This window comes from Sphaeramia orbicularis, chromosome 19, assembly GCF_902148855.1.
Source record: "Sphaeramia orbicularis chromosome 19, fSphaOr1.1, whole genome shotgun sequence".
Classification (NCBI taxonomy): Eukaryota; Metazoa; Chordata; class Actinopteri; order Kurtiformes; family Apogonidae; genus Sphaeramia; species Sphaeramia orbicularis.
This window is the reverse complement of record NC_043975.1, coordinates 45,152,987-45,225,075: the sequence shown is the minus strand read 5'-3', so window position 1 is coordinate 45,225,075 and position 72,089 is coordinate 45,152,987. Positions and strand designations below refer to the sequence as shown.

General features: G+C 37.4%; 1 protein-coding gene and 1 pseudogene across 1 annotated transcript; one reads left to right on the top strand and one right to left on the bottom strand.

Annotated features, from left to right (window-relative positions):
• Positions 1-3,909: 3,909 nt before the first annotated feature.
• Positions 3,910-19,391, bottom strand: LOC115439447 (monocarboxylate transporter 4-like; annotated as a pseudogene).
• Positions 19,392-34,401: 15,010 nt separating this feature from the next.
• Positions 34,402-67,584, top strand: LOC115410339 (coiled-coil domain-containing protein 57-like). Its single transcript, XM_030121947.1, has 17 exons — positions 34,402-34,497; positions 36,644-36,775; positions 38,872-38,994; positions 44,604-44,711; positions 47,262-47,382; positions 47,896-47,997; positions 48,286-48,443; positions 51,410-51,484; positions 52,537-52,699; positions 53,017-53,109; positions 55,488-55,653; positions 56,831-56,910; positions 58,213-58,477; positions 58,755-58,855; positions 59,956-60,090; positions 61,336-61,465; positions 67,385-67,584. The coding sequence occupies exons 2-17, from the start codon at positions 36,651-36,653 to the stop codon at positions 67,576-67,578; spliced, it is 2,139 nt and encodes a 712-aa protein (XP_029977807.1). The 5' UTR covers positions 34,402-34,497; positions 36,644-36,650; the 3' UTR covers positions 67,579-67,584.
• Positions 67,585-72,089: the final 4,505 nt, after the last annotated feature.

Below are 72,089 nucleotides of genomic sequence, written 5' to 3'. Positions count from 1 at the left end.
TCACATATACTTTATAAACTTGTCAATTACTGATTTTTTTTCTATGATTGTTTACGTGTTTGATCAGCTCTACATGACGTGAAATTATGATCGCAAATGCAAAAAAAAACAACTTTCAGGAGTGCTGCCTTGGAGCACTTTAGTGTCCACACCAATGTCAAATTCAGACCTCCTCCCTTGGAAGGGGATGGTTTTTACGAGCCTTCATGTGCATCTGATTGTCCCATAACAGACTGTTTGATTTGCAGGGTCAGTTTGTTTGGTTCCTTCCGTCTAATAACAGTTGATGTTTAATGTACTTGTTTATCGGCGTACGCGTACACACCTCCACTACCTTCTACCATCTGTTCAGCTGGATTTATGACCTCTGGACCTCAGACCTCCATGTCAGTGGGACTTTATCTGCTTAAATTAAAGTCAAATAAAAATAATTAGCGGTGATAGTAAAGATAAGAGCGTTCTTTGACACGATGGTGGTCTTTGGTCACACTGATACTATTTGGGTTCAAACATGGTCTGAACTGGGTCAAAAATTCAAACTGGACTTGACTGCCTAAAGCGGGTACACACATAAGGATTTTCTAAATCGGACCAGATGGTTTATCTGTTCCAGACCCCACACATGAAGCTAAAACATCAGGCTTTGAACAGTTTTGACAGTTCTGTGTGTGTTGTGTTCCGATTATCTCTATGTACAACACTTGAATTATTTTTGCTAAACAATTTATCCACAAATGTAGATTTATGAAGAACCACCCACTGTTCTCAATTTATATAAATAAAACACTGAAACATGTAAAAACCAAACAAGCCTTGATTGTATATGAAAATTTAAATGTATGGATACCTGAATAGACCTCTGTCTTTTATTTGTTTATTTTTTTAAATAATGTTCTTTACAAATACTGTTCAGCATAAGGTTGATATTTGATGCTCAGTCTGGTAAAAAAGTGTTTTTCTGTAATTCTTCAGAATGTATGTCCAGATTTTGATTCAATAAAGTTGAAGGATTAAAAATAAATAAATAAATAAAAGTGTTCCAATCATTGCACAACACACCACATAACGTTCTGTCCAACCACCGATCTAGAATCTAGTCCAAGACAGAAATCTGGCATGATCAAATGTGAGCTAACAAAAACGAAGACAAACATACCAACAACCGAAAAACACAACACGCAACATTAGGGATGGGATGGGAACTGGTTCTTTTTGAGAACCAGTTCCCAGTGGCTCGATTCCTTAAAATCGTTTGCCTGTTTAACGATTCTGTTTATCGATTCTGCTTTCATTGCGCGTGCATGATGAGGTCACGCTGGATTGTTTGGTCAGAACGTAGCCAACATGACGTTGAGACAGAAACGGTCCAAACAGACCACACCAGGTCCAAACAGACACACCAGGTCCAAACAGACCACACCAGGTCCACTGGAACACTGTCAAAGCTTCCATTTGTTCTAAAGGGTGGAATCCCTCCAATACGTTCAAACATTTGTCCACAGCATGTGATTCATTTACAGCACAGGTGTCAAACATGTGGCCCGGGGGCCAAATCCGGCCTGTAGGATGAATTTGTGAAATGCAAAATTACACTGAAGAAATTATCAATCAGTGGTGTAAAAATCATTTTAATTCAGGTTCCACATACAGACCAATTAAATCTCAGTTGAGTCAGACCAGTAAAATTTTATCATAATGACCAATAAATAATGACAACTGCAGATTTAATCTTTGTTTTAGTGTAAAAAAAAAAAAAGGAAAATCACATGAAAATGTTTATATTAACAAACAAAAAATGTGAATAATCTGAACAAATATGAACAACTTGAAATGTCTTAAGAAAAGTAAATGTAATTTTACCAATATTTTGCCTGTTACTAAATGTTTTATGTATTTGTAATTGTGATGTAAGTTGTAATGCACATGTGTAAATGATAAAGTGAGGCAGAATATTGGTAAAATTACCCTTGTTTCCCTAAGATATTTCAATAATTATTTCAATATTTATTTTTTCAGATTTTTAAGGAAACACTGTGGATGTAAACATTATCCTAATGTAATTTTACTTTTTTCACTGTTATTATTTACTGGTCCAGCCCACTTGAGATCATATTGGGGTGAATGTGGCCCCTGAACTAAAATGAGTTTGACAGCCCTGATTTACAGGAATGTAATGTATTTGAAACAACACTTAGCGATGCTTAAATCTAGCGGCAGAGTGAACACCAGGGAGGTTACAGTGCGGGCAACAAAAAGTCCTGCCCCCCAAATAAAAGTTTCCGAAGGTAGGGGTAAGGAAACAAGGTGGACAACATCGGGAGACATAGAGGAATTAGTAAAGTGTCTTAAAGGTGGGGTCTGAGATCTTAGAAAACGGTTCGAGCAAGCTACATTTTGAAAGTACTCAGTTCAAAAGTCCAAACCCCTTTCTTCAGACGTCCCTCCGAAGCCACGCCTCCAGAGTAGTTGCACGTGCAATGCTTGTTCCTGAGGGTTCACGAGCGCTGCACAGCAACAGTTCCCGGCTGAGGCTCTGCTCTGTACCCGGGTCAGGCTCTGACGCCGGGTCCGGTCCGACACCGGCTGAGGCTCCGTCCCCTGCTTCGCTCCCGTACGCCTCGGACTCCTACCCCGACTATGGCCCCGGCTGAGCCTCCAGCCGGCGTATCCAATGCATACCTCATTCAGTTTCCTCTAACACCCCGCTCCTCCAGAACAGCCCCAGTTCAGACCTATGTGACTGTTACATTTCCTAGTGGTTTATGTTAGTCACTAAACAGTTTGCCGGTGAATTTTCCATCCTAATAGAACTAATATAGCCAGGTTCTGGCTACGCTTCCTGTACAATCACTCCAGCTTCTGGGAACGCATGAGTCATACTCAAAGAGGGGTACGCGCTGAGGGGGGAAGGGGGGAGGGGTAAATGGCAGTTGAGTTTGATAAGACATATCATTGTTCAATAATTTCGAGTGGCGCTCAAAATGATGTTTCTTCAGTCCTGTCCATTCCACAGGTGACTGATTTTTTTAAATTTTGTGTTAGAGCATTAATTAATTAGTTGTAATCGGGTGTGAAGGGGATTTTAAGGAATATAATAAAAAATGCACCAGAAAAACATCTCAGACCCCACCTTTAAGTCCATCCCCCCACCCTCTAAACCAGGCTGGCGTCATCTGTTCTTATTATTTGTCCATACTGTATATGTTATATTTTCTGTGCAGATGGAAATATAAAAGACAGTTAACGCAAACACACCGTTTATACTCTTTATTCCTTCACCCAATAAGACTGATAAGAGAATCGATAAGGAATCGATTGATAAGCAAATCGATAATGGAATCGGAATCGTTAAATTCCCATCCCTACGCAACACAGAAGAAGACATACGAGGGGAGGGAATGATGACGGTTCTTGGGACTATTTTTGAAGGAAAAATCCACTTTCTGTTTCAGATCGGCCATGCTTATTTTATTTACGTCTGCTTTCTTGTTTATCAGTCAGCTCACTTCTTGATCGGCTACATTCCGTTCCACGTGACTATGGAGTTGTCGGCTTTCCCCACACCTGTGAAGATTTCTGGTCGTAAATACTGAACAAGTTGTCGGCCCCAACCTGTTTCGGGGCTGATTCTCGGGACAAATTGACTCTTAACACACCTCAGACCACAGGAGAATCTGATAAGACATAAAATAATCTGGTGTCGGGAAGGGGCAAAATCAGGACAAAAACAGCCTGATTATCTTTATGTGTGTACTCCGCTAAATCAGCAAATCCAGAAGCTCAGTGGCGCCCTACTCTTTCAAACACACCTATGAAAACAACAAACAAACCAAAGTGCGTCCAAGGAAAGCCCCAGCTGTGTGGTCCTGTTGGATATTTATTTGTCGCCCTCTCGGCTGCAGAAGACCTTCAGGACTGGTTCTCGTCTGTGGTCGTATTTTCATAGCGACGTGGCCGGCTTCTCCTCACTGTCCTCGTCCACCTGCTTCCCCGTTGATCACCTTCCACACCAGTGTCTCTTCCGTTCTCTGTGACTCTCAGGTTCTCATCTCCTTCACCTCCTACATCTTTGCCACAGTTCAGCCTCTCCATTTCTGTTGTGCTCAGAGCCATCTCTGTCCCTGGATCCTTTTTCCCTCTGAGGAAAAAGAAGTTCCCCAGAGCGAGGACACAAGCCGACAGCACCACTTCACATCCGGCCAGCAGGAACACGTACATGTACTTATGTGTGGTGTCCAAGAGGCGACCTGGAAGAAGAGTTCAAGAAGAATCAGTATGACGCAGAATAGAACACTAATGCCGCGTTTCCACTAAGTGGAACCGGCTCAACTTGGCTTGGCTCGACTTGACTCTGGTACCAGGTCCTATTCCTGTAGACCGTTTCCATTACAGGTTCTTACAGTACCTGGACGTCATAGCGATGTGGCGTGTTACTTCCGTGTCGTCTGCTCAGAGTTGCTGGTAAACTCGCTCGTGTGTTGTCTTGTCAAGCTCATGCTGAATTTTTACATCTGAACCTCCTCGACAAACCATGGTGTAGTTTTACAGGCTGTCATCATGTGGATTAATCTACCGCTATTTTTACTGTAAACTTCCGCTTTTGTTTTTTGTAAAATGGCGGCTCACAGAGACAATTCTCCGCAGTGTCCGCAGTGTTTACACATCACATTTTAATATCTGGTCCCCAGTCTTGGAACCATGGCAGAGGTGATACCAAAAAACTAGTACTGGGTACCAGATTCCAGGTCCTTTTTCATAATGGAAACGCAAAAAGGCCGAGTCAAGTCGAGTCGAGCTGATACCACGTAGTGGAAACGCGGCATAAGAAAAGCCAAATAATGAGCATTAGAAGAGCTTTATCCATATGAATGAAAATATTCTGCTCAGCACTGACAGGGCAACGAACCAATGAATTCAAATTCTGTGTATGACATTATATCAGTGGTGTGAACTCTGTGAGGTTTGGTTGTTGAAACATGTATTGATCTGTCAATTACCATTTTGGATTTGTTCCCTAAGAAGCTAACATCTGTTGACAAGCATTTCACTTGGATTCTTACTGATCCAACTCTCAAACTGTAAATTCATTTTGGTTGGTCAGCTTTGGAGAGAGAGTTTAGAGAAAGGAAGGGTGTCTCCTTCCAGAACTTGGAGGGAAGGCACTTCTGACATGTTTTACACAGATCCACATGTCTCTATGACCGCTGAAGTAAATCCAATGGGGTTTTCTGTAAGATGGAGGTAAGAAGTTATAGTTTCAAACCCTGAAATGGCATTTTGATTGATTCACTATTTTTAAAGTTATTGCAGAAAATCCGAGTGTAATTTTTTTGGGGACATACAGTATATCTTATAATGTGAACACATTCTGTATGTCCTTTTTATTCTGTTAATCTGTATGTTGTGTGTATGTTGTAGGCTTGTGTTAGATGGACAATCAAGTTTATTATTAATGAGAAGTCCAAATGAACAAGTGGAAAAGTGGGCGGAGCTTACTAACACTCCCACAACAATTTGCCCTCCTACTCACTGATATCCTGCCTACCCAAGGATTAATGATAAGTGTTAACTTTCAATCTTTTCAAAAAATATTTTTCACAAAAAAAGTTTGTAAAAAATGCAGAAATTGAGGGAAAGGCAGATGTAAAGAACAGGTGTTAAATTTGAAAAGAATCAGGTGAATAGTGTTGGTTGGAGAAGTATTCAAAGTTGAAAGTGAAAGTAGATTTAAGTAAAACATCCAGAAGTCCTGCAGTGACCCAGAGGTAAACTTAAAGGTGCAGGAGACTTTCGTGACCAATTTTTCATCAAATCTGTCAAACCTGTCATATCCTCAGTATCATGAATCTGTAAGTCTGTCTGTCATTACTCACCTGAATCTCTTGCATTACGGTGAACAGTTTCTTAGTGTCATCTGTCACATCCCTGTCTACTCTGCTCTCGCTCTCTCTCTCTCTTTCTTTCTCTTTTCTCTCTCCCATTCTCTCTCTCACTTCTCAGCCACACCTCCCCATTACTCTGCCTGCCACACCTCCTCATCAGTTTATCACCCTCACCTGTGAGCACAGCTGGGCTCATCAGGTAGAAGGTATATATTCACCTCTCTCTTCTCTGTTCTCTGCCAGATTGTTTCTACCACAGTGTGTTACTCTCCAGCGTTTTCTCCAGTCTGCTTTTCTGATCCTGACCACGTTTGTTCCTGACTTGCCCAGCCTGCCGCCTGGAGATTCACCTGCCTGCCTGTTCAACCACGTCTACCTGTCTGAGCCCCCGGTACCCGACCACTTCCTAGTCTGATCACATCTCTCTGCCTGATCCTCGGATCACTGACCTGCCTTCCGTTCCTTGACCACATCTCCTGCCTGCTCCCCTTTGGTCTCGTTTGGATCTTCTGGTTTCTGACCCCCTGCCTGTCTCTGGTTAACCTGTTGCCTGTTCCTAGTTTGTTGCTTGTCTGCCAGGTAATAAAGACTGTGCTCTTTGAGCACCAGAAACTGCACTTGGGTCCTCCGTTGTACTTGTCACAGCCATCCACCAGAGACAAACCAGATGTTTACAAACAGAGCCGGGAGGTAACTTGGGCATCTTCGGAATTTTGTCGTGACGTGCATTGAGGTACACAGAGATTCGCGCAGCCGCCTGACAACGGCAGCTGCTACAGACACGACGCAGAAACACCAGGAGCTCCATTCCCTCTATGCATATTCCTCCAGCTGTTTCCATGTCGTGTGTTTCATCCATATAATATCATATGCTCGCGAGCCTTCGCTTCCCACAATGCACGTCGTGACAAAATTCCGAAGATGCCCACATTACCTACTGGTTCTGTTTATAAACACATGGACTGTTGCTGGTGGATGGCTCTAAGAAACTGTTCACCGTAATGCAAGAGATTCAGGTGAGTTATGACAGACAGACTTACAGATTCATGATACTGAGGATATGACTGAGGTTTGACAGATCTGATGAAAAATTGGTCACGAAAGTCTCCCGCACCTTTAAGAACCCCTTAAACTGAGTTTGTAATGGGTCTCCTGGTCTTGGATAGTTCACATATGAGGTCAGTAGCTGTCCAGTCCATCCTCCTCCATGGTCTGACCCTGCTCCAGGTTGGGGTCCCACCAGAACAGCATGGGCTTCCATCAGCAGCACCAGGCCGATGGCACTGGTGAACTTCTCTGTTCCTACGATGGCCATGAGGACTTCAAACTGCAGAGGCTCCCACCATACCGTAGGACATCCCAAAGAAGACACAGAAGACCGCCAGACCTGCGTAGGTGTTTGCCTACAAGAGAAAAGGACAAGCATATGCTCATTTTCACAGTACATGTAAGATCTAGAAGCTCTAAAAAAAAATTAAGTTTGAAACAAATAGAAGCAGACAGGTGTGGGTTACAGCCCTGAACTCAGTGTTTATGTTAGAGTGAACACAGGCTGGTTTCCTGCACCTTTAGCCTGGCTTCCTGCACCTTCAGCCTGGTTTCCTGCACCTTCAGGCTGGTTTCCTACCCTTCAGGCTGGGTTTCCTGCAACCTTCAGGCTGGTTTCCTGCACCTTCAGCCTGGTTTCCTGCACCTTCAGCTGGTTTCCTACACCTTCAGGCTGGTTTCCTACACCTTCAGCCTGGTTTCCTGCACCTTCAGGCTGGTTTCCTACACCTTCAGGCTGGTTTCCTGCACCTTCAGGCTGGTTTCCTGCACCTTCAGCTGGTTTCCTGCACCTTCAGGCTGGTTTCCTGCACCTTCAGGCTGGTTTCCTGCACCTTTAGCCTGGCTTCCTGCACCTTCAGCCTGGTTTCCTGCACCTTCAGGCTGGTTTCCTACACCTTCAGGCTGGTTTCCTGCACCTTCAGGCTGGTTTCCTGCACCTTCAGCCTGGTTTCCTGCACCTTCAGGCTGGTTTCCTACACCTTCAGGCTGGTTTCCTGCACCTTCAACCTGGTTTCCTGCACTTTCAGCCTGGTTTCCTGCACCTTCAGCCTGGTTTTCCTGCACCTTCAGGCTGGTTGTGTTTTCTCACCAGCTCTTACGGTGTGTTCACTACAGTTAAAATGCTTACACAAGGTTTCAGTAAAAGCAAAGTGAACCACCAGTTTAAGAGTCAGACCATCTATCAGCTTGTGGACGTTACACAGACTGCAGAGGGAACCGTGTTCGTTCTGTAGTCGATAACAGCAGACGTCTGTTTTTAATCCTGTTATGTTTTTAGTTCATGTAGACCGCTGCTCACAAATGTGAATGATGACTTCATTTATAATTTACTGCCTGTTATAATCCTGTTTAAAACGGCTTCTTCTCCAGATTCTACTACAGATGGGAGTGAAATTTCCGTAATGACCCAATAAAACCAAAAAAAGCGCAACATCTCAGGTTTCACAAACCGTCGGACTTTTTCCAATTATACAAGCAGTGACAGTTCCATTCCAAGGCTATTATCGTTAATGAAGACTAACGCAATGATGAAAACTGCAACTGAAAAAAACATTTTCATTAACTGAAATAATAAAAACTATATTTAAAAAAAAAAAAAAAACATAACTAACAAACTGTGTTGTGTGTTTACAAAACTAACTAAAACGGGAAAAAATTATGGATAAAATTCCCTTCGTTTTTGTCTTTGTCAATGTCGGATTGATATGAAATCATTTTATTTTGCCTCCAGCAATTTCAGCTGTTGGCAACCATACGACACTTCACGGTCCGTCACTTGTGGTTTCCAGTCATCTTCTGGTCCCCACTCTACCTGGAAACATGGAGACTAAGCAGAGTCCTGTCTGGGATTTATTGGAATACGACGGAGAAGAAGAGAAAAGATACAACTAAATTAAAGTTAATACTAAAACTAAACTAAAACTAAGCATTTAGAAAAAAAAATGAAAACTATCAACCTGCTCTAAAAACAAATTAAAACTAACTGAATTAGAGAAAAAAAAAGTCAAAACTAAATAAAACTAAACTATAATGAAAAATCCAAAACTATTAGAACCTTGTTCCATTCATCCAAAGTGCATGTGTGAGGGTGTGTCAGCTGTGACGCGTCAGGGTTTAAGGGTTAAACATGTAGAGTCGGTTGTTTTCAAAGGTACCAGGAACCTTAGATTCAAAACTGTTTCCTCTGAGTTTCCTGTTTACAGTCAGTCGGCAGTTAAAACTAGTTCTGTTATTTATTTTTTTTTGTTTGCTGAATTTCATTGGCCTGTTGCACATCAGCACATCCTGTGTGGTTTCATCACTGCTTCAGATGTTGCACACATTTGACATAATAGAGTTTTAGTCACTGAGTACATGAACATTTAGTTAGTTAGTTAGTGTGTATTTGAACATATGTCTGATGTTTAACAGACTCTGACTTACCTTCCCTTACACTCTTTTAACTTCTGATTCAACATATTTATTTCAGTTTAGCAACATTTTTCATTCAGGGTCTTTCACCTCTTTTATTTTTTTCCATATTAACCTCCTGACATCCAGGAAATGTCAGCAAAGTACCAGCTTTTTTGTTTTTTTTATTACATAAGTGCCTATATTGGAAACATCATAATGCAACAGTTTTTTTCAGATGCAGTTTTTTAAAGTTTTATGGAATGTCCTTTGTGGTGGACAGTTTTTTGGGGTTTTTTTTGTATAGAGTTGTGAAACTCTTGTCCACAAATGTGGACAAAAAACCCATAGCTGGGTCTTAAGAGTTTAATATGAACCTTTTTTTTTCACTTTTCACATTTTTTTTCCAGACTTTACAAATTCCTGATTCAAGTTACATTTTTCTGCTTCTGTCTCAGTGTGATTTTTTTCCCCCATTAACAGCATTTTCTGTGTTAAACTTTTCTGTTCAAACTGTTTTTCAATTTAGTGTTTTATAATTCGTGCTTTACATAAAACATTCAAAGCATTACAGCAGAACCAATAAAAAGTATAGGCATGAGAAAACAAAACAAACAAAAAACAAAAAAGAAAAAATCAGATAAATAGATAAAACAGATAAAAACTTCAAGTTTAAAAGAATCCAAATTCTCTTCAAATGCAGCTGAGAACAGGTGGCTCTTTAACCTGGATTTAAATAAACTGAGTGTTTCAGCTGATCTGAGGTTTTCTGGGAGTTTGTTCCAGACATGTAGAGCATAGAAGCTGAGCGCAGCTTCTCCATGTCTGGTTCTTGTACATAAAATGTGCTGTAGAAATCAACCTGCCTTGTCTAAAGTGTTATGTCTGAGTCAAGGTTATTATCGTTAACGAAAACTAACTAAATGATGTAAACTAGAATTGTAAAAACATTTTGTTAACTGAAATAAATAAAAACCTATAATTAAAATTAAAAAAAGATAACTAACTGAAAGTGCATTGTGTGCTTACAAAACTAACTAAAACATATAAAAATTATGGATAAAATTCCCTTCGTTTTCATTTTTGTCAATGTCGGACTGATACGAAAGCGATTTATTTCAGTCAAGCAATTTTAGCTGCTGGCACCCTATGACACTTCACAGTCTGTCACTTCTCGTCACTTGTTGTTTAGAGTCAGAGACTAAAGTTGGTAGAAAGCAATAGAGTCCTGTCTGGGATTTATCTGAATAAGACAACGAAGAGGATAAAAGATATGAAAAAAAAAAGTAAAACTAAACTAAAACTAAGCATTTAGAAAAAAAGAAAAGAAAACTAATAAAAACTAGCAAACCTGCTCTAAAAATGAGTTAATACTAACTGAATTAGAGAAAAAAAAGTCAGAACTAAATAAAACTAAACTATAATGAAAAATCCAAAACTATTAGAACCTTGGTCTGAGTCTGAGACAGAGCGGTTTGAGGAAATCCAAACCTGACGTCATACACACACATCAGTAAGGCTGTAAGAAACTATTGGTTCTACAATATTTTATTTCATGATACTGTATCGATATTAAAAAATACTTTTATTTTTAGGTATTTATTCAAATGGAGATATGGCGGAGGTTAGTGTTTTTGTTGTCTGATAAACATAATTTTATTTATTTGTTTGTTTGTTTGTGTGTATGTATGTTTTTTGTAATTGTAATTTTATTTTTATTTATCTGTTAAAAAAAAAAAAAAGTAGTTTTTACAGACGAAAGTTTTTGCAATATAGTATCAAATTCTGTTCTGATCAAATAAAAATTGGTTTAGTATTTGGTATATTTCTGCTATAATTAAATTTTCCCAGGAAATAATATCTTAGAAGAAGGAACAAAATAAACAAAAAATATTGCCTTGTTAACCAGATCATGATATATCATATTGTGGTCCTAATATTGTGATTTGTTATACACATATTGCCAGGTTCGTGCCAATACACAGCCCTACCAAGGTTCTAATAATTTTGGATTTTTCATTATAGTTTAGTTTTATTTAGTTCTGACTTTTTTTTTTTCCTCTAATTCAGTTAGTTTTAATTAGTTTTTAGAGCGGGTTTGCTAGTTTTTATTACTTTTCGTTATTTTCTCAATGCTTAGCTTTAGTTTAGTTTAAGTTTTTTTCGTCGTATTCAAATAAATCCCAGACAGGACTCTGCTGCTTTCTCCCAACTTTAGTCTCCATGTTTCCAGGTAGAGTGGGGACCAGAGGACGACTGGAAACCACAAGTGAACACAAGTGACGGACTGTCAAGTACCGTATGGTGCCACTAGCTAAAATTGCTAGAGCGAAATAAATCGATTTTATATCAATCTGACATTGACAAAGACAAAAATGAAGGGAATTTTTATTCAGAATTTCTATATTTTAATTAATTTTGTAAGCACACAATACAGTTAGAGTTAGTTATCGTTTTTTCTTTTAATTATAGTTTTTATTTATTTCAGTTAACGGAAATGTTTTTACAATTCTAGTTTTCGTCATTTCATTAGTTTTCGTTAACGATAATAACCTTGGTGACCACAAGTGACGGACCAAGAAGTGTCGTATGGTGCTGCTAGCTAAAATTGCTTGAGCAAAATAAATTGATTTCATATCAATCTGACACTGACAAAAGCAAAAACGAAGGGAAATTGATCCCTAATTTTTATTCGTTTTAATTAGTTTTGTAAACACACAATACAGTTTCAATTAGTTATCGTTTTTTCTTCAAATTATAGTTTTTATTTATTTCAGTTAATGAAAATGTTTTTTCAAGTCTAGTTTTCGTCATTTCGTTAGTTTTCGTTAACGATAATAACTTGACCACTAAAAGCAATGAAAAAATAACTATAACATCTCAGAATGTCATTACATATTTTGAACATGGCATTTGTAATTTAGAATTTGTTGTAAATTTGATCATTTTATTTGGAAAATTTCATATACACAACAATAAGTATATCAAAACACACCCCAAATTTTAAAATCTTCCTAATGGAATTTGAAAAATATATTAAATCTTTAGAATTGATCTTTAACAAAAAAAAAAAGCTCCAGCACCCTGGCAATTTATAAAGAATTGACTGAAGTCTCTGATGCATTTTTTATTTATTTTTGTTAGATATGTTACTTTAATTTATTTATTTTATTTTATTTTATTTTACACTATTATTTGTCTATTCTACTTTGTGTATTTAAATCTATGCATTATTTTCTTAAATTTATTTGTTCAAATGCTTTTTCTTTTGACATCTTGATGTTTGTTCAAAATTTATATGTCTTTTATACCTAAATTTTATCAATAAAGTTGGAAAAAATAAAAAATAATAATAGTAATAATAATGAGCTTGACCCCCCATATGGAGCCAGTTTAGGGCCATAAGATTTTGTATATGAAATATAAAATTTGAAACTGAAAATTAAAGTTTTGATCTTGAATTTTGAAAAATACAACAATGTATTCAAATTAAAATATGTGTATGAAAAGTTTTTTTTAGGTTAAATATAATTTTGATTCACTACGGTAATTCTTTTGAATAAATCATTTCTTTTCATTTTTCACTTTCATATATATTTTAATATTTGAGGTTTAATTTTTTTTTAGTTGCATGTTTTATCTTATGTTACATTTACCTCCACCAGGAGGTATTGTCATCACTTTGCTTTGTGTGTTTGTTTGTTTGTTTGTTTGTTTGTTTGTTTGTTAGCAACTTTACGGGAAAACTATTCCAACCATCTTTACCAAATTGTCCCCACAGATAGGCCTAGACCCTGGGACCAACCCATTAAATTCTGGGCCAAGTAGGCCAAAGTTCAAGGTCACAGCAAGGTCACAAAATCTACACTTTTCCTATTTCTCATCATTGAGCAATTTTCCAAAATTCATAAAAAATTCAAAATGACTCTGATTAGCCTCCAATTTGATCCACCTGTAGCTTATAACAATATCTTGTATCTGGCACAAAACTGTCCACATCCACTGTGGAATGTGGACTCTGTGGACATTTACATTTAACACTGAAAATCCCATTTGCCACACATTTTTCATTATAACTCAACAAATATTGATTGGAATTTAATTACTATGTTTGACCGCAATTTTTCTGCTGTATAGAACAACCTTGAAACTGTTTAATTAAATAGAACTAGTCGATCCACACATGCACACCGTTCAGGGTGCTTGGTGGAGGTTTGCGTTCTCTGAACACTTGTTTTAAGTGGAATACATTGTTGTATTTTTCAAAATTCAAGATCAAAACTTAAATTTTCAGTTTCAAATTTAAAATTTTCATATACAAAACTTAAGGCCCTAAATCGGCTCCATACTCCTCCACATCAGCGCAGTGTTACCTGTGATCCGATGAGGTCAGTGCATCCGTTGAAGAGCATAGCGAAGCTGAGCAGGTACACGCTCTTTGGACGAACGCACTTTACGCCTGCGATGAGTCCGCAGATGGGGCGGGCAAACATATCCACCACTCCTAAGGTAGTGAGCAGCAGAGCAGACTTGGTGTCCTCGTAGCCTAGCGATTTAGCGTAGCTGACCACGAACACAGGAGGCACGAACAGGCCCAGCACCATGATGGACGCCGCAACCGTGTACACCAGAAAACCCCTGTCCTTGAACACAACAAAGTCCAACAGCTTCTTCTTGGGTCTGGTCTTGGCCTCTGCAGCTGTGGGACCGCCCTCCTCCAGCTCCTGGGGTTTTTTGGGGGGTACAAGGGGTCTCATTAAGCCCCCACAGGCACAGCAGTTTAGCAGAATGCCCCCCAGTATGAGGAACCCCCCCCTCCATCCGTAGTGGTACTGCAGAATCTGTCCCAGCGGAGACAGACAGCACAGCGCCACAGGGCTGCCGGCCGCCGCCAGCCCGTTAGCCAGAGGACGCTTCTCACTGAAGTAACGGTTCAACATGACCAGAGAAGGTTGGAAGTTCAACGCCAGACCCAGACCTGAGGACAGAGAGAGAGAGAGAGAGAGAACGATAGATAGAATGATAGATAGAACGACAGAACGACAGAACGACAGATAGAACGATAGAACAATAGATAGAACGATAGATAGAACGATAGATAGATAGATAGATAGATAGATAGATAGATAGATAGATAGATAGATAGATAGATAGATAGATAGATAGATAGATAGATAGATAGATAGATAGATAGATAGATAGATAGATAGATAGATAGATAGAAAGAGGAAGTTCAAAATACAAAATACGGTCTGAATTTTTTGCTTCTGAATTTTTTGCATCTGATTTTATTTTATTCTAAATTTATGAACATAGTTAAATTGAGAGACAAAAAATTCAGATGCTTAATTTCAGTGCAAAAAAATTCAGTGCTCGGAATTCAATGGCTTTTATAATTCAAAGTCTGATGAGACACATTTACTTCCACAGTGTTTCCAACCAAAGTTAATATGAATTTTAAACATTTTTCAGACAATCAGTAACAAAGAAAATTCTACATAATGTGAAGTTAATCTGAGGAAACAAAATGTACTTGAGTTTTTATAAAAATGTGTTAGTAAAAGTCTACTTCCTCCCACTGCTTTTTGAATGAGCAAATGAAGTCATACTTTGTTTTCATGTATATGTATAAGTTTGGTTTTTTTCCATGATATCTTACTATCTGTTTTATTTCAACGAACTAAGTAAGATTACATTGCTTTGTTGCACATTCGAAATAAACCAAACCAAACCAAAATCAGAATATCAGAATGAACAGATCCAGACCAGTTAACCAGGAGCTGAACTTCCAGAGCCTTTAAACCACAGGTGTCAAACATGCGGCCTGGGGGCCAAATCCGGCCCGCCAAATGGTCAAGTCTGGCCCTTGGGATGAATTTGTGAAATGCAAAAATTACACTAAGATATTAACAATCCTTTTAGTTCAGGTTCCACATTTAGACCAATTCAATCTCCAGTGAGCAGGACCAGTCAAATACTATCATAAGAACATAGAAATAATGACAACTCCAAATGTTTCTCTTTGTAAATGTAAATATTTTCATGTATGTACACTGAAACAAAGAATAATTTAGCAAAAAATGTAAATAATCTGAAATGTCTTAAGAGAAGTAAGTACAATTTTAACAATATTCTGCCTGGTACTAAATGTTTTGTGTATTTGTAGATCCACTGTGATCTGTAAGTTATAATGTAGTTGTAAAGTAACTGAGGCAGAATATTGTTAAAATTAAACTTTGAAAGGATAGTTTCATAATGTAAATTAGCTTTTTTCGCTCTAAGACAGAGAAAAGTTTGGAGTTTACATTATTTATATATTATTATGTTATTATTTTACTGGTTCGGCCCACTGCAGATCAAATTTAGCTGAATCTGTCCCCGAACTAAAATGAGTTCGACACCCCTGCTTTAAGGTAAATCCAAACATACGTCACCTGTTCCGCATAAAACAGTCTTTGTCCCACATTTGGTTGGTTGAGATCTGACCCTTTAACTATAATTATTCGATATATTTATGTGTATTAATTAAAGGACAGTGGTATGAAAACCTCAGCTAACAGATGTGTTGAATCCATATCAGAAGTGTGGTTTTTCTGTTGTTGTAATCACCTGTAATGACTCCAGTGCACAGGTAGATCTGGATGATGTTTGTAGCGAAGGAGGCCAGGATCATCCCCAGAGACGCAAACAGTCCACCGACCATCATGACCGGACGGCAGCCGAACTTGTTCACCAACACACTGCACAGCGGACCTGTGGAGGAACTGAAGGTCAGACACAGGCTGAAAGCACAAGCAGCTCAGATCAGCTGGATTACTTCTATCAGTTGGATTACTACGATCAGTTAAATTACTTCTATCAGTTTGATTACTTCTATTAGTTTGATTACTTCTATCGGTTGGATTACTTATATTAGTTCGATTACTTCTTTCGGTTGATTACGTGAAGTAGTTCGATTACTTCTATCAGTTCAATTACTTCTATCAGTTCAATTACTTCTTTCAGTTGGATTACTTCTATGAGTTCGATTACTTCTGTTAGTTCAATTACTTCCATCAGTTGAATGACTTCTATTAGTTCGATTACTTCTACTACTTCGATGAGTTCTATTACTTCTATCTATCTATCGATTGCAATCTTTGACAGTTTTTTGCAACGTGTTTCTATTGCCAGTTTTCTATTGTGTGATTTACATTTTGAGCATTTCTGAGGGTCATGGAAACTCAGATAGTGACGTGTGTGTGTGTGTGTGTGTATGTTCTACATTTACATTACATTTACATTTATGCATTTGGCAGATGCTTTTTTCCAAAGCAACTTACAGGGGAAAACCAAAAAATGAAAGAAAAATACAAGAACAGATTAAAAACATAAAACAGTTGTACACTTAAAACCCTGTCATACAGAAGAATAAAAGCAAAATAATAGACTAAAATACAAGAATAAATTAAGAGACATAAAAGCAGCTGTACACTTAAAAACAGTGAAATAAAAATACCAAGAAAAACAACGGAGTAGACATGATAATACATTTAAAATGGAATGTCAGAAAGTGCTAGGACAACAGGTGTTCTCTGCAGAGCTGGGTCTTCAGGAGCTTCTTGAAGATAGGCAGGGATGCCTCTGTTCTGGTAGTGCTTGGTAGATTGTTCCACCAATGTGGAACGACCCATGGAAAAAGCCTGGATTGCCTTGTGTAGGCTCTCAGGACTGCCAGACTACGTTCCCCAGATGAGCGAAGTGGTCGTGGGGCAACATAAGCTTTTATCAGTGCACCTAAGTAGGTAGGAGCAGACCCATGGGGAATTTGTAGGCTAACATTAATGATTTGAATTTGATGCGGGCAGCTATGGGTAGCCAGTGTAACTCAATGCGTAAGGGGGTGACATGTGCCCTTTTAGGCTGATTGAAGACCAGACGCGCTGCTGCATTCTGGACCATCTGTAGTGGTTTGACAACACAAGATGGGAGGCCTGTTAGAGGAGCATGGCAGTAGTCAAGGCGGGAAATAACCATAGTCTGCATCAGGAGCTGGGTGGTCTGTTGGGTTAGGTATGGCCTGATCTTTCTTATACTGAATAGTGTAAAGCGACATGATTGGCTGACAGAGGCAATATGATCTGTGAAGGTCAACTGATTATCAATCATGACTCCCAGGTTACGTACTACATTGGTAGGAGCCAGAGATAAGGAGTCAATTTTGATGGAGATGTCCTGCTGTATGGTTGGCTTAGCTGGGAAGACCAGCAGTTCAGTTTTGGACAGGTTCAGCTGAAGGTGATGGGCTTTTATCCATGCAGATATGTCAGAGAGACAATCTGAGATCCGCACTGAGACTGTGGAGTCATCAGGTGGGAATGCCAGATAGAGCTGGGTATCATCAGCATAGCAGTGATATGAGAAGCCGTGTGAGTGGATGATCTGACCCAGTGAGGTGGTGTATATGGCAAAAAGGAGGGGGCCCAGCACAGAGCCTTGGGGGACCCCCATGGTGAGGCGGTGAACTGCAGATGTATACCCTAACTAGGACACTTTGAAGGACCGACCAGTGAGATAAGATTGAAACCAGGAGTGTGCGTGGCCTGTGATGCCCATGTTCAAGAGTACAGATAACAGGATGTTGTGACTGACAGTGTCAAATGCTGCTGATAAGTCGAGTACAATGAGTACTGAAGACTTGGCTGCTGCTCTAGCCTCTTTCAAGGCTTCTGTCACAGACAACAGAGCCGTTTCAGTGGAGTGGCCGATTTTGAAGCCAGATTGGTTGATGTCAAGGAGGTTATTTTGGGAGAGGAATTCTGTGACCTGTTTGAAAACAGCCCTTTCAATGGTTTTAGAAAGGTATGGGAGGAGTGAGACTGGTCGATAATTCTCCACTTGAGTGGGGGTGAGGGAAGTGGTGTTACCTGCGCTTGTTTAAACACTGTAGGAAATGTTCCTGATGTCAGTGAAGCATTAATCACATGTGTGATTGGTGCTGTGATAGTAGGGGCTACAGACTGTCAGAGGTTGGATGGAATAGGGTCCAACAGGCATGTCGTAGGACGGCTAGAGGAAAGGAGTTTAGACACCTCGTTCTCTGTGAGAGGGGTAAATGAAGGGAATGACGCAGTTGGGCTTTTGTCTGTTGAGTTAGTGTTACCCATAATCAGGGGAAAGGGAGGAGTGTATGATGATGATGATGATGATGATGATGATGACGATGAAGGAGGAATGCAGTCTATTAGTGGATCAGTGAACTGACTGCTGATAGTTGCCACTTGATTTGTGAAAAATGAGGCAAAACTGTCTGCTGTCAGGTTGGTAGTGGGTGGTGGAGGTGGAGGTGGAGGGTTGTGTAGTGTTTTAAAGGTTGAGAACAGTTTCTTGGTGTCAGTTGCAGAGTGAATTTTGTTATTATAGTAAGCCTTCTTCGCAGCAGTAACACTGGATGAGAAGGATGCTAACAGTGACTGGAATGTGATCAGGTCGGAAGAGCTTTTTGTTTTGTGCCATTTTCTCTCTGCAGCTCTGAGGTTGGCACGTAGCGACCGGAGGGTACCATTGAGCCATGGGTGGGACTGGTGTTCTACCTGTGCCATAGAGCATGCTCAGTAGGATGGAGGAGATCCAGGCCGTATCGCTGTAACCAACGTCAAACTCATGGATGAGCTCCTTGAAGAACACGCTAACGGCTTTGGGGAAGGCGTAGGAGAAGCCTGTGATGACGAAGCAGCCGGCCAGCACCGCCCAACCCCACCCACCGTCCGGCGCCTTCACTCCACTGGGTTCGTCGTCGACCACAGCTCCGCCCATTATGGTCTGTTGCTATGGTAACTATAAATAAAATGGCAAAAACACACAGATTTATTGGTACACATCCCACCTTTACCGTCCACAGTTATGGTTCATCCAGAACCATTCCAGCACCGATGGAATGACTGAATCCAAAGGTGACTGATCCTTTTCTGTTTCTGAACCAAAGCTTTGGAATCGTCTCCTACCTCACATCAGATCCAAACACCGACAGTTTGAAGTCCCACTTAAACCCATGTTTTTACTCTGGGTCTGTTCAGTCTGACACAGTTTGGTTTTTCTTGTTTTATTCTGTTTTTATCTGACTCATATTTGCTGTTCTGATCTCTATTTAAATTTTTCTTCTTTTGATCTCTATTTATTTACATTTTTCTTGTTTTGATCTCTGTTTATTTACATTTTTCTTGTTTTGATCTCTATTTATTTAAATTTGTCTTCTTTAAATCTGTTTATTTACATTTTTCTTCTTTTGATCTCCATTTATTTACTTTTTTCTTCTTTTGATCTCTATTTATTTACATTTTTCTTTTAATCTCTGTTTATTTACATTTTTCTTGGTTTGATCTAGATTTATTTAAATTTTTCTTTTAATCTGTTTATTTACATTTTTCTTGTTGTTTTGATCTCTATTTATTTCAATTTTTCTTCTTTTGATCTCTAACTATTTACTTATTTGAACTTATGTGTGTTAAGTTTTTCTTCTTCCCACTCCTTTTCGAGTGTAGATGAATGATTTTGGAATTTTGAATTTGCATGCATTCTGTAAATGCTCGAAATAAACAAACAAACGAATGAATGAATGAATGAATGAATGAATGAATGTATGTGTTTATTGATTATTCCTGTCCCTGAGTCTTAGTTTTCTTTTCACTTTCTTCTGCTGTAGCCCATGTTCTACCCTGATTATTTAATGTTATTATACGTTTGTCTGTGAAGCACTTTGGGTCAACATCTGTTGTTTTTAAACGTGCAATATAAATAAATTGACTTGCCTTGACATTACTAACATTCTGACCTATACTACTTATTCACAAGTTCTCACAAGACCCTTCCTTTCCATATGCACACACATATGGATGACTGTATACAATAATCCTTTTCTGAAGCCCAGTGTTTGTTCTTAACTTTAATCACATTAGAAACAACAAAAGTGTGAGGGTAGAAGGTTCTCAGACCAGACTGAAGTCAGTGCATCAACCTATAAAGACCCAGAGCTACTTTTGGGTCAGTTCCCAAATGAAATTGTCTCTATATTTATATTTTCTAAAGTGTTTTTATTATATTATTATCTTAAGTGTTTTATTATGAGTCATTTATTATACTATTATCCTCTGTATTTTGCCTTATTTGGGTCTTTAAGGGTTAAAGGTGGACATTTGGGTCTTTAAAGGTGGGCGTTTGGGTCTTTAAAGGTTAAAGGTGGACGTTTGGGTCTTATAGGTTAAAGGTGGACATTTGGGTCTTTAAGGGTTAAAGGTGGACGTTTGGGTCTTATAGGTTAAAGGTGGACATTTGGGTCTTTAAGGGTTAAAGGTGGACATTTGGGTCTTTAAGGGTTAAAGGTGGACGTTTGGGTCTTTGAGGGCTCAAGGTGGACATTTGGGTCTTTATAACACGTAAAATAAACTACAGTCTAGCATATTTCAATCTGATAACACTGTTACTGAAGTTAAAGAAACTCATTCATTCATTCATTCATCTGAACCCCCTTTATCCTCACTAGGGTCATGGGGTTCTCTGGAGCCTATCCAAGCTATAGGGATGTAACGATATGAAAATTTCATATCACGGTTATTGTGACCAAAATTATCACGGTTATCATTATTATTGCAGTATTGTTGAAATTGTGCTCAGAATGTTCAAAAAGTACTGATACACACACTGAAATAATTTAACCAAGTTGTATTTTTAAAAAAAAAACAAAACAAAACAAAAAACAAAACAAAACAAAAAAAAAAAAACCCAAATAAATAATTGGCACAATGTACCTTCTGTTGCAGAAACATTCAAATATTAACCCTTAGTGGTCTGAGCCTATTTTGGCTGTTTTTCAGTACTTTTGATTTTGCCTTTATATACTATATAAAAAACTGTTTACTATACCCATGTTTGGGATCTTTTTTTTTCAGCACAACTTCATCTATCTCATCTCTCTACTATTTTTTTCACTTTAACCTACTATAGCAACACAAAAGGACAAAAAACACACAAAATATATGAAATCCGATTTGAAAAATGTATATAATTTCTTGCATATACAACAAAAAGATGCTTAATGAACCTTTTCACAGACTTTAAAAGTCAATATTGGTTCCAAATATTAGGTATATAAAATTAAAATTGTAATAAATTAAAACTATACTCAGATATTTGACATAAAAGCAGATCTTTACAGAGGCATTTTCTGCGGTGATCAAACACGGTTATCATGATAATTAGAATTTAAACGGTAATGCTTAGGGGTGTTAGAAAATATCGGTTCTGCAAAATATCACGATATTTCATTTCGCAATACAGTATCGCTATTAAAAAGTACTGTATCGATATTTTTAGGTATTTATTCAAATGCAGATATTGTGGAGGTTCATTTTTGTTTATGGTTTTTCTTTATAGTTTATATCTTATTTATTATTATTTAACACTGTTTGATTAAATAATGGTTATTTCAATCATCCTAAAAGCACTTTTTACTGTTTGAGAGGCAGATGGTAGTTCCTTTGTTGGGTTCCTGATGTTAGTTCTGAACTAATAGAATATGAACATTTGAACAGGATCTTAAACTGTAATGTCTGTAAAACAGAATTTAAGTTTGAACACAGGAACATTTTGTGATATAACATTAGATCCTGTTGGGATCAAATAAAAATGTGTTTAGTATTTGTGCAGATTTATGGTGTAATTCAATTCTTCAAGGAAATAATCATTTAATTTTTTTCTTTTTTTGCCTTTTTAACAGTATTGTGATATATCGTATAGTGATCCTAGAGTTGTGATTTGTATTGTATCACCAGATTTTTGCCAATACACAGCCTTAGTAATACTAACTGTTGGCAATTTTACCGTGGTTTATCGTTATACCGGTAATCGTTACATCCCTACCCAGCTACTTCATGTCCATGACATGTCCAGTTCACCCTGGACATGTCTCCAGTTCATCACAGGGTCCAAGACTGTTACTGAAGTTACAGGAAGTATTCCATTACATTCATGTTATTGCAGCTCAGCTTTGTATGATTCTGTAACTTCTCCAAAAACCAAATGTAGTGTCATGATGAGCCTCAGTTCACAGCTAAAAAAAACAAAAAAAGCTGTGTATTTGGACAGGGCAGACCGCTTCATAACACAGAAAAAAGCCCTCCATAATAATAATAATAATAATAATAGTAATAATAATAATAATAATAATGATGATGATAATAATAATAATAATAATAATAATAATAATAATAATAGTAATAATAATAATAATAATAATGATGATAATAATAATAATAATAATAATAATAGTAATAATAATAATAATAATAAGAAGAAGAATTTCAACATCACTGTATAATCTTTTGCCTTTTCTCTTAGTTTTGTCACTTTAATGTGCATTATCCTCTGAAGTCCGTTGTTTCTAATCATTCGCTCATATTTACCCAGCGCATGCATCACATATGATATCAGGTCTTTATTCCGTTCTTCTTACAGTGGGTCTAAGCGGTTGTGGGTTTAATTTCCTCAAAGCATTTAACAAAACTATCATGAATTACTAATAGTAATGTTAGATGAACTACAAACACAAAGGCAGTCTGACTGTCACAGCCTTTACACTGACTCCAAACCAGGACCAGCGAAGTTATTATTGAAGGAGCCATTGAACTGAACTGAACTGAACTGAAATGAAATGAACAGAACTGAACTGAAATGAACTGAACTGAACTGAAATGAACTGAACTGAACTGAACTGAACTGAACTGAACTGAAGTGAGTTGAATTGAATCCAGACTGCCTCAGTGGGCCAAACCCCGGTGGTCTAGGTGAGGTTAGGGTCGTTCAGTTCTGGTCTGATCTCAGCTGACTATGAGCCAGTCTAACTATAGAACCAGTCTAATTATTGAACCAGTCTAACTATAGAACCAGTCTAATTATTGAACCAGTCTAACTATAGAACCAGTCTAATTATTGAACCAGTCTAACTATAGAACCAGTCTAATTATAGAACCAGTCTAACTATAGACCCAGTCTAACTGCAGAATCACTCTAACTACAAAACCAGTCTAACTGTAGAACCAGTCTAATTATAGAACCAGTCTAACTATAGAACCAGTCTAACTATAGAACCTGTCTAACTATAGAACCAGTCTAATTATAGAACCAGTCTAACTATAAAACCAGTCCAACTATAGAACCTGTCTAACTATAGAACCAGTCTAACTATAGAACCTGCCTAACTAAAAAACCTGTCTAATTATATAATTATAGAACCAGTCAAACTATAGCACCAGTCTAACTCCAGAACCAGTCTAACTATAGACCCAGTCTAATTATTGAACCAGTCAAACTATAGACCCAGTCTAATTATACAACCAGTCTAACTATAGAACCTGTCTAACTATAGAACCAGTCCAACTATAGACCCAGTCTAACTAAAGAACCAGTCTAACTATAGAACCAGTCTAATTATAGAATCAGTCTAACTATAGAACCTGTCTAACTGTAGAACCAGTCCAACTATAGACCCAGTCTAACTAAAGAACCAGTCTAACTATAGAACCAGTCTAACTATAGAACCAGCCGAACTACAGAACCAGTGTAACTATAGAACCAGTCTAATTATTGAACCAGTCTAACTATAGAACCAGTCTAACTGCAGAATCACTCTAACTACAAAACCAGTCTAACTGTAGAACCAGTCTAATTATAGAACCAGTCTAATTATTGACCCATTCTAACTATAGAACCTTTCCAACTATAGAACCTGTCTAACTATAGAACTAGTCTAATTATTGAACCAGTCTAACTATAGAACCAGTCTAATTATTGAACCAGTCTAACTATAGAACCAGTCTAATTATTGAACCAGTCTAACTATAGAACCAGTCTAATTATAGAACCAGTCTAACTATAGACCCAGTCTAACTGCAGAATCACTCTAACTACAAAACCAGTCTAACTGTAGAACGAGTCTAATTATAGAACCAGTCTAACTATAGAACCAGTCTAACTATAGAACCTGTCTAACTATAGAACCAGTCTAATTATAGAACCAGTCTAACTATAAAACCTGTCCAACTATAGAACCAGTCTAACTATAGAACCAGTCTAACTATAGAACCTGCCTAACTAAAGAACCTGTCTAATTATATAATTATAGAACCAGTCAAACTATAGCACCAGTCTAACTCCAGAACCAGTCTAACTATAGACCCAGTCTAATTATTGAACCAGTCAAACTATAGACCCAGTCTAATTATACAACCAGTCTAACTATAGAACCTGTCTAACTATAGAACCAGTCCAACTATAGACCCAGTCTAACTAAAGAACCAGTCTAACTATAGAACCAGTCTAATTATAGAATCAGTCTAACTATAGAACCTGTCTAACTGTAGAACCAGTCCAACTATAGACCCAGTCTAACTAAAGAACCAGTCTAACTATAGAACCAGTCTAACTATAGAACCAGCCGAACTACAGAACCAGTGTAACTATAGAACCAGTCTAATTATTGAACCAGTCTAACTATAGAACCAGTCTAACTGCAGAATCACTCTAACTACAAAACCAGTCTAACTGTAGAACCAGTCTAATTATAGAACCAGTCTAATTATTGACCCATTCTAACTATAGAACCTTTCCAACTATAGAACCTGTCTAACTATAGAACTAGTCTAATTATTGAACCAGTCTAACTATAGAACCAGTCTAATTATTGAACCAGTCTAACTATAGAACCAATCTAATTATTGAACTAGTCTAACTATAGAACCAGTCTAATTATTTAACTAGTCTAACTATAGAACCAGTCTAATTATTGAACCAGTCTAACTACAGAACCAGTCTAATTATTGAACCAGTCTAACTACAGAACCAGTCTAATTATTGAACCAGTCTAACTACAGAACCAGTCTAATTATTGAACCAGTCTAACTATAGAACCAGTCTAATTATTGAACCAGTCTTACTATAGAACCAGTCTAACTATAGAACCTGTCTAAATATAGAACCATTCTAACTATAGAACCAGTCTATCGTACACTCTCTCCACACACACATCCTTTCCACCTGTTACTGTGTTTCATCCGGGTCTTTTCCCTTCCTGTTAAACATCAGTTAGACCCAGTCCACTCAGCCTGTTCATCCTCATCCATGTGGAAATCATCCAACCTTCACATAAAAGCAGAAAAAAAAAAACTGTACCTGAACAGATGCTGTCGCTGCGGTAGAGGCGCGTCAACCCCGTGAACGCGCTTGAGTGACGCTCTTTATAAGCGGCCACGCACACGCCCAGTGGAAACTCCTGCGTTGCCCTTGTGTCTGTCAAAGCTCCGCCCTTCCGGGAGCTGAACGTGACAGTCTGCACCGCGCCACTGTCTTCCATCCTCCACTGGTGTTAAATGACACAGAGGACACAGACACAAAGGTCCACCTGTTGGTTCACACACTCACACTGCTTTAATAACAACAGTAATAATAATAATAATAATAATAATAATAATAATAATAATAATAATAATAATAATAATAATAATAATCATCATCATCATCATCATCAGATGATGATGATGATAATAATAAACACAGACACAAAGGTCCACCTGTTGGTTCACACACTCACACTGCTTTAATAATAATAATAATAATAATAATAATAATAATAATAATAATAATAATAATAATAAATGTTATTTATAGGTGCCTTTCAGGACACTCAAGGTCACCGTACAAAGCTGTTAAAATAAATAAAACACAATTAAAGCTACACACGTACATATGCAAAACACAGGTACAAATGGTAGCAGATAATAGTGAAATTATGGAACAGAATAGGACTGTGTGAATAAATAACTTCACTCTTATTCTGTCGTTGTGTTCTTTCTTCTAACTTTGGTCTAAAACTGAAAACCTTATTTCATGTAAAATGGAATAAAAACAGAGTTAAAACATCTATAAATGTACTTACATACATTGAACATGACATGAGTGATGCTGAATTTATAGTTAATCTGATCGTTTTATTGGTAAATTCCACAAACACTAAAGTAAATCATTCCAAACTTTAGGATTGAATTCAAAAATACATCCACTAGAATTTGTCTTCAATTTTAAAAAAAGCACAAAAACTATGACAATTTATAAAATGGACTGAATTTACTCTGTTGTATTTTCTTTTCTCTATATCTTTAATATTTTAATCTATTTTTTTTTCCTTTTGTGTCTGTAAACCCTTGAATTATGTTCATTTATCTGTTTGGATGATTTTTTGTTTTTGACATCTTGATGTTTGTTTAAATTTATCAATGTTTTGTAGCATCTTCAAAAAAGATTTATATTTAAAAAAAGTAGTTTAGAAAAATATATTTGAAGTTCCATGAAAACAGGAAAAGAAAAAAAAACAGATTAAAGACGAGTGAAGACAGAAATAAAGATGCTCACAAAATTGTCTGGTTAATATTTTATTATTGCAAAAATAATGAGTATCAGGTCACAGTATAGAGGGACATCCTTTCCTTATTTACACTGATAATATTTTTTCTGTTTAGGCTCATTTATTAACTCTCACTGCTTTACTTAAAGGATGACTCCACTTAAAGGACACCTTCAAAAGTGCTTATGTCAGTCTGGGTATATTTTATTTGCCACATGGAAGGTAACAGTGGCCATAACACCACTGGCAATTTAAATGAAACATGCTTTTTATAAAATGTTCATGGGATAAAATAATTCACCAGTGACTTCAACTAAAGGTTTCATTTGAAATTATGGGATAAAAGAACTTAACAAGGAAACCAGGAACATCTGTAGTGCAGTGTCTTTGAAAGTATGAGAATTTACACAGTTGTACTGCTCCTACACTGCTTCCATAGTGTGTTTTTATAACTTTATTTGGTGTTTTGTTTTCTTTGGTTATGATATATTTGATAGTTTTACACTGATCAACAATAACATTCAGACACCGACAGAAGAAGTGGTAATAAAACTGATTATTTCATGTCTTGACATTTCTTATATGTGTATTATTGTCTTGGAATGGAAATAGTTTATTTTTGTTTTTTTATACAGGTATGGTTATGAATTGGACATAGTTTATTTCTCATAAGTATCTTTCTGTTAAGAAATGACAGTTTATTTTTGTGGTTTATTGTTATGAAACGGATAGTGTACTTTGTTTTTCATATGTGTATTACCGTTATTATGAGAAGGACAGAGTTTATTTTTGTTTTTTAATATGTGTATTATTGTTATGAAAAGGACAGAGTTTATTTTTGTTTTTTTAATGTGTATTATTGTTATGAAAAGGACAGAGTTTATTTTTGTTTTTTAATATGTGTATTATTGTCATGAAAAGGACAGAGTTTATTTTTGTTTTTAAATATGTGTATTATTGTTATGAAATGGACAGAGTTTATTTCAGTTTTTTATTATGTATATTATTATTATGAAATGGACAGAGTTCATTTTTGTTTTTTAACATGTGTATTATTTCCATGAAACGGACAGAGTTTGTTAGTTTTTTAATATGTGTATTATTGTTATGAAACGGACAGAGTTTTTGTTTTTTAATATGTGTATTATTGTTATGAAAAGGACAGAGTTTATTTTTGTTTTTTAATATGTGTATTACTGTTATGAAACGGACAGAGTTTATTTTTGTTTTTTAATATGTGTATTACTGTTATGAAACGGACAGAGTTTATTTTTGTTTTTTAATGTGTATTATTGTTATGAAAAGGACAGAGTTTATTGAGTTTATGTATTAATGTATCAACGTCTGAACCAAGCAAAGGCTACTTTTCCACTTGATCTGATGATTGTGATTAAAAATACACACTGACATTTGGCTACAGTGGAATTAAAGTATGTGCACCTGACAGTCATTCCATCCAACAGCCCCCACAGCCCCCCCCACCTCTAAAATGAATACGTTGCCCACGATGTCACTATAGAACTTCTACATGAACGAGGGGATGATCTGGGTCCAGTCCCAGGAGGAGTCATCAGTACCTTCTATGACTAAACTCCTCCAACGGTACATTTACGGTACGTCTGGATCATTCCAGTCACTCTTCTCATTAGTGCTGGTGTATCCCAGAGCAGTTTATACAGTGGACTGTTTCCATGACGACAACCAGTAGCACACGCAAAACCCTCATTTAAACAGGGTGGTCTGCAAGACTTTGACCTGTTGACTTTTATGCAGGAAATCTGAGTAAATCACCTGCAAAAACGCACAAATTAGTACACACAAATTAATACGCATAAATTAGTTCACACACATTAATACGCACAAATTAGTGCACACACTTTGGGATCTTAGTAGATCTGGCCCTTAGTCGTCAAAGCTGATGTGTTGATTGAGTAAAAACTTCAACATAATGAACTAAGTGATTATTGGTAGACTTTGGTAACAGAAACAGTAGTTGTGACAGGTTTAAATGCCTTTTTTTTTGTAACTTAAAAAGTGCATTATTTCCTTGAATTGTTCTTCATGGGTCATTAGTCTATTTGTTCTCAGGTATTATTGTAGCTTTATATAAATTGGTACTGAAGAACACAGGTTCGGTATAATTACATTTATATTTAATAAATGAGGGAAAATACAGGTTTATATAAATTTAATTACATTTAAAATGGTTGTTTTTAAAATCATTACATATTTTGTTTAAAAAGCGAATGCATTAACAAAAGGTTTTATTTAAAACAAGCAATGCACTGCTTTTTTTGATGTTTCATGTCTGATCTATTGATATTGTCTAAGAGGAAGTTGTTGTATGCATGTGCGTCATTGAGATCAGTATTGTAATGGCTGCCGTTGAATAAACTACGGACGAGTGAGGATGCGTAGTGAGTTCGTGGTCTTTTCAGTAACAGACCAAGGTTATTATCGTTAATGAAAATTAACGAAATGACCAAAACTAGAATTGTAAAAACGTTTTTGTTAACGGAAATAAATAAAAACTATACTTAAAAGAAAAAAAATGATAACTAACTGAAACTGTACTGTGTGCTTACAAAATTAACTAAAACAGATAAAAATTATGGATAAAATTCTCTTCGTTTTTGTCTTTGTCAATGTTGGATTGATATGAAATTGATTTATTTCCCTCAAGCAATTTCATCTGTTGTCACAATAAGACACTTGACGGTCTGTCACTTGTGGTTTCCAGTCGTCTTCTGGTCCTCACTCTACCTGGAAACATGGAGACTAAAGTTGGGAGAAAGCAGCAGAGTCCTGTTTGGGATTTATGGGAATACAATGGTGAAGAAGATAAAAGATATTAAAAAAAAACTAAAACTAAACTAAAACTAACCGTTTAGAAAATAACAAAAATGAATAAAAAATAGCAAGCCTGCTCTAAAAACTAATTAAAACTAACTGAATTAGACAAAAAAAGGTCAAAACTAAATAAAACTAAACTGTGATGAAAAATCCAAAACTATTAGAACCTTGTAACACACACAACGCAGCCATCTCCCTCGAACGTTTGGGCAAAGAGCGTAACATAGTCACTTTATTGGAGAAAATCGGAGAATGTTGTCCCTGAATTGTGTGTGTGTGTGTGATATTCCCTGGAATGAATTCATTCCTGTTGGAGGTAACTTTTCGGGCCGGTCAGAGTGACCTGGCAAATGGACAGAGCTGTGAAAAGCTTGGTTGTGAGAGTGAAACGAAGAGGATATTCCCATCGGCACGCATCAAAAACATCCTAAGAGGGTCATTAATAACATAACATCATATTTGGCTGAAGAGTCTCCCATGTACGCATCAGATGGTTAGTTCCTTTTATAGTAACAATGATGTCCGATCACCCCTGTATAAAACCCCTGTCGAATGAAGAATGGGAATGACTCCCTGAGTGAATTCCAGAGTTGTGGTTTCTTTATTTTCTCCACAACAGCTTTTTTTTTTTTTTTTTTTTCAAATTGCGCAAATCTCACTTGTGCATAAAAATTTGTCTAATGGAAAAACGATAATTTCATCAAAACTCTTGTTTTTCAATGAAGAGTTTTTGTTCTTTCAAGACGTGGTTTTTCAGGCGTAGTTAAATTGGTATATTGCACAAAACTCCAATGGAAAGACCTTTGAGTCCAACTAGAGTCACATGATCCAAAAAACAAACAGATGTTGATGGATGTAACAAGAAGAAGTAAGGAAGTGAATCTGTCTCATCAGATTTTGAATTATAAAAGCCACTGAATTTCTAGCACTGAATTTTTTTGCACTAAAATTAAGTATCTGAATTTTTTGTCTCTGAATTCAACTATGTTTATAAATGTAGAATAAAAAAAATTCAGATGCAAAAAATTCAGAAGCAAAAAATCGAGATGCAAAAAATTCAGTTCACACATCCAGGACACCAAGGATAAGCAATCGATTCTATCTCAAGTCAAACCGACAGCCAGCCAATCGAGTTACGTTAATTTGGTCAAGTGATGCCGCTGCAGGAAGACGGTGAGTGTGGATATGTGATCTAAATTTTTTGCATCTGAACTTTTTGCAACTGAATTTTTTGCATCTGATTTTTTTAAATTTGAAATTTCTGAACATAGTTGAATTCAGAGACAAAAAATTCAGATACTTAATTTCAGAGCAAAAAAAAAATCAGTACTAGAAATTCAATGGCTTTTACAATTCAAAATCTGATGAGACAGATTTACTTCCATAAAGAAGAGTTTAAACCAAACGTGTGGGTATGTGTGGACACATGAGGAAACCCAATCATTTTAGAATTTAGTAGAAGATAGAGGGGGAACGAGCATTCTAGATTCAAAACAACAGATATTTCTGTTCATGTTTATGGAATGACTTCTACTGACATCTACCAGAAGATAGAAACTAATCGGCACATTTGGGATTGAATGGACAAACCCACATTACACACTTCTGTTTTGAACACATTTAGTAAATATGGGTGAAGTTTAGCTCAGATGTACGATGGTAAAGTGACAACTGATGACTGGGTCAGAGCATCTCCAAATGAGGTTGTTGGTGTTCCTGGTCTAAAGTGGACTAAGGAAGGACAGCCACATCTCAGGACCATTGAAAATCTGTGGAATGTTTCAGAGAAACAAGTCCAGTCCCTCCCATTTCACAGCTTAGAGGACTTCATGGATCTGCAGAACTGTCTTGGTCCAGATACCACACACACCTTTAGGGGTCTGGTGGGGTCCAGGCCTCAGGTCAGGTCTAATACGGCTAACACTGGGGTCTAATACGGCTAATACTAGGGTCTAATAGAGCTAATACTAGGGTCTAATACGGCTAATACTAGGGTCTAATAGAGCTAATACTAGGGTCTAATACGGCTAATACTAGGGTCTAATAGAGCTAATACTAGGGTCTAATAGAGCTAATACTAGGGTCTAATATGGCTAACACTAGGGTCTAATAGAGCTAATACTAGGGTCTAATACGGCTAATACTAGGGTCTAATAGAGCTAACACTAGGGTCTAATAGAGCTAACACTAGGGTCCAATATGGCTAATACTAGGGTCTAATAGAGCTAGCACTAGGGTCTAATAGAGCTAATACTAGGGTCTAATATGGCTAATACTAGGGTCTAATAGAGCTAATACTAGGGTCTAATAGAGCTAATACTAGGGTCTAATACGGCTAATACTAGGGTCTAATAGGGCTAATACTAGGGTCTAATACGGCTAATACTAGGGTCTAATAGGGCTAACACTAGGGTCTAATAGAGCTAATACAAGGGTCTAATAGAGCTAACACTAGGGTCTAATATGGCTAATACTAGGGTCTAATAGAGCTAACACTAGGGTCTAATAGAGCTAATACTAGGGTCTAATACGGCTAATACTAGGGTCTAATAGGGCTAATACTAGGGTCTAATACGGCTAATACTAGGGTCTAATAGAGCTAACACTAGGGTCTAATAGAGCTAATACTAGGGTCTAATACGGCTAATACTAGGGTCTAATAGGGCTAATACTAGGGTCTAATAGGGCTAATACTAGGGTCTAATAGGGCTAACACTAGGGTCTAATAGAGCTAATACTAGGGTCTAATACGGCTAATACTAGGGTCTAATACGGCTAATACTAGGTTCTAATAGGGCTAACACTAGGGTCTAATAGAGCTAATACTAGGGTCTAATAGAGCTAATACTAGGGTCTAATACGGCTAATACTAGGGTCTAATAGGGCTAATACTAGGGTCTAATAGGGCTAACACTAGGGTCTAATAGAGCTAATACTAGGGTCTAATACGGCTAATACTAGGGTCTAATACGGCTAATACTAGGTTCTAATAGGGCTAACACTAGGGTCTAATAGAGCTAATACTAGGGTCTAATACGGCTAATACTAGGGTCTAATAGGGCTAATACTAGGGTCTAATACGGCTAATACTAGGGTCTAATAGGGCTAACACTAGGGTCTAATAGAGCTAATACTAGGGTCTAATACGGCTAATACTAGGGTCTAATAGAGCTAATACTAGGGTCTAATACGGCTAATACTAGGGTCTAATAGGGCTAATACTAGGGTCTAATACGGCTAATACTAGGGTCTAACAGGGCTAATACTAGGGTCTAATATGGCTAATACTAGGGTCTAATAGGGCTAATACTAGGGTCTAATAGGGCTAATACTAGGGTCTAATAGGGTTAATACTAGGGTCTAATACGGCTAACACTAGGGTCTAATAGAGCTAATACTAGGGTCTAATACGGCTAATACTAGGGTCTAATAGAGCTAATACTAGGGTCTAATACGGCTAATACTAGGGTCTAATAGGGCTAATACTAGGGTCTAATAGGGCTAATACTAGGGTCTAATACGGCTAATACTAGGGTCTAACAGGGCTAATACTAGGGTCTAATATGGCTAATACTAGGGTCTAATACGGCTAATACTAGGGTCTAATAGGGCTAATACTAGGGTCTAATACGGCTAATACTAGGGTCTAATAGGGCTAACACTAGGGTCTAATAGAGCTAATACTAGGGTCTAATACGGCTAATACTAGGGTCTAATACGGCTAATACTAGGGTCTAACAGGGCTAACACTAGGGTCTAATAGAGCTAATACTAGGGTCTAATATGGCTAATACTAGGGTCTAATAGGGTTAATACTAGGGTCTAATACGGCTAACACTAGGGTCTAATAGAGCTAATACTAGGGTCTAATACGGCTAATACTAGGGTCTAATAGGGCTAATACTAGGGTCTAATACGGCTAATACTCGGGTCTAATAGGGCTAATACTAGGGTCTAATAGGGCTAATACTAGGGTCTAATACGGCTAATACTAGGGTCTAATAGGGCTAATACTAGGGTCTAATATGGCTAATACTAGGGTCTAATAGGGTTAATACTAGGGTCTAATACGGCTAATACTAGGGTCTAATAGGGCTAACACTAGGGTCTAATAGATCTAATACTAGGGTCTAATACGGCTAATACTAGGGTCTAATAGAGCTAATACTAGGGTCTAATAGAGCTAATACTAGGGTCTAATACGGCTAATACTAGGGTCTAATAGGGCTAATACTAGGGTGTAATACGGCTAATACTAGGGTCTAATAGGGCTAACACTAGGGTCTAATAGAGCTAATACTAGGGTCTAATACGGCTAATACTAGGGTCTAATAGGGCTAATACTAGGGTCTAATAGAGCTAATACTAGGGTCTAATAGGGCTAATACTAGGGTCTAATAGAGCTAACACTAGGGTCTAATAGAGCTAATACTAGGGTCTAATACGGCTAATACTAGGGTCTAATATAGCTAATACTAGGGTCTAATACGGCTAATACTAGGGTCTAATAGGGCTAACACTAGGGTCTAATAGAGCTAATACTAGGGTCTAATACGGCTAATACTAGGGTCTAATAGGGCTAATACTAGGGTCTAATACGGCTAATACTGGGGTCTAATAGGGCTAATACTAGGGTCTAATAGGGCTAATACTAGGGTCTAATACGGCTAATACTAGGGTGTAATAATCAGCTCCACTTCGATGACACTGACAGGCCTTTGATGCAGTAGAATACATCAGCCAGCAGTAGAATGAGGAACCAAAGTCACAGTCAATGTAGCGGGGGAAGCATTTACAACACGGACGGTCGCCATGACAACCAGTAGCACACCTGCAAAACGGGAAGAGATATTTTGCAGAGTCTCATGTAAGTCTTCATACAGCATCAAGCGATAAGTAAGTATGAGTTTGTTGTTTTGTACAGTTTGTGTTTGTAGAGAATCATGAGCCCAAACGGAGTTTAGCATTTCTGGGTAGAGTAGTAGAATAAAAGACCAAAGTGTTAGAGCAGGTGGACCCAGGCATTAGGGTTAGGGTTAGGGTTACATTATCTGTGCTAACATTATCTGTGCGCGTTTGCACCTGACTACGGATTTTAGTTGGAAATCATTGCATTCATGACACTTTAATTAAGGTTAGTTATCTGTTATCTGTTAGGGTTAGTTATCTGTTATCTGTTATGTGTTAGTTATCTGTTATCTGTTATGTGTTAGTTATCTGTTATCTGTTAGGGTTAGTTATCTGTTATCTGTTATGTGTTAGTTATCTGTTATCTGTTATGTGTTAGTTATCTGTTAGGGTTAGTTATCTGTTAGGGTTAGTTATCTGTTATCTGTTATGTGTTAGTTATCTGTTATCTGTTATGTGTTAGTTATCTGTTAGGGTTAGTTATCTGTTATCTGTTAGGGTTAGTTATCTGTTATCTGTTATGGTTAGTTATCTGTTATCTGTTATGTGTTAGTTATCTGTTAGGGTCAGTTATCTGTTATCTGTTGGGGTTAGTTATCTGTTATGTGTTAGGTTTAGTTATCTGTTATCTGTTGGGGTTAGTTATCTGTTATGTGTTAGGTTTAGTTATCTGTTATCTTTTAGGGTTAGTTATCTGTTATGGTTAGTTATCTGTTAGGGTTAGTTATCTGTTGGGGTTAGTTAGCCTTTATCTGTTAGGGTTAGTTGTCTGTTTGGGTTAGTTACCTGCTTGTCTTTAACCTCTGCTAGTTAACGTTACTAAATGCATTATCCTTTATCCAGTTTATTTTCAGACCCACTGGTTAAATCTGATGGTTCAGGGTTCATCACAGAATCCACAGGTTTTATTTCAGCTGCATTTTAAAGTTTTACTGTTGTTTGAGGAAGTGACTAATTTTATTCATGTGTTTATTTTGTATTCAGTACATGATATCTTATTCAATGTATTTGTACCAAAAACTTTCATGTATCCCCTGGGCGTCTTCCAAGTACCCCTGGGGATATGTGTACCCCCATTTGAGAAAGACTGTTCTAGCACTTTTGAATCAGTACTAAGTCTATGACAGCGTCTGCAGATCACAGAGTAAATGAAGGTGGTTTTACCGACAACTCCTGTTCTGTTTGGAGCTGCAGGGAATTATTATTTATTTTTTTATAGTAATTTTACCTTTGATTTTTTTTATTATTATCATAATTATTGAACCACAATAACCATATGATCTTTATACCTGCACTTTTTTAATTGATCTTTATTCTGTTGCAGGTTTAAATATTGAATTTCCTGTTGCGGGATCAATAATGTGTCTAATCTAATCTAAAAACACAGACAGAATACGGATACACAAAAGGAACCAGGTTCTATGTGAAGACGCAGAACTGGTCCAAAACAGTCAGCAGCGTTGGTACTGGGGTACATGATCCATACTTCAGATCAAGGTTATTATCGTTAATGAAAACTAATGAAATGACGAGAACTAGAATTGAAAAAACATTTTCATTAACTGAAATAAATAAAAACTATAATTAAAAGAAAAAAAAAGATAACTAACTGAAACTGCATTGTGTGTTTACAAAACTAACTAAAAAATAAAATAAAAATACTACTACTAAAAATAAAAATTCTGGATAAAATTCCCTTTGTTTTCATCTTTGCCAATGTCGGATTAATATGAAATCGATTTATTTTGAACTTGCAATTTTAGCTGCTGGCACCATATGGTATTTAACGGTCTGTCACTTGTGGTTTCCAGTCATTTTCTGGTCCCCACTCTACCTGGAAACATGGAGACTAAAGTTGGGAGAAAGCAGCAGAGTCCTGTCTAGGATTTATTTGAATACGACAGAGAAGAAGAGAAAAAATAAGACAAAACTAAAATTAATACTAAAACTAAACTAAAACTAAGCATTTAGAAAAAAATGAAAACTGCTAAAAACTAGCAAACCTGCTCTAAAAACAAATTAAAACTAACTGAATTAGAGAAAAAAAGTCAAAACCAAATAAAACTAAACTATGATAAAAAAAAATCTAAAACTATTATAACCTTGGTACAGATCTACTTTTATTTTTTTCCAGTTCCACCATGCAGTCATTGGAAAACCATAAAGCAGGAAAGTTTGAGGCCCAGCTGGAGATTCAGGACAAGGAATGGAATCGGCTCCTTCAGAGTTCCTCCAGAAACACCCAGGAGGAGTACTCCTTCCTCAGGTACCGCACCTAGTTTTATTAATATTAAACATTAATAATATTATGTATCATTTCAATCTAGGCTCTCAAACTCATTTTCTTTCAGGTTCCACATTCAGGCCGATTTGATCTCCAGTGGGCCGGACCAGAAAAATAATAACATAATAACCTATAAATAATGACAACTCCAAATTTTTGTCTGTGTTTTAGTGCAAAAAATCCCCATTAAATTATGAAAATACTTACTTTTATAAACTATCCAAACAAAAAAAGTTGTGAATAACCTGAAAAATCCGAAATTTCTTGAGAAAAATCAGTGCAATTTTAACAATATTCTGCCTCAACGTATCATTTCTACATGTGCGTTATGGATCAGATCTACAAAGACACTGTTGTTCGTCCATCAGTCTCGGTGACGACCTTGACTTCAGTTTTTGTGGGTCCTGGAGTGGCTCGTCAGCCCTATTTTTGCCCTGAAGGATCTGCCACAAAGACACTAAACACTGAATAACAGGCAGAAAATAGTTCAAATTGTGCTTAATTTTCTTTAGACATTTCAGGTTGTTCATATTTGTTCAGGTTATTCACATTTTATTGTTACAGGATAGTTTGTAAATGTAAATATTTTCATAATTTAATGTTATTTTTTGCACTAAAACAAAGATGAAAATTGGAAGTTGACATTATTTATAGGCGTAGTGTCATTATTTTTTTCACATCAAACCGAGAAGAAAATACTGAGTCTTTTTTGTCGGTTATTCTGCTGTTATTATTTGACTGTAGATCATGTTGGTCTGTATGTGGAACCTGACCTAAAATAAGTTCCACAGCCTTGACTGTGGAATTTTTGTACTTTGCAAGTTCATTCCAGGGGCCAGATTGGAACCTTTGGTGTTCTGCATTTGGCCCCTGGGACGCACGTTTGACACCCCTGATTTAAATGAACCTGCCCTGTGGAAACAGCAGAACCCTGGTCCTGGTCCAGTCTCCTGTGGACTAAAATCATATCTGTCACTTGGCACAGTTTGAACTCATGAACTAAATGACAAAAGAACATATTTGTTCATCCTCAGTAGGTAGTTTCGGTATTGTTTACATAGGTTTTGAAATATTTTGAAGATATTTCTGCTGCAGCCCAACACAAAGGAGGCCTGTGAATTATCTAGAGTTTATGGAACCTTGTATTAGGAAAGACACACTGCTGTTGAAAGGTTAAGGTGGTACTTTTTAATGTTGCAAGAACACAAACATAATTCAACATACACTCTGTTGTAGTTTGATGACACCACACTGTGGACAAATACTTGACTTTTGTGTCCAATCATTCAGAAATGTAATGATTTTTTTTTTATTCAAATGTTTAGTCAGAACAGTCATATAAGATATTATGCATGAAATCAATCATACAAAGTACACTGTTCTCTTTTTTTTAAGAAGAAAATAAAAAAGGTATCAATAATTATCACTAAAAGGAGGAAAGAAAGAGAGAGAGAGAAAAAAAAGGGGTAGTATAAATAAATTAAATAAGTATGTAAAAACTGAACAGTAAAAATGATATTAAAAACAAAACAAAAAAAGAGGGGGGGGGGGGTTGCATAAATACATTTATATGTATACACACAAGGCAGCATTCATAATCATAATATAAAGAGAGAAGAAGAAAGAAAAAAAAAAAGAGCAAAAGAGCCTAACAGTGCACATGTACATTTAGCATTAGGATATTTAAGTACAAAAGGCAACCGTGAACATAAGAGTAGCACAGAAAAGGAAAACACATAAACAAAATAATAAAAAAAAAAAAGTAATGAATTTTAATCTCCTAAGACCCAGGAAATGTCAGCAAAGTACAAGCTTTTCTTTTCTTTTTTTTTTTTTTTTTTTATGAAATAAGTGCCTATATTGGAAACATCATGATGCAACAGTTTTTTCAGATGCAGTTTTTAAAATTTTTATGGAATTTCCTTTGTGGTGGACAGTTTTCTTTTTTAATAAAGTTTTGAAACTCTTGTCCACAAATGTGGACAGAAAACCCATAGCTGGGTCTGAGGAGGTTAAGTTACATGAAACCACCTCATTTTTATTCATAAGTCATTTCTTTGTGTTCATTCCCTCATCAGGAAACACTACCAGCTGCTCAGAGAAGATTTCCACTTTAACCTGGCCTTGCTTGAGGAACGTGACAGAGAACTGGACAAATATGATGTAATGACGGCTAAAGCTGTGACAGTGGAGCGCAACAGGTACATTTATCTGAAGCTTTTCAAGGCTTTGTCTATGTGCACTTCATGAGCAATACATAAGACTGAAAGAAAAACCAATATTTGTGCATAGACGCGCAGTCCAAAATACAACTGAGCTTATAAAATATAGATATATGCCAATCAAACATGTCTTTTCTAAATGTAAAATGCAGAATAAAGGACACAAATGTGAGAGGTGCATTTATTCACATTAAAGACAGTGTTATGGAAGGTTTATACTTCTGTCCTGAGCATTATTAACAAAAATGTTAATGTGCAAAAAAAAAAAATTGTTTGATTAAATTCATTCATTTATTTATGTGTTTTGAGCAGAAGAAAAAAAAATATTGTTTAATCATTCCGCTGTTTTTACGAGATAATTATCTCCTTAATTCAGAAAAACAGAGCTGAATTTAATTTTTTTTTCAGAAAACAGTATCTTGTTAATTCAGAAAAACAGAGCCAAAATTTTTTTTAACTTATTTTTTTTTGTAATTACGAGATAATTATCTTGTTAATTCAGAATAACAGACGAATATTATATTTTTGTGTGAATGCAGTACGCTTCTGTATAAACTTAATGGACTTCCTCAAGCAACAATAGATTATACTCATCTGTAAAGCTACTGAGTGTGACAGCTTCCCTTTTATTTCTTCTTCTCCTTCGTGTGTGCTATTATCATTATTATATTATTTTTTATAATTATTTTTTATTTTATTTTTCTCTTACACAGTTGTTGTGTGTGTGTGCAGTGAGATTAGTTTGCATTTTATTGTGCAATTAGTGTGGTATGTGTTGATGTGTTATGTATGTTTGTCTTTTAGAAATCAACAAAAAGCAAAAAAATAATAAATAAATAAATAAATAAATAAATAAATAAATAAATAAACCTTAAAATTCCCTCCACATAAAGGTCTTTTATTTTGTTTTGTCCATACCTTTAAACCTGCATCCATCCTGCCTGGTTTGAATGGTTTATTGTGATAGAGAGTCTGCAGTTTCGTATTCTTTAAACTCTAATCATGTTGTTTACAATGGGATGAGTGATTTTAACTGCTTCAAACTATCTGAATACATATATAAATTTAGTGGTAATGCACTGAGTTTGGACTCCATCTGCGCCCAGGGTGGGTGGTTTTCAGAGTAAAACATGATCATTCTTAATTGTGCTGCTAAATAAAACCAGTACAGGTTTGGACATTTGAACCCCCAGCATCAAATGGGAGGAACGACACACACAGATGGAATCGAAGGCCTCTGAACTTTAAACAGGTCAGCTCCAGAAACTTTCCAGTAGGTGGTGCCAAAGGAATATTTAGAAATAAATACTTGACTTTAAACAGTAAATTCATCTGTCTTATATGTTTCCTTCCTATTATAAATATTGGTTCAGGCATCCATCTTCCTGTTTATGGTATTTTATTTTTATTTATTTGTTTTTTGGCTATAATTCCATAGGTGGTTATTTATTACCTTATCATTTATATATATATATATATATATATATATATATATATATATATATATATATATATATATATATATATATATATATATGTGTGTGTGTGTGTGTGTATATATATATATATATATATATATGTGTGTGTGTGTGTGTATATATATATATATATATATATATATATATATATATATATATATATATACATATATATATATATATCATATTAACTTATCATTTGTATGTACAAGCTATTACTTTAACATAGGGATGTAACGATATGAAAATTTCATACCATGGTTATTGTGACCAAAATTATCACGGTTATTATTGTCACGATATTGTTGAAATTGTGCTCAAAATGTTCAAAAAGTACTTATACACACACTGAAATAATTTAACCTAGCTGTATTTTGAAAAAAAGAAAAAAAAAGAAGACTGATGGTTGGATGTTGTCTATGTAATTAGAACTAGTGTTTTATTTTATTTTTTTTAAAGAACTTTGAGTCACCATGTGTATGAATTGTGCTGTACTGTATATCCCAAAAAAAAATTACAATTGGATTTTCTGCAGCGATAACTTTAAAAATAGAGAATCAATCAAAATGCAATTTCAGGGCATGAAACTCTAACTTATTACCTCCATCTTACAGAAAACCCTATTGGATTTGCTTCAGTGTTCATGGCGAAATGGGGATCTGTGTAAAACATGTCAGAAGTCCCTTCCCTCCAAGTTTTGTACAGAGACGCGTCGTCCGTTGTGTTCACGCCTTACAAATACGAAGTTGTTCATTGTGTTCTTGCACAAAAGTATCTTTTTTTGAAGATATTATCTTCAAATCGTATCTTCAGATAGTGACTGCTTGTTTCTTTTCAGTTTCAACAAACGAAATGAACAATGAATGACATCAAAAAGGAACCAGATTTCTGAGTTTTGCAAATGTTGGTACAGTGTGAAAATTAACAAATAAAGAAAGATATTAAATTATTAACGCAATGAATGTTCTCTGAGCAGGAGTTAGCTGCTGACCAACCATAACGAATTTACAGTGTGAGAATTGGATCGGTAAGAATCCAAGTGAAATACTTGTCACCAGATGTTAGCTTCACAGGGAACAAATGCAAAATGGTAATTGACAGATCAATACATGTTTCAACAACCAAACCTCACAGAGGTCACACCACTGTAGTAATGTTATGCACAGAATTTGAATTCATTTGTTAGTTGCCAAGAGCATCCAAGTGCCAGACTTGGAAGAAACGAACCCATGACATGCTTTACACCAGGGCTCTCAAACCCATTTTCTGTCAGGGTTCACATTCAGCCCGATTTGATCTGCAGTGGGCCAGACCAGTGAAATAATAACAGAATAACCTATAAATAATGACAAATGCAAATTTTTGTCTTTGTTTTAGTGCAAAAAAAAAATCCCTATTAAATTATGAAAACACTTACTTTTACAAAGTATTCAAACAAAAAAGATGTGAATAACCTGAAAAAACTGAAATTTCTTAAGAAAAATCTGTGCAATTTTAACAATATTCTGCCTCAACTTATCATTTCTACATGTGCATTATGGATCAGATCTACAAAGATACTAAACACTGAGGAACAGGCAGAAAAGAGTTCAAATTGTGCTGAATTTTCTTTAGACATTTTAGGTTGTTCATATTTGTTCAGGTTATTCACATTTTATTGTTACAGGATAGTTTGTAAATGTAAATACTTTCATAATTTAATATTTTTTGCACTAAAACAAAGACAAAAATTTGAAGTTGTCATTATTTATAGGCATAGTGTAATATTATTTTTTTCACATCAAACCTAGAAGAAAATCTGGAGTCATTCTTTTTTGTCGGTTCTTCTGCTGTTATTATTTGACTGTAGATCATATTGGTCTGTATGTGGAACCTGAACTAAAATGAGTTCCACAGCCTTGACTGTGGAATTTTTGCACATTGTAAATTCATCCCAGGGGCAGGACTGGAACCTTTGGCGGGACGCATTTGGGCCCCGGGACGCATGTTTGGGACCCCTGATTTACAAAGACCCACCTTTCTCTGTGACCACTGAACCAAATTAAATGGGGTTTTCTGCCAGATGGAGGTAACATGTTATAGTTTCATACCCTGAACTAACATTTAGATTGTTTAATTGTTTTGAAAGTTATCAATGCGGAAAGTCTGATAGTAATTTTTTTGGGGACATACAGTACAAATAAACATGTCTTGCCACATGTCATATGTTGAAGACTAGGGCTGTGTATTGGCAAGAATCTGGTGAAACGATACAAATCACAATTCCTTTTACATTTTCTCAACATACTGTGCTGTTTGGGCACAGCTGTGAACTGAAACGGTTACAGGCCTAGTAAGTTGTGTTTGTGTGTTTGGAGTTGAAGCTGTGGATCAGTTGGACTCACCGCTGTTTGTAGACACTCTGCTGAGACTGGAAACAGATCTGATGAAGTGGGTTTAAGGTTTGTTGGATGGTTCCACAGACACATCTGCAGCTCTGCTCACACTGGGAACAACTTTTACTTTCATTTCTGGGAGGTGATCTTTGTTCTGTGGAATGTGGCTCCACCTCTGATCTGTTTCCTGTTTGATGTGACGGTGAAATCCAAGTGTGTGTTGTTTTATCCCAGAGCATAGACGACATGTGGAAGGGTGCTGGTTCTGTAAATACATGTGTGGAAGTGTGGATGTGTAGGAACAGCAGTTAGAGCATTATCTGTGCAGTCAGCTGTGGAAGCTGCAGGTTAGGCTCCAAAATATTCCCAGCTGTCAGGCTGTTGTGTTCTTTTGTGGTGTTCTGTCTGTGTTTGGATCCTCCTTTTACTGTGGCAGTCCTGGGCACATGTTTTTTTAATGTTTCAGTCACTTCGGGGATAGTGGGGGTCACCAGTCTGTGGCACCCTTATTTTGGGGGTCATGAGTTTCAAAGTGTGTGAAGCCCTGGTCTACAGGGTGGGGAAGCAAAATTTACAATATTTTGAGGCAGGGATTGAAAGACAGTGTATGACCAATTAGTTTATTGAAAGTCATGAGAATTTATTTGCCACAAGAAAATTTCCATAATAGAAAATGTTTTTATTCTATGTGTCCTCCTTCTTTCTCAATAACTGCCTTCACACGCTTCCTGAAACTTGCGCAAGTGTTCCTCAAATATTCGGGTGACAACTTCTCCCATTCTTCTTTAATAGTATCTCCCAGACTTTCTGGTAATAGTTTTGCTCATAGTCATTCTGTTCTTTCCATTATAAACAGTCTTTATGGACACTCCAACTATTTTTGAAATCTCCTTTGGTGTGACGAGTGCATTCAGCAAATCACACACTCTTTGACGTTTGCTTTCCTGATTACTCATATGGGCAAAAGTTTGTGAAAAGGTATGGATAATAGTGTTAGGTATGATTATGACATCAATATATGTTTGGTTTCAAAACAATTGACGTAGTGCCTGCTGAGAAAAAACAACTAAATGTTCATTGTAAATTTTGCTTCCCCACCCTGTAGGATCATGATACGACATATCACAATATATCATGATACTGTTTAAAAGGCGATTTTTGGTTTGTTTCTTTTTTTAAAATGATTATTTCCTTGAAGAATTGAATTACACTATAAATCTGCACAAATACTAAACACATTTTTATTTGATCCCAGCAGGATCTAATGTTATATCACAAAATGGGCCTGTGTTCAAACTGAAATTATGTTTTACAGACATTACAGTTTAAGATCCTGTTCAAATGTTGATATTCTGTTAGTTCAGGACTGACATCAGAACATTATTTTTGTCCCATCAAAGGAACTAACATCTGCCTCTCAGACAGTAAAAAGTGCTTTTAGGATGCATCAAATAACCATTATTTAATAAAGAGCGTTAAGTAATAATGAATAAAATATCAACAATAAAGAAAAACAAAAAACAAAAATGAACCTCTGCCCTCTGCCATATCTGCATTTGAATAAATACCTAAAAATATCGATACAGTACTATTTTAATATCAATACAGTATCATGAAATGAAATATCGCAATATATTACAGAACCGATATTCTCTAATACCCCGATTGAAGACACATGTCAGAACAGTAATGGTGTGTGACAGGAAGACATGACTGAAAACTGGTTTCATTTCAGGCAGGAGGAGCTGAGCCGGCTCCGTATGCAGGTTGCGAGGTTGGAGGAGGAGAAAGCTGAAGATGCTGAGGATGCCGTCCTTCACAGACTTCAGCTACAGGAGCTCAAGAAGTGAGTGTGAGGAACAAACAGAGGCTGTGCACCACTCAGCAAATATGTTTGGTCAGTCTCTGAGGGCAAGTAAAACGCCGCATGGAGCTAGTTACTAAGACTGACCTTCAACCGACCACCATTGTCCAGGTAGATGTGTCACCACCACATTAGGAACTGCATATTGGTGGGTTCCTAAATCAAACATTTGCACACTAGTGGATTGGATGGGATGGTCCAATTCCCTGGACACCTCCTTCACCAGGTATCACTGCCCTGGATTTCTTTCTATGGAGGTTCTGTTAAATATATCATGTATGGAACAAAGACATGGGACATCAGCGACCTGAAGCAACAGATCAGCTGATGCCGTTGATGCGGCTATGATGCAGCCAACGTGGCAACAAATCCAGTACCGTCGAAATGTGCTTCGTGCAACTGACAGTGCTCATATACAGGGGTATTAAATGAGGCAAAAAACTTCAATATCTACTTTTCATTTTGGAATCATTTCCACAGATTTGTCTGTGAATGAAGACAGTTGAACCTCATTGATGTGATCATTTTTGGACTCAGCTATGGCATTGAATTCAATACATTTCAAATAATTTTAAAATTAGAACCAACAGGATACAGTAGAGGTCTAGGCTTGTGTTTGATAACTTTGTGTGATTCATTCAATCACTGACTGTGTTCCACATCCATTAGTTTTAAATTCTCATGTTTTGTAGTTTAGAGACTTGGTTTATTATCGAACAATGAAAATCATGTTTAAAGCAAAAAAACAAAACAAAAACATTACCAGACCAGTTTTTTATAGCGTCTGAAAGTGAATATGAGTTGAGAGATGGATGCAAATGTATGTAAGAAAAAGATGAAAAAGAAGTTGAAGAAGATGGATTTCTTTTAAAGGGGTTCAACTGTGGAATAGTGATAATTCAAAACTTAAGCAATCGACTTCCTTTATGTTAAAAGCATTATATGCATCTGTATTTGAGAGTTATGGCCGGAATTGAAAAAAAAAAGTTTTACTTCTATCTGAGCCCTTTTCAGTCACATTGTATTATTTCTCTCTTCTTCTAATGTTTTGAAATGTACAGGGTGGGGAAGCAAAATTTACAATATTTTGAGGCAGGGATTGAAAGACAGCGTATGACCAATTAGTTTATTGAAAGTCATGAGAATTTATTTGCCACAAGAAAATTTCTATAATAGAAAATGTTTTTATTCTATGTGTCCTCCTTCTTTCTCAATAACTGCCTTCACACGCTTCCTGAAACTTGTGCAAGTGTTCCTCAAATATTCGGGTGACAACTTCTCCCATTCTTCTTTAATAGTATCTTCCAGACTTTCTGGTAATAGTTTTGCTCATAGTCATTCTGTTCTTTCCATTATAAACAGTCTTTATGGACACTCCAACTATTTTTGAAATCTCCTTTGGTGTGACGAGTGCATTCAGCAAATCACACACTCTTTGACGTTTGCTTTCCTGATTACTCATATGGGCAAACGTTTCTGAAAAGGTATGGATAATAGTGTTAGGTATGATTATGACATCAATATATGTTTGGTTTCAAAACAATTGACGTAGTGCCTGCTGAGAAAAAACAACTAAATGTTCATTGTAAATTTTGCTTCCCCACCCTGTATATATACCTGAAAATAAACTAACTACAAACCCCGCCCCTCACATGTATTTCGCCCATTATAAGTGAATGAAACATTTCAACTTTGACCTACTTTTCCCAAAATGCAATCACATCTATTCTGGGTCACTGGCAATCTATAAACCCAATTACATATGAATTCAACCAATAGTTTTGCTCCTAAACTGTTAACAAACAAACAAACAAACCGAACCAAAACAGTACCCCTTACCTCCCCTTTGGGGGGCGAGGTAGTAATAAGACTGTTGAACACCTGCTTTTCGTGCAGCTGATGCTCTCACAGTTGTTATATTCTAGCTCAGACCCCAGTAGGAGGACAGGCCATGGGGGGAGTTTGAGGCTCCTGGAGGATGGACAGGGTACATTCTTACCCGTCCTGTTGAGCTGTTGTTGCTCATGGGCCCTTCAGCTGCCAAAACAGGACAGGAAGTTGTGTGTAAGGATGTTTTTGATGATAACTAATAGGATGAATATATTTTTACCAATGGCCCAAACACTTAAATCTGTCAAATAAACTGATACAGGTTTTACCACCATCCTGTTGTTTCACCGTCTACTCTGACATTATGTCATTATTTAATACAGTGAGGAAAGGGACCAAACATATGAGGATATCAAGGACTGCACAGTATGTCATTGGGCACCTCCTCTGTTTCAGCATATCATTTAATGTCCTTGTTGACTCCTGTTTAACCAGCATTTATGTCTGTGTTCATGTGTGGAGGCTGTTTTCATCATTCGTGTCCTTTATCCTTTACTGTTTGACATTAGTACCTCAGTGGTAAAATACTAGTGTTTACACATCCGATGCACTGCTCAGCCATCACTGTCCTCTGATTGGAAATGTTCTCTCAACTTTTACTGTGTGTGTGTGTTTTCTCATGTGTATTTGATGTGGATGAATGCATTGCAGGTTTATGAATACTGAAGTTCAGAGGCACAGTGAGGAGTCTGAGAGGTTAAAATGGGATTTACAGCAGAGAATAGAAGCTTTGGAAGGACAGTGGAGCACACAGAGACAGGTGAACACACCAGCTGGGACCCACTCACTACATCAACTAACTGCTCAAACACTTGATGTTATTATTATTATTATTATTATTATTATTATTATTATTATTTTATGAGTAATGCCATTAAAGAGATATAGTGGAAAGAAAAACAAAAACAACAACAAGTAAACAAAAGACAAATCAAGCAGATAAACAAACAAACAAAAATAATAAACAATGACAACATCATATGGGTTGGAGTTAGCCTTTAGATACAGGTGTAGTTTAACACCAGGGTTAGAGTTAGACAGTAGATACAGGTGTAGTTTAACACCAGGGTTAGAGTTGAACTGTAGATACAGGTGTAGTTTAACACCAGGGTTAGAGTTAGACAGTAGATACAGGTGTAGTTTAACACCAGGGTTAGAGTTGAACTGTAGATACAGGTGTAGTTTAACACCAGGGTTAGAGTTATTACATTATTACACTCTTGTCTGTTAAATGTAATAGTGTTAAAATGTGTCTTTTGTTCGTGTTCCTCAGGAGATGACAGCAGCTTTCCACAGGTCACTCATGCAGCAGGAACATGAGTATAAGTTGAAAATAGATGAGATGCAGTCTGTACTCATGTGTCAGGATCTGAAGGTCAGTGAAGAATAAACCATCTTACAGTTTCAGAACATAATCACATTTTTGTTATTTTATGAAGAGTTGATGGAAGCAGAGGGAAGAAAAGCCAAATGTACATGTTCTGTCTTATTTACAGTGTCAAACTCCAGATGAACCTAGGGAACATGGGTTAGGGTTAGGGGTGGGTTAGGGTAGACGGATTAGAGTTAAGGTACATGGGGGCCATTGTCCCCCGAGGATTAAGTGGTTTGGAAAATGAATGAATGAATAAATTACATCTGTGTGTGTGTGTGGTTTTCCTAGATAAAGCTGCTGACTAAACAGATGGAGGGTTCTTTCCAGGCTCAGCTTGAGGCCAAAGAAGCTGTTAAAGCATCTGAGGAAGTGTGTGAACAGATCCAAACCCAACTGACACAGAAACACCAGGAGATGGAAGATCTGATTGCTGTCAAAGACAAAAGGTGTGCATGAGTGTGTGTCGTCTCCACAGTGTCAGTGTGTTTTTGAAGTTACTGACACACACATAAGGCCAGATTCTCTAATGCTCTGCACCAGAGCAAACCCAGTGTGAATGCACCGTAGAGCTACAGTGCAAAGTTAGAACTGGAAACATATGGGTACAGTTTTCATGCATCTGGTCTTATTTCAATGTATTTGTAAAAGTTTCCCTTTCACAGTGCAAAATTTGGAGAAACGAGGATGTAAATGATTCATGCACCATGATTAACTAAGGTTTGTGAGAATTGTGCCTTTAGTGGGTACTATCTGGTCCATAGAGTTACAGGTAAGAATGTTAACTAATGAGATGTTTTGCACAAGGTAATATCTTGTACACACAAATGATATGTTTACAAACCAATAACCACCTTTGGTGTCACAGCCAAATGTTATAAAAAAAAAAAAAAGCTTATGAAGAGCATGAGAACATTTGACAGTACTTACCAGTCTGAAGCCTTCAGAGTGAAAGTGGATTTACTCCAGTTACTAATAACTGTCAGATGGAACAAATGTAACAAAACAAAACTATGTTAAAGACAGTCATTCTGAAATACTCTGTAATATGATACAATATTGGACACAATGACAAGTGGTAAATTATTATATCAAGTTTGTCATTAAGCTGCTTCATCCATGTTGATGATTCAACATTATTTTCAAAGTGTGAAAACAGGAGAAGATAAGGAAACAGGTCGACATCATCATCCGGCTTTGTATTGAATATATTTTTGAAAACGTGGTGGTGTCCACATTTGTACTTCCTGTTCTACAGTTTCATTAGACCCCCCCCCCCAGATGACTGCAGATGAACGTCACTGTAGCAGACTGAAAGAACACAACAAACACAAAATGTTCCATACCTCAACACAAACAGGAATATTAGGAACGGTACCTGTTCAGGTTCTGCGGTAGGCGGTGCTTCACCTCCTGGACTCCAGCCGTCATGGACACATCCACCACTGTGTGGCGTCAAATCTAACCCGCTAGTTTTCAAACTGGCAGTAGCTCCACCTTCTGCTCTGGATGCCTATTAGCTCCGCCCTCTGCTCTTAATGCCCATTAGCTCCACCCTCTGCTCTGGATGCCCATTAGCTCCACCCTCTGCTCTGGATGCCCATTAGCTCCACCCTCTGCTATTGATGCCCATTAGCTCCACCCTCTGCTCTGGATGCCCATTAGCTTCGCCCTCTGCTCTGGATGCCCATTAGCTCTGCCCTCTGCTAATGATGCCCATTAGCTCCACCCTCTGCTATTGATGCCCATTAGCTTCGCCCTCTGCTCTTGATGCCCATTAGCTCCGCCCTCTGCTAATGATGCCCATTAGCTCCGCCGTCTGCTATTGATGCCCAAACACACTATTTATTACTGTCTTTATTTCTTATTTTCAAACAAACTTTGACAGTTTTCCACTTTCAGTAATGTTCTCATTAACTGTTTTCTTGCCCGCTGTAGTTTTAGTTCATTGTTTAACCCTGATGACTCTGTAATATAAGTGTCAGTTGTTTTTTTTTTTTATACCTGCTTTAAGCCTTCATATAACCTGATGTGCAGAACATTCTCCGTAGAATAAAGACTCATGTGGACTGAAACACTGGGATGAAAATGTTAGGTCCTGAAGCTGAGAAATTAGAATTTCAATTTTGGAAAAAAAGAAAAAAGAAACAGCAAAATCACAGTTTTGTGTGTAACTGAAAATTTGTCGACTACAAATTGATTTAGATTTTTTTTTTTTTTCACAAAAGTGTAACATATGAAAAATACCCCAATAAACAGTGGGCAAAATAAATAGTATTAACATTTTTTTAGTAACATTTTTTTAGCTTCACTTTCAAGGAAGGTAAAACTGACATGAAATGACAATGAATAATCATCAATCAGTCAATCAAATACACAATCAGAAATCAGTTTTAAAAGTGAATGGAAACAGTTCTTTTTCTCTAAGCTGAACATTCTTTGAGTGAACGTTGTGAATTCATAAATAAACAGACATAAACTCCCAGCTGAATCCACCAAAGGGGAAGTTGCTTAGAATGCTATACCCAATGGAGACTCAGAGAAGGGAGGGCCATGCTGCCTTCAGGGGCCCACCAGAGGCTGTGTAAATCTCCAACTCTCCACAGATAAAACAGACATCTTCTACACCAGGGCTGTCAAACTCATCTTAGTTCAGGGGCCACATTCAGCAAAATTTGATCTGCAGTGGGCCGAACCAGTGAAATAATAACATAATAATATAGAAATAATGTCAACTGCAAAGTTTTCTCTATGTTTTAGAGTGAAAAAAGTAAAGTTACATTATGAAAAGGTTTACATCTACAAACTATCCTTTCAAATAATGTGAATAACATGAACAAAGTGAAAAGATAAGTGTAATTTTAACAATGTCATGCCTCAGTTTATCATTTACACATGTACATTATAACATACAGATCACAGTGGATCTACAAATACACAAAACATCTTGTTAAAATTGTACTTACTTCTCTTAAGACATTTCAGATTATTCATATTTGTTCAGGTTATTCATGTTTTTTTGCAAAATTATACTTTGTTTTAGTGTAAAAACATGAAAATATTTACATTTACAAACAGAAAAATTTGGAGCTGTCATTATTTATATGTTATTATGATAGAATTTTACTGGTCTGACCCACTGGAGATTGAATTGGTCTGAATGTGGAACCTGAACTAAAAGGATTGTTAATATCTTAGTGTAATTTTTGCATTTCACAAATTCATCCCAAGAGCCGGACTGGACCCTGTGGTGGGCCGGATTTGGCCCCCGGGCCGCATGTTTGACACCTGTGTTTTACACCAAACAACAGTGGTATTTTGGTTAAGTTGTTAATAGAAATGTGCTACCTGGTGTGTGTTTACCTGTGGATACATCTGTTTAATTTACCATGTACCTGTTTTTGATCTTTTTCAGGATATTGATGCTCGAACAAGAGGTGAAACAGCTCAAGAGCAAACTGCAGAAAGAAAAGGATGACTATGACAGGAAGTATGTGTAACTGTCACGTAATAAATGTCGAATAAAATGACCTCTGTCACATAATCAGACTAATTTTTGTTTTTGACTTGTGATCAGCAGTTTTTATAACTGATTATTTGGAGGTTACAGAGGTGCATTACATCACAGATCCTGAGCTCATAATTATGAGGAAAAGTTAAGTTAAAAGTTAAGGTGGTACTTTTTAAATAAAAAAAAATGGATATTATGTAATAAAATATATCCACGTTATCCAATAGTTTGTCTTTTTTTTTTTTGAAAAATTGGTCATGAAAGTCTCCCGCACCTTTAAGGGTTGAAGGCTGACGTTTGGGTCTTTAAGGGTTTAAGGTGGACGTTTGGGTCTGTAAGGGTTAAAGGTGGACGTTTGGGTCTTTAAGGGTTAAAGGTGGACGTTTGGGTCTGTAAGGGTTAAAGGTGGATGTTTGGGTCTTTAAGGGTTAAAGGTGGACGTTTGGGTCTGTAAGGGTTAAAGGTGGATGTTTGGGTCTTTAAGGTGGACGTTTGGTTTATGGGTTAAAGGTGGACGTTTGGGTCTGTAAGGGTTAAAGGTGGACGTTTGGGTCTTTAAGGGTTAAAGGTGGACGTTTGGGTCTGTAAGGGTTAAAGGTGGACGTTTGGGTCTTTATGGGTTAAAGGTGGACGTTTGGGTCTTTAAGGGTTAAAGGTGGACGTTTGGGTCTGTAAGGGTTAAAGGTGGACGTTTGGGTCTGTAAGGGTTAAAGGTGGACGTTTGGGTCTTTAAGGTGGATGTTTGGGTCTGTAAGGGTTAAAGGTGGACGTTTGGGTCTTTAAGGTGGATGTTTGGGTCTGTAAGGGTTAAAGGTGGATATTTGGGTCTTTATGGGTTAAAAGTGGACGTTTGGGTCTTTAAGGGTTAAAGGTGGACGTTTGGGTCTTTCTGGGTTAAAGGTGGACATTTGGGTCTGTAAGGGTTAAAGGTGGACGTTTGGGTCTGTAAGGGTTAAAGGTGGACGTTTGGGTCTGTAAGGGTTAAAGGTGGACGTTTGAGTCTTCATTATTATCCCTGTGAGTTTTTCCAGGTTTAAGAAACAGCTGAGTGATAGTTTGGAGACAGAGCGGATTCTGAAACAGAGACAAACCCATGTGGAGCTGGAATGGCAGAAACGCTGTGAGGACATAAAGGCCCAGAACTATGTTGACAATGAGCAGCTAATAGAAGACCTGACCCTGGACAGAGACCAGGTCAGTCACACTGCCCCCCTCCCAATCTGCAGTTGGACAGTTCTATTGGTGTTATTGACAGACAACTGAATAAAGACTTAAAGGAACCACTTCAACACATTTGGCAGCAAGTTTGTTTGGAAAATATTTAATGGTTTTTTTTGCCATGAGGCTGTGCAAATCACCTGATGGTCAAATGAAGTTGACGAGAGAAATCCCAAAATATGTTGTGTTCAACTCTGTAATTCAGGTCAAAGTATGTATAATATAATGTATAAGACTGTGTATATTTAGTTGTTTTTTTCTTCCAATCCTTGTTTTTTGTCCGTCTTTGCCAGACCAAAGCAGAGCTGTCTGAAAGAGAACAAGAGCTGCAAGACCTGACTGTGTTATTACAGTCTGTTCAAAAAGAGCGAGACCAGGCCACGCAGGTAAGAATATGTCCCATTTACTTTATAGAACTGGATGTAGAGGTTAAATGAGGCTGGACCAGGAATTAAACCACATCTGTCTGGAGCTCCTGTCCCTCAGGATCCTAGCATTAATCACAAATTTTCATTTTCCCTTTTTTATTTGTACAGAAATGATCCGTTTGGCTGAGTCATTAACTAATTCAAACCAAACCATTTAATCCTTGGGAAGGGTGGGGTGTAGCTCAGGTCCTACCCTAGTCATGGCACACCCAGGACATGTCCGCAGTTCACTGCAGGGCTGACGCAGTCATTTTGTCAGCCTCTTTTCCACAGCCCTAACCCTAACCTGTAAAAGGGGGGGGTAAACATGACGAATTCATGGGGCCCAGCATTTGTGGGGGGCCCATAGAGCAGTGGAGGGGGTCCAGTGGATACAGGTTAGACCAGGGGTGGTCAACCTGTGGCTCCAGAGCCTCATGCATCTCTTCATCCTCTTTGTAGTGGCTCCTCCCTTTACTGCAGTGAAGCCAGCTGCCATTCTCCTCTGCATGGTCAAGTCAGCCGCTAGCGTTTTTCTTGTGCGCTACTCATTCAACAATTGCGGTAGATGAGCCGCATGGAGCGAATGTGCCTTCCGGAAAACAAAAGTAAGGGCTCATTTATGCTCTACGTTAAAGATGTAGACGGACGCAGGGTTCTGTCCGTCCTTTGTATATTACTCACCTAATTCAGTCCGTTTTCCGGGAGCTTGCGGATGTGAACCCAGACGGAGAATATGGAGCAGTACAACTGGGAACTGTGGAGGAAGTGTTGAGTTTTGAAGAGAATCATTTCCATAAATAGCGATACTTTTCATAGAGCGACTGTATGAGTATGAGTACTGCGCACTTTTGGGGTAATCCTACAACAGATTCCCTTCCAATCTAAAAAAGTGTGTTTTTTCGTCTGAAATAGGCTTTAAGACTAACTTCAATGATGAATAAAATTATTTTTTCCAATAAGTGCCTCATGAATTTGGTATATTTAGTATTAGTACTTCAGATACTATTAACACAAATACTTTGAACTACTTTTACCGTGTACTTTTGGAGTAATCATACTCAAAAATCCCTTCCAAGCTCCAGAAGTGTTTGTTTTTTCGTCTGAAATAGGATAGCAGAATCAGTGCCTAAACACTTCTGGACAGCGGTTGTATTGATAGGGACTACACAGTAGTGGCTGCATATTGGTAGGGACGTGTCCCTAGCGTCCCTATGCAATCCTACACCCCTGGCCATAACCCAAACCAAACCAAAAACGAACCTCAACAGTGGCTCGTTTTTTTTTTTACATTTTCTTCAATAATTAAATCCCAGTTGTTTATTTCTAAGCTTGATTGCTCAACATGAACGCTCTAATTCAGGGGTCTCAAACTTGCAATCAGTTGAGGCCCGTGGGATGATATTTTGTGGCCCCTACCCCTACTGAGTAACATGGTCGGACGTTGAAACCATGTTAAGTTTCACTTTTGCTTCACGCCAGCGTTAGTTATGTTAGTTATGCCCCCCCTCGCTCTGATAAATCGATAAGATACTGAATTTTATCCTTTTTATTATACCTACATCATTGAGCTTTGATGGGCCCACAGTTGCTAGCGCTGCCCCAGGTTCCACCTCTGTTCCACCTCTGGAACTCCTCTGGAGGTAGGAACAGAGCCCTGATAAAGGTGGAACCAGGATTCAGGAATGCTATGGAAAAGGAACACCTCTGGTTCCAACCAAGGTGGGACGTTTGGATGACGTGTGCGACCCCCGCACCGGGGGATTTAAAAATGAGCGTGGGTTGTGTACAGTAAACAAACATATCAACACCACCAAATGTGAAAACAAATTATTCATAGGAAAATACACAACAAAAAAAGTGGTTCCAGGCACAAGCCCCGCCCCTCACACATATTGTATCTTATTTTGTCATGGATCCAGCTGATGACATCATATCAATCACCTCTATATAGGTGCCAAGTTTAAAGTAAATTGAAAGAAAATTGATGTTTTTATAGACATGAAATTTCACCCATTATAAGTAAATGGGAGAAAAAAAAGTTTTCAAAAATTCATAAAAAGTTTAAACTTTGAACTGTTTTTCCCAAAATGTAATCACATTTATTCTGGGTCACTGGTAATGTATAAACCCAAATAGGACTGAATTCAACCAATAGTTTTGCTGCTAAAGTGTTAACAAACAAGCAAACAAACAAACCGAACCAAAAACAATAGCCCTTACCCCCCCTTCGGGGTGGGGGTGGGGGGAATAACACAGCTGCCTCGTATTAAAGTAGTCCACAGGAAAACCATTCCTTTACTATAAGATATTTGTTTGTGTGTTTGTTCATATTCGTATTCGGACTCACACCACAGGCTCATCAGCAGACATCAAAGGAAGTCCGTCACCTGCAGGAGCAGAACAACAGGCTGCAGACTGTTGTTAATCAGATGAGGAAGGATATGGAAGATCTCACTCACCCCCAGGTGTCCCTCCAACACCACTATGCTGAAGCTGCTGATGCCTCCACAGTACCTACAGGTAATTTACCAGACCTTTAGTGGGTTTGGAGAGTCTGATCAGTATGTGTGAGTTGGTGAATTGCAGTAATGACTTGGTAATTTAACTGTTTACTGACAGGTTCAGGAACTGCACAGCCTCTGGAGTATGACTGTTAATATCTAATCCATGTACCTCAGTTGGAGGTGCTACAGACACAGCTCCAGCTCCAGACAAACCTGTGATGATGCAGGCTGATACTCAGAGGCAGAGAAACAATAGAGGAAAACATGTTAAAGCAGGAGTCTCAAGCTCATTTTCTTTCAGTTTCCACATTTGATCTCCAATGGGTCGGACCAGTAAAATAATAACATAATAACCTATAAATAATGACAACTCCAAATTTTTGTGTTTTAGTGCAAAAAAACCCCCATTAAATTATGAAAATACTTACTTTTATAATCTATTCAAACAAAAAAGATGTGAATAACCTGAAAAAAACTGAAGTTTCTTAAGAAAAATAAGTGCAATTTTAACAATATTCTGCCTCAACTTATCATTTCTACATGTGCATTATGGATCAGATCTACAAAGACACTAAACACTGAGGAACAGGCAGAAAAGAGTTCAAATTGTGCTGAATTTTCTTTAGACATTTTAGGTTGTTCATATTTGTTCAGATTATTCACATTTTATTGTTACAGGATAGTTTGTAAATGTAAATATTTTCATAATTTAGTGTTATTTTTTGCACTAAAACAAAGACAAAAATTTGAAGTTGTCATTATTTATAGGCATAATGTAATTTCTTTTTACATCAAACCGAGAAGAAAATATAGTCATTCTTTTTTTGTTGGTTATTCTGCTGTTATTATTTGACTGTAGCTCATATTGGTCTGTATGTGGAACCTGAACTAAAATGAGTTCCACAGCCTTGACTTTGCACTTTACAAATTCATCCCAAGGGCTGGATTGGAACCATTGGTGGGACGCATTTGGCCCCTGGGACGCATGTTTGAGACGCCTGTGTTAAAGTGTACAGTCAAGCTCTTTAATTTAAAACAATCAGAGATGGGTTGAAACACGGTTCAGCAAAGTAAGACAGACAGAGGCATGAAGGGAGCTGTGTGGTGTTGTTGTGTTGTTGTGTTGTGTTTTGTGGTGTTGTGTTGTGTGGTGTTGTCCTCCATTGTCCTTTTCTTCTTGTGTCTTTACCAAGGTGTCCTCACAACTGATTTGAAGAAGCAGGAGGTTGGACCGGTCCATTTGGAGTCTGTCCCCTCTGGTGTTCTGGACCAGGTACTGATGGAAGAGACTGAGATGTTTGAACCCACATCTGTCCATTATGTGTATCTGTGTTAGATCAGTGATCATGTGATCCATATAGAACAGAATAGAATAGAATAGAATAGAGTAGAATAGAATAGAATAAGAGTAGAATAGAATAGTACAGAATAGAACAGAACAGAGTAGAATAGGATAGAATAAAATAGAACAGAGTAGAGAAAAACAGAACAGAATACAATAGAATAGAACAGAATAGAATGAATAGAATAAATAGAATAGAACAGAATAGAGTAGATCTGTATTGTCACTGTCACAGGAACAATGACAATCAGTTTAACAGCTCAGTTAAATTTAGTAGCAAAAACACTAGGTACAAAAAGACCTGAATAAGAAAAATAAAATAAAATTTCACAGAGTATTGCAGAAAAAGTAGGACTGTTCAAAGGCTTCAGAAGAAAATATTAATACTCATGTGCTACTAAAGTTCTACTAGAACTCTTGAGATGAACAGGTCTTTTTTTCTGGGGTGTGTCCTCCATATTCCCTCCCCTGTGTCCAGCCTCTGCAGACTCCACAGACCATGTTAGAAACACAATGAGCCCAATCTAGACTCAAGGTGAAGTTCATTCAAATACAACGGGAGCCAATGGTGACTAATTGAACTTGGCTGACTTCATGTTGGTTTAGCATCATAGACCTGTGGACTTTTGTCCAGATCCAGGTGTGATACACATGTGGACTATATTTTGTTTCAATTGGGTGAAGTAGCCCAGAGCAGTGGTCTGTAGGGGGCGCTACAGGACCAGTTTTGCAGTTTGGTTCCTCTCTGATAAACCCATTCTTTTGAACTCATAAGGACCCAGTGGGACATTTGTGCCAGTTCCCAAATGATTTTTTTCTCTATATTTAACCTATCTTAAGTGATGTATCACCATTTATTGTAACATTATCCTCTTTAGTTTTAGTTTTTTCAGTGTAAATCATGTATTTTCATATATTTAATTCAGTGATCATGTAGACATTCATTAGAAAGACCAGATGGATGATGGTGATTTTCTGAATGATTTTCTAAATAATGTTTATTACCTCCACCAAGGAGGTTATGTTTTCATCGGGGTTTGTCTGTTTGTTTGTTTGTCTGTTAGCAAGATAACTCAAAAAGTAATGGACGGATTCTGATGAAATTTTCAGGAAATGTTTGGGGGGGGTGGGGGTGGGGGGCTGCTCTGCCTCGGCAGAGGTCTGCACCCTCCGAGTGCTTCTCTAGTTTATATATGTTTCTGTAACTCATCTTTCCTCTCACCGTTCTTCCAGAGTGTACTGCTGCCACAACTTCAACAAGACAAACTACACGTGCAGCAGCTTCAGCTTCAGCAGCAGCTTCAGCATCAGCAGGCTTTGGGTCAGACTGGTGGTCATTCCTACAGATGCGCTAAAAGCCACTCCCCTCAGCTGTATTCCCGGCTGAAACAGGCCGTATCCTGTATCGCTCATTTGAACAAAGAGAAACAGCAGCTCATTGAGATGGGAAACTGCCTCCGCGCTCAGATCAGCGCTGAACTAACGGCTCCAACCAAAGGTACCAGAACACCACATACCAAAGAGTGCCAGTCAAACTATGGAACTAGTGGAATTATCCTAACAGTAATATTTATAGTCACACTGAATTAAGATTATTTCAAATGATACAGTTTTAGATGAATCCCTCTAACCTCAGCCTTCCTAACAGTGGGCCGGATCTTCTAAAATCCCATTTTGCACGTACTAGTTTGCGTGCTCAATCTAGAATTTTGCGTGTGGGGCTTAACCGCGGTTTGCGGATGATTTACTAAGATTGTTTGCACAAATTACAACAGATGCAAAGAAGCCAGAACTGAACTCATCCACAGGAAAACAAGGAGACCAACATGAGTGTCTGGATGTTCTGGAACATTTACAGTATCAACTCACTACCCAGGTACCAGCTCTGTTCAGGTCACATGTCTGTCTGTGTCTCTCCCTCTTTCTTTCTCTCTCTCTCTTTCTTTCTCTCTCTCTCTGTCTCTTTCTCTCTCTCCCTCCCTCTCTCTCTCTTGTGAACTGGTCTTTATTCTTAGTTTCCTGTCGTTTTATCAAACTCTAGTCATTAAATGACTCCTACAGATCTATAAACATATTTACAGATCTGTACTATGTATTATAGTTGGAAACATATTTACCTTGTAGATCATGTATAAAAATAACTACAGAAAGTCCAATGACACGTATATATGTATACTTATATACACGTATTATTTACAAAGCCCTAAAAAATATCACATGCACTTTTGCCAAGAAAATGACAGATTCTAATAAATGATGACTGATAATGTAGTGATGTATGAACATGTGTTTTTGTCTTTGATTGGAAGGTTAAAGTTAATACTGAGTAGTGGGTGATTTCTGCAGTTGTTTAATGATCATGTGGAGTGGACCACAAATGTAGATGATGCTTTAATGAAATTAAATGCATTTATTGATTGAATGGTAGACTCCTCTGTAACACTCAGACGTTCAGTGTTATTATTATTATTATTATTTTTATTTTTTTTTATTTATTTATTTTTTTATTATAGTCTGCATCCCTGTTGATATTTAAAAAGCAATTAAAACAAAAGCTGCTTCTCAAATATGTTTAATTTAAATCTGTGTTATTGTATTTCTTTGCTTCATGTGCTGATACTGTCTAAATTTTATACTGTCTGTATTTATGGAATTACCTTAGGTCGTTCTTAGAGCAGGGGTTAGGTTTGGGATTGTTTTCATCATAAATTGTACTGTTTTGCTTAATGTCTTGGGCCCCGCTATGGATAGCCTCTGGGGTTACCCTTTTTACAAAATCATATCTTGCTGGAAATTATGAATACAACTCGTATACTTATTTTAAATGATTTGTAAATAAATGTGAACTAAATTCTATTATATAATGATAGTTTAATATATTCATATTGTTCACGTCAGTCTGAACACATGCAGGTTGGGTCAAACTGTCCTTTGTTCTATAATTGTCTTCTTTTGTGGACTTCTTTATGCCTTTAGGAGCTTCAGTATCTTATGAGGCAGAACATTTGCAGATTTGGTGAAGTACTCCCTGGACCCACTAGTCCAAGTCCAGTTTTAAAAGAGGCTGTGGACGTACGGTTCCAGACCCACCAGAACAAAGACCAGTCTGTGGTAACAGCACACGCTCACACATGTTCAACAGTCCAGACATTCAGGAACATCCAGTACGTTCTGAGGTTAGGGCTGAGGTCAGCTTCATCTGCTGAACCCGTTTATCCTCCAAAGGGTCGAGGGGATGGAAATATTTTCAGAATTTAATGTTCTTTTGCACTAAAACCAAGAGGAAAATTGGGAGTGGCCATTATTTACGTATGAAGTGCAATACAATGCTACAAAGAGCACAGTTTTGATATGCAGAACAAAAGGGGACAAGGGCCTAAACTGTCCTAATTTTTACCTGTCAGCAGGAAATGTCAGCAAAGTACCAGCTTTTTTTGTTTTTTATTAAAGTTAAAGTGCCTATATTGGAAACATCATGATGCAACAGTTTTTTCAGATGCAGTTTTTAAAATTTTTATGGAATGTCCTTTGTGGTGGACAGTTTTCTTTCTTTTTTTTGTATAAATATATTGTATATATGAGTAACACAAAGCCATTATTTTTATTACAAAAAAGAGCAATAAGAATCATGTATAATGTTAATTTCAGGGAACATGCAAATGAGTAGTTTATTAAATCAGGATTATTTCAGTTTACAGAGTTAGCTGAATTAAGGACACTGCTGATTATGTTTAGAGCGAGAAACAGACTTGCTGCAAATTTGCTGAGATTAGTTTTAGTATCACAGGATGAAGAACATAGGAGACTTAATTTTAAACAGCAAAGGGTTCGGACTAATGTAACGCAAATGTGTATTTGTGTTGTGGGAGTCAGAATGTGGAATTCTTTGGCAATGCTGTACAAATATTTCTCAGTTTAAGAAGCTGTATAAGAAAAGAATAGAGAAGCTTTACAAAAGCATCTAATGAAATAATTTAACTGATGGATTTTGGATTTGTTTTATTTGCACTGACTATCATGTAAACTGTTTACTGTATTAGCTGTAACAGCAACCTATCTTATGTAAGCAGATCTTTGAAGAAAGGGGTAAGTATTAGAAGTTTTCTTCATCTCGCTCCTTTCCAATCATTTAGATTGGAATGAATGAATGAATGAATGAATGAATGAATGAATAAATAAATAAATAAAGTTGTGAAACTCTTGTCCACAAATGTGGACAGAAAACCCACAGCTGGGTCTGATGAGGTTAAATTTGTTAAAGAAACACATTGAATCTAATAAGGTTTAGGTAAATTTAAATACTGGTGTGGTTCCAGATATTTCACATCCTGTCTCTATTCTCTCCATTTTATTTAGAGCCACAGGAAGTCGATAGAGTCGTTGGGCTTATCCACAGCTCAGTTGTCATCAGGAGAATCTCTACATTCCCTGACGGAGCTTTGGAAGACCTTGGACCAAGGACTCAGTCCATCCATTTTCTCTGAAGGTAATAACAGAATAATAATTACGTAATAAGTATCTACAGTACATATAAGTAGTGTGGATATGAGTGGATGTTTTCCCCCCTTTATCATTTAAAGAGTGGAATTATGGGAAGTGTCATTTGGCTTTTTAGACAAGACTTTATCCACAAGTACGGATGTAATGATATGACAATTTCATATCACGGTTATTGTGACCAAAATTATCACGGTTATCATTATTATCACAGTATTGTTGAAATGTGCTCAAAATGTTCAAAAAGTACTAATACACAACCTGAAATAATATAACCAAGTTGTATTTTGAAAACAAACAAACAAACAAAAAAACCCTAAATAAAATAATAGGCACAATGTACTTTATTTTGGCAGAAACATTCAAATATTAACATGTAAACATCAAACATACAAATGTGCATTAAAGATGGAACCTTATGGCCATTGTTTGACCATTTTCCATATCAAGTTTGTGTTGAAAGTGCGGTAATCAAACACGGTTATCATGATAATTAGAATTTAAACGTTAATACTAACCATCAGGATTTTTACCGTGGTTTATCGTTATACAGGTAATCGTTACATCCCTACCCCCAAGAAATTTTTGATGTGAAAACCAAAATAAATTTCTATAAAGAAATGTCAATTAATTAAAAAAAAAAACAAACATAAAATAAGTGATTAAGTAATGATTCCCCCCTTTCAATTAGTATTTAGTAATCGGGATGTTCCGATCCAATCTAAAGATTGGTATCACCTGCCGATCTGGCATTTTTTTAGAGGATCGGATCGGATCAGGGCTTTTGCAGAATTATTTGACCCGCCCCAACCCACTTATGTGCGCATCACTAATGGAACGCACCCCCATATAAAACCTGGATGGACCTGTCCATAGACGCACTACAACAGTGGAAAACATACGACCCATGGGCCAGAACTGTTTGAAGTGCAAAAATTATACTGAAGTTATTCAGAGTCAAAGGTGTCATAGTTGTTTTAGTTCAGGTTCACATTCAGACCAAATGTGAAGTAAAATAACAGAATAATAACCTATAAATAATGACTCCAAATTTAAATTGAAATTTTATTGTAAAGTCTGTATCAGATCGGTATCGGCAAAACTAATCCTAAAAAAAAAATCAGATCGGATTGGGAGCAAAAAAATCCAGATTGGGACATCATCATTTAGTAAATCCAGTGTTTATCAGGGTCAGGTTTCACATCTGGACTTTGGATTTTTACTCCATTACTCAGTCCAGAACTCCGTCCAGGCACACTGGACGGATTGGAGATACTGGACACGCTGTACTGGACAAGACTGGAAACACTGGACAAACTGGACATACTGAGCACACTGGACATACTGTACTGGACAGACTGGACAGACTGATGATCACTGTTACTCAGTATGTGACCTTGTGATGAAATGTGGGCGTTTGTAAACTCAGCAGTTTTTCAAGCGGAGCAGAGTCCAGAACACACCGAGGTAATATCATGTCATTTAATTATTGTGCAACAAACAACTGTGATGCAACGAATCATTACACATGGAACTGCACAGCCTTCATCCAACATTTTATTACACAAACTTTTATGACTAAACACTAGATAAGTCTAACTTTTAGGAAGGTGTATTTTATTGAAAGTAAAGTCAGACTTTTACAACATAAAAAAACAGATGTATAGACTTAAATGTTCAACATAGGGCTTCATAATCAGAGGTGGATAGGAACGTGTTACATTTACTCAATTACATTTACTTTTTACTTAAATCATACTTGTAACAGTACTTTTAATATGACATACTTTTACTTTCACTCGAGTGTATTTATGAAGAAGAAAATGATACTTCTAATCCGTTACAATGGCATACATTCTGCTTGTTACTTTATTTTTGGTCATTTGTTAATGCATGAACCATTTGTTTTGTTTTGTTAGAAAGACCTCCACCAAAACTCACATGACCATATTTCACTCCGTACCACCAATCAGATGTAGACAGCAAGGTTATTATCGTTAACGAAAACTAACAAAATGATGAAAACTAGAATTACAAAAACATTTTCGTAAACTGAAATAAATAAAAACTCATCACTCACCACTCATTCGGATAATGAGCCTGTGCAGACACGCCTGAACACACCTGATGAACATGTGTAGATTCTACTGACAACAGTCATGTGACAAACACCATTTTAGGGTTAATGTGTGTTTGGGTTTGTCTGAGGAAACACAGACCAAAGAGGCTGAAGAAGGAAGAGTTTTAACCCCTCAGACAACTTCTGACCAAAGGGGGATTGGGTGGGTGGGTCCCCACCTCAAACTGCATATCCTCAAACTGTATCACAAAGCAGAACATTACTCTGGGTGTATGAGCTTATTGATGTGTGTGTGGATTAAATGTTAACTGAATGTTAGATTCTCCCACTGCTGTTTGTTCCATTACTGTTTGTATTTGGGTTACGTTTTCTCAAAAACAACAATAAAAAGGAAATAACGAAAAACATCAGTTTGACCTCATTACAGCCACTATTATTAAAAAAAAAGCAATAGGGATCTTTCACAAAGTTGGCTACCAGGAACACACAAACTCATTATTCTTACAGTCAAAATTACTCAAGTTCACAGACATTGTGGACAATCAAACAGCTCAAATAATGTATAAAGCTAAAAATAATGTTTTACCAACAAATGTACAAAAATTATTCAGTATTCATGAGGGGGGTTATAATTTAAGGGGGAAAATTAACTTTAAAATTCACTTAATATGCACGACTAGGAAGGGTTTTTGTGTTTCAGTCAGCGGGGTGAGACTGTGGAACAGATTTAATATAAGTAAAGTAAAGTAAAGTAAAGTAAATTTTATTTATAGAGCACTTTTCACAGACAGAGTCACAAAGTGCTTTATCAATTCAAATCAGAATCAAATTAAGTTTACAGAGACCCAACAGAATCCTTCAGGAGCAAACACTTTTGATTGGTGACAGTGGCGAGGAAAAACTTCCCTTTAACAGCAGAAACCTCGAGCAGACCCAGACTCCTGAAGGATGGCTGTCTGCCTTGAGCAGTTGGGGTTAAAGAGAGAGAGAGAGAGTAAAGGAGGAGAAAAGAGAGAGCGATAGAGATATAGAGAGACTGGGGGGGGATGACACATGGAGTACGTTATGATGAATACATAGAGTGTAATCAGTCTGTGGTGGTCCTGGGTCAGGTGGGAGACTAAAAAGCCTTTTTGAACAGGAGGGTTTTGAGGTGTTTCTTAAAGCTCTCTACAGAGTCCATGGACCGTAGGTGTAGAGGCAGGTCATTCCATAGACGTGGTCCACAGCTTTAAAAGACCTGTCACCGCGTGTGCTAAAACAGGTCCGTGGAACCATCAGCAGGTGCTGTCCTGAAGACCTCAAGCTACGAGTCGAGCTGTAGGGCTGGATCAGGGAAGCAATGTATGCAGGGGCCTGGCCATGTAGGGCCCGGAAAGTTAGCACAAGAATTTTGAAATGAAGACGATATAGAACAGGGAGCCAGTGGAGAGATTTAAGGATGGGAGTGATGTGGGTTCTCCTGTTTGTGCGGGTCAGGAGCCTGGCAGCAGAGTTCTGGACAAACTGTAGACGGGCCAGCTCCTTCTTGTTTAAGCATGTAAACAGGCTGTTGCAGTAGTCTAAGCGAGAAGATACGAAAGCGTGAACGATCATCTCGAGCTCATTTGTGGACACCATAGATCTGAGTTTGGAGATGTTGCGTAGGTGGAAGAAACAGTTTTTGACTAGGTGTTTGGAGTAGAATTCTAAAGACATGTCCTGGTCAAAGATGACACCCAGATTCCTCAGTTTTGTCTTTACCGAGGAACTCAGGTCTCCAAGGTGATGTTTGATCCCTGGGATTGCACTATCCGGGGCAATGATGAGGGTCTCAGTTTTGCTGGAGTTCAGCTGGAGGCTGTTATCATTTAGCCACTGCTTCAGCTCTGACAAGCAGTTGATTAAGGAACTCAGTTTGTGGGGCTCAGAGGAGTTAAAGGAGCAGTATATCTGGATGTCATCCGCGAATAGATGATAGGAGACATCACTGTACTGTCGGATAATGTGGCCAAGTGGGAGGACATAGAGTAAGAATAGGACTGGTCCCAGGACAGAGCCTTGGGGCACACCACACAGTAGATCCGCTGAGTCAGATTGGAAGTTGTTTATTGACACAGTGAAGCTTCTGCCGGTCAGGTAAGAGGAGAACCAGTCTAGCACATGACCTGACATCCCTACCAGGTCCCTCAGTCCTCTCAATCATTATGGTATGGTCCACTGTGTCAAAGGCCGAGGAGAGATCTAGCAGGACCAAGACCGTGGATTTCCCGGAGTCAGCCGCCATCAGGATGTCACTAGACACTTTTAATAGTGCGGTTTCTGTTGAGTGGCGTTGTCTAAACCCAGACTGAAAAGTGTCATAGATCTGGTGTGTCTCCAGAAAAGCTGTAAGTTGTTTAGACACTGCCTTCGCAAGGATTTTGGCCAATAGGGGGAGCTTTGAAATGGGCCTGTAGCTTTTTAAGTCTGTGGGGTCCAGTGTGGTTTTCTTTAGTTTAGGTTCTATGATGGCCTGTTTGAAGGAGCTGGGAAACAAACCAGTTGTGAGCGACAGGTTAAAAAACTTTATGACCCATGGTCCAATAGTGTCAAAGACACCGACAAGGAGCTTATGGGGGAGGATGTCTGCAGAGTTGGAGGAGGGTTTCGGTTTGGATAAAAGTGCTGAGATGTCCTCCAGTGTCACAGGGTCGAAAGAGGACCAGGTTTGCAGAGGGGGATCAGATAGGGTCAGACGGCCAGAGGGTGGTGGGATATTGTGTTTAATATAGAGTTAAAGCAACGTCCAAGCATGAAAGAATTTAAAAGGACGTACAAAGACACAATGTTCAAGAGGTACAGGGATGAGGGAGGGGTTGAGGATCACTGGGAGTTACAAAGATGGACAAGAATGTGGTATGTTTGTGTGTGTGTGTGTGTGTGTATAAATAAATAAATAAATAAATAAATAAACACTACCAGGCAAAAATTTGGACTCACCTGTTTTTTCTTTATTTTTATGACTATTTCCATTGTAGATTCTCACTGAAGGCATCAAAACTATGAATGAACACATATGGAATTATGTAGTTTAAAAAGGTGTGTGACAAAACTCAAAGCATGTTTTATATTTTAGATTCTTCAAAATAGCCACATTTTGCTTTTATTACTGCTTTGTGCATTCTTGGCATTCTCTTGATGAGCTTCATGAGGTAATCACCTGAAATGTTTTCCAAAAGTCTGGAAGGAGTTCCAAATGATGCTGAGCACTTGTTGGCCATCTGTGGTCCATCTCATGTCATTTAAATAAGGAGGTGAGTCCAAACTTTTGCCTGGTAGTGTATGTTTATGTGTATATGTGTGTATGAATATGCATTTACATGTGTTATTATATTGTGTTATGTAAATCATATTATATTTGTTCATAATAGTATAAAGCCATAAACCAAATTATTTAATAATAAGTATCAGTGATATTATAGTATATAGTATAGATATGCTTAGACTAGGAAGGTTACTATTGTTATTAATTATATAAGGAGAAGGGGTGGAGTTTATAAGTTAAACTTCTTTTCACTTCTTTTCAAATATGTATTATTTGTCTTATGTTTAAGTGTTTTATTTTCTTCTGTTTTGACATTCATATTCGAAATAAATACATCAATCAGTCAGTCAATTTAAAAAAAAAATCGCACTGTGGTAAACAACAAACTGCTTTGAATGTATTAAAAATCAGATGAGCTGAAAAATAAAACTGAACCCTATCTACAGTGTGAAAAAAAACCCAAAAAACTTGATTGAATGAGACCAGGTATTTGTGTGAATTATAATAATAATGAATAATGCAGCTCTTTTCTGCTCTTAAAGGTGAAGGAGAGCTGAGCAGGAGCACAGGAGGTGGAGGTGGTGGAGTCCAGATGGAGGTGAACGGCATCAGTGCACCAGTGCACAGACCCCCCCCACCGCAGAACCAGCAGAGGGTCAACACTTCGACTGCACCGGCAGCCACAACCAGAAGTAGAAGCATCAGCAAGATCAGAAACTACAACATCAAACACTGACACAGAATCCAGGATCTGCAGACACAAAAGGCAGGGTCACCATAAAAGGACTGGTCCGATGGTTCCATCAGCGGAGTTATGAACGTTTACCGCTAACACCAGCTGGAGAAACTGCAGAAAACAACCCAACGTCTTTGTCCAGATCATACGTATGAACGCTGCTCATCTGCTTTCTTCTCCGTTGCTTTTCATTTCCTGAATAATTTGTTCAAAGGTTTAATTTTATTGCATTAAACTGTACAGTTCCTTACTTGTTTTTTTTTTTTTGTTTTTTTTTTTTTACAGAGTTTATTGATGTAGAAGGTGAAGAATAATTATAGAATAATCACAGTATTGCTCTGAACTGCTCTAGAATGTCACATATTTCTCTACTGATGAACCTTGTCTCCCAGTAAACTCATGGGCGCCAGTACTGATAAGATTCAGGGCAAGTTTATTATTGTTAATGAAAACTAACGAAATGACGAAAACTAGAATTGAAAAAACATTTTTGTTAACTGAAATAAATAAAAACTATAATTAAAAGAAAAACGATAACTAACCGAAACTGTATTGTGTGTTTACAAAACTAACTAAAACGTATAAAAATTATGGATAAAATTCCCATCGTTTTCATCTTTGTCAATGTCGGATTGATACGAAAGCGATTTATTTCGCTCTAGCAATTTTAGCTGCTGACACCGTACGACACTTGACAGTCCGTCACTTGTGTTCACTTGTGGTTTCCAGTCGTCTTCTGGTCCCCACTCTACCTGGAAACATGGAGATTAAAGTTGGGAGAAAGCAGCAGAGTCCTGTCTGGGATTTATTTGAATACGACGGAGAAGAAGAGAAAAGATACGACAAAACTAAAATTAATACTAAACTTAGCATTGAGAAAAAAAATTAAAACTAATAAAAACTAACAAACCTGCTCTAAAAATGAATTAAAACTAACTGAATTAGAGAAAAAAAGTTAAAACTAAATAAAAGTAAACTATAATGAAAAATCCAAAACTATTAGAACCTTGACTCAGGGTCAGTTCTGCTCACTGAAGATGATGTTGTGGCTACAGAAGCTAGGACCTGCCATTCCAATAGATCCACGTCTAAAACAACAGTCATGACACTTTGCATAGCTCATCCCAGAAACAAGATGTGAACTGAGGGTTGGTAAGTCACATCAACAGGTGAGGTCCAATCAGAAGACGGAGTCAGATGATGTTGCGAAGTCCAACCCATTGTTCAGGGTGGAGTCGCCCAAGAAGATAACTGTCAACGACACCTGGTATTCGGGCTCTTTGACTTGAGTTCCTGCGGGAGCTCTTGTCCAAAGAGACCAGCGCTGGCATTTATATTTCACATGTGATCAGAATAAATTCTTAAACTGAGACCAAGTGCAACTCGTCTTTGGAGCTTTCAATCGACGAACATGAAAAATCCAAACAACGTCGACTCAGGAATCAGCTGAACGTTGGTGTTACTCATCTGACTTTACAAACTTAAACCTCATTACAATATGTGGAATAAAGTCCTTTCAGTCATTTTGTATTAATTAATTAATTAGTGCAGTTTAAATTTCAAAATGACCAATATTTACATGGTCAGATTGAAAGAGCAGAAGGTTTTACATTTCTTACTGAGAACCAGGTATCACCATAGGAATGAAGATATAATCATGTTCTTCTGCACTGGGCCTGGATTACACTGAACTAAAGAACGCTGCAGGTTTTCAGAGAAGGTGTGAAAATATGAAAGTATATTTCATTGCATGATGTGAAATTTAACAAACCAAGTTAAACAGATGATGATGAGCTGTGGGTAGAAGGAGGAACCAGAGGAAGAACTAGAGGATGGATGGATGGATGGATCCATGTTTACCTTCAACTAACCCTAACCCACTGTAGATGATTCTTGTCAGTGTCATTTGAGGGTCAGGGGTCAGGGAACTGCTGTTTTACCTGAACCTTTGCCTTTGACTCATTCCAATATATTCAGATTCTTTGAACCATTTAATTCACATTACAAATGAAATGATCAGTGATATAATTATACAGGTGCTGGTCATATAATTCCAATATCATGAAAAAGTTGATTTATTTCAGTAATTCCATTCAAAAGTGAAATTTGTATATTACACTCAAAGAAAAAAGAAATGCACCATTTTCATTTTCTCGATTTTTTCAGAAATATGACAGTTATTGCAAAATTGCAAACTACAGTGAGTTCAGTACTATTCTGAGTCATGATGAAATGATTGTTTTCCTGGTTCTGGTTGATGGATTTTGATTAGCAATAAGAACTGTATTTGTGTATTCCTCACCCATGTCTGCTCATGAGTGAAACTCACAGATGAATTGGACCTCTCCTCAATTGTGCACAACCATTCCCTATAAAAAGACACCAAAATGGAGCAGAAACACATTTGTCCACAATGCCACGACTACTGCAACCGGAGAGAGATGGGGCCATTGGCATGTTTCAGCTGGATGGGGCAGATTAATTGGTTGATTAATTAGTCCTGAATATCAGGGATGGATGTATGGTTGATGTGCACATGTTAGATATCCACCAAAAAATAAATAACAAAAAAAATGTGTAAAAAATCAGTGGTGCATACAATGCTAGAGTGGTGGACTCCGTCCAGCTGAAACATGCCAATGGTCCGATCTCTCTCTGGTTGCAGTAGTGGTGGCATTGTGGACAAATGTGTTTCTGCTCCATTTTGGTGTCTTTTTATAGGGGATGGTTGTGCACAATTGAGGAGAGATCCAATTCATCTGTGAGTTTGACTCATGAGCAGACATGGGTGAGGAATACACAAATACAGTTCTTATTGGTAATCAAAATCAATCAACCGGAACCAGGAAAACAATCATTTCATCATGACTCAGAATAGTACTGAACTCACTGTAGTTTGCAATTTTGCAATAACTGTCATATTTCTGAAAAAATCGAGAAAATGAAAATGGTGTGTTTCTTTTTTCCTTGAGTGTAATATACAAGTTTCACTTTTGAATGGAATTACTGAAATAAATAAACTTTTTCATGATATTCGAATTATATGACCAGCACCTGTAGTTCCATTTCATTAAATGTATGTTCAGAGGCAGTTTAGGGTCAGGGGTCAGGGGTCAGGCTCTTCTATAACATACCTGAAGTATCATTTTGGAGGTTTTTATTGTTTTATGGTTTAATCCTTGTGGAAGTTGCTGAAGGTGCTTCAGAACATGAGAACAACCACTGCACAGATCAGGAAAAAAGGTTATTGACTAAAGACATGTTATTGTTCTTTATCTCCGTAGTAACAGATGATGAAGACGTAAATATTCCACCTCATCAGTGTTAGAATGCCTGTCCATCAGCTGACCTGACCTTTAGATCTCCTCCAGAAAGCGGTTTATGTGAAAAATCTGGATTGTTCCCCTCCCAAAAGAGGGGTGAGTCAAGCTTCCGGTCTGTCGCCGTGGTAACAAGCGGTTGACCAGATCTGGGACGGTCATTGGAGGAGCTGGTGGTGTGGTAACGCTCAGCAAGGCGTACAACAGTAGAGGGGTGGACTCCAAACAGCCTGGCTAAGGCCCGTCTGCTCCGTCCAGCTGAAGCATGCCAATGGCCCGATCTCTCTCTGGTTGCAGGAGTCGTGGCATTGTGGACAAATGTGTTTTTGCTCCATTTTGGTGTCTTTTTATAGGGAATGGTTGTGCACAATTGAGGAGAGGTCCAATTCATCTGTGAGTTTCACTCATGAGCAGACATGGGTGAGGAATACACAAATACAGTTCTTATTGCTAATCAAAATCCATCAACCAGAACCAGGAAAACAATCATTTCATTTTGACTCAGAATCGTGCTGAACTCATTGTAGTTTGCAATTTTGCAATAACTGTCATATTTCTGAAAAAAATCGAGGAAAATGAAAATGGTGCGTTTCTTTTTTCCTTGAGTGTATATTCTGACATTAGTCTTTATTGTTTTGTATCCCAGACCCCTGTCAGAAAAGAAACACCTGAATCCATCGTGTCCACATACTTTTGTCCATGTAGGGATGACTTAGTCAGTTATGCTATGAGGATAATGAAGTGATGCATTTACAAAATACAGAACAGCCTGATAAGGAATCATGAATGAAAAGTGCAATATTTTGAGGGTATTTCCTCCTCTGTTCATGTGCGTCTGTGCTTTCAGCTCCTGTGACGTTCAGGTTGTTATTAGTAACTAGTAGAGGAGTGACAAATTAAGGAATGAGAAATATCCGAACAGAACACCAAGTTGTACAAGTCTGTGAGAGATTCACCTGTCTCTAAGACTCCGCCCACACAGCAGGTCTAATGCACTATTTGGATTTTTTTTGGTGAAATCTGATTTTTTTGTGTGTTGGTTCATATTCCACATTAAATGCAATTTCTATCAGTTTTGAGTCTGAACTGAATGTGACCCTGAAATGACCCACATGCACTAAAGAGGTCCTGAAGTGACCCACATGCACTAAAGAGGTCCTGATGGAATACGAGACTATGCAGACACACACT

Excerpts from the sequence above, each read along its gene's own strand:
- LOC115410339 (XM_030121947.1), top strand. The coding sequence starts at position 36,651 with ATGCAGTCATTGGAAAACCATAAAGCAGGAAAGTTTGAGGCCCAGCTG. Across the intron at positions 47,998-48,285 it reads TCATGTGTCAGGATCTGAAG|ATAAAGCTGCTGACTAAACA; the intron begins GTCAGTGAAGAA and ends TGGTTTTCCTAG. Across the intron at positions 55,654-56,830 it reads TGCCTCCACAGTACCTACAG|GTGTCCTCACAACTGATTTG; the intron begins GTAATTTACCAG and ends GTCTTTACCAAG.